This window comes from Scyliorhinus torazame, chromosome 24, assembly GCF_047496885.1.
Source record: "Scyliorhinus torazame isolate Kashiwa2021f chromosome 24, sScyTor2.1, whole genome shotgun sequence".
NCBI lineage: Eukaryota > Metazoa > Chordata > Chondrichthyes > Carcharhiniformes > Scyliorhinidae > Scyliorhinus > Scyliorhinus torazame.
This window is the reverse complement of record NC_092730.1, coordinates 33,239,057-33,310,060: the sequence shown is the minus strand read 5'-3', so window position 1 is coordinate 33,310,060 and position 71,004 is coordinate 33,239,057. Positions and strand designations below refer to the sequence as shown.

Below are 71,004 nucleotides of genomic sequence, written 5' to 3'. Positions count from 1 at the left end.
TGTGGCTCCAGTCACTTTTCACTATCCCATCAGAATGACGTCGCAGAAGAAAACTCATCACCTTCTCGGAACACCCATTCAGGACAAAAATAAAATCTTTGAAAGCTGCTGACCAGAGTCAGGCTGCTCACTCCTAAAGCAGATTGCCAACTGGACATATACATCAGCGGGCAACTGTTCAGTAAACGTTCCAGACTGTTTCTGACAGACAGTTCCCCGCATGGGAATGTCTGAAGTTGTCCAACAGGCAGTTCAAAAGTTCAGTAATTTTGACAGTGATTACATTTTAAAAGTACTTTATTGTCTGTAAAAGTTTGGGCCGTATTGCCGTTGTGCAAAGATCGACAGAAATTCCAGTAGAACTCTGAAAGCACGCAGACAGGTTGGTGCAATGGGAGGACACGTGCATAAGGAGCACATCCGGCCTATCGAGTCTGCACCGGCCCTTGGAAAGAGAACCCCACCAAAGCTAACACCGCCGCTGTATACCCGGAACCCAGCAACCCCATCCAACCTGCAGGTCTTTGCACTGTGGGAGGCAACCCACGCAGACACGAGGAGAATGTGCAGACAATGGCCCAAGCACGGAATCGTACCTGGGACTCTGGACCTGTGACGCGACAGTGCTAACTACCGTGCTATCAATGAGATTGAGTGATCTGATGATAAAATCTCAACTCCACTTTGCTGCCTTACCCCCTAACCCTTGATTCCCTTCCTGACGGAGCACTACAGCTCGGCCCTATCCATGCCCGACCCCCAAAGCTCGAACTAATGTTTGGAAAATAAGAGTCAATTAAACATGGCCCATCCACCAAACCTGCAGATAGTTGGACTGTGGGAGGAATGCGGTGCAGTACCGAGGTCCCACTGCCTGATCGCTTCCCATTCTATTCATCCTTCAGCCTCTGATTTGAACAATAAGGTAATATCCAGGCATTTTACTCATTAATTGTCTGCAGGACACACTCCAGGCACAGCTTTTCTGTGGTCTTCTCACAGACACGTCCACTTTTCACTTTCTGACTCACATCTTGCTGCAGTTTATTCAAACCAGCCCCTCCACCTGCCCACCAGAGTCTCAGGTAGTTTAAGTATTTCTCTGAAATTCGCAAGAAGAAGATCACAGTGTCTGTGAGGGCATATAAGGGTTTAATCCACACTCACATACAGACTGATAATGAGGGACTGACACACAAACACACACACACATCCCGCCACGGCAGATGGTGAAATATGAAATCAATAAAAACATCTGGAATTAAAAGTCTGATGACCATGAACCGATTGTCCGAAAGCCCAACTGGTTAACTTTAGGCAGAGAAATCTTACCTGGTCTGGCTGTACATGTGCCTCCCGACCCACAGCAATGTGGTTTTCCCTTACCTGCCTCCGGATGACTTACCAAGCCGCTCATTTCACGGCAGTTTGTGATGGGCAGTAATTTCTGGCCAAGCCAGCGGCGCCCACATCGCATGAATGAATTTAAAAGATCGGAAATTCAAAACGAGAGATTGATAAATACAAAATTAATCCCAAACTAATTTACAGTCCGGAATCTGGCAGTCAGAACAAATCGCTTGGACATGCACGGTTTCAACGACACAATTAGCAAGTGATCCAACCTTCACACAGCAGCGGGAAATGCAAAAACAGTCTGAATATTACACAGATATATTGAACCAGAGAATGACTGATACAGAGTGAATCATTTACACTCACACGAAGTATAATCCAGTCGTGCTTTCACTAGAGTTTCACATGGGTGCCACTGCTTCGGCAACAGGTATGTATTGTCAATGAGAACAGTCTTTGCTGCCTGGCTACCGTATAGCAGTAACGACAATAATAATGAGCAGAAGAGCGCAGCGGAGCGGACTGATCACATGATCCAAAAGTCAATGGATCGAAACTATCTTCTGCTATGCAACAGATCACCTGGATTTTCCTTGTGGTAAATGTTTATTAGTCTGCCCTCAATCGACAAGCAATCTCCAGAGTCGTTTTTATTCGCAAATTGACACGAGCAGTAAGTGCTTCAAAAGCACACCCGCCGAGGATTTCGCCTTGCTCTCAGCCCATTTCAGAATTACATGGAACATAGAGTGCCGCAGGAGGCCACTCGGCTGATCGAGTCTGCACCCACCCAATCCCCGGAACCCAATAACCCGTCCTAACCTTTTTGGACACGAAGGGCAATTTATCATGGACAATCTATCTTACCTGCATGTCTTTGGACTGTGGGTGTAAACCGGAGCACCTGGACGAAACCAACGCAGACAGGGGGGACGGGGACGTGCAGACTCCGCACAGACAGTGACCCAGCGGGGAATCGAACCTGGGACCCTGGCGCTGTGAAGCCACAGTGCAAGACACTTGTGTTACCGTGCACCCTTTTTTCTCAGCCCATTTCAGGCCATGCTGCGAATTACCTTCCCTTGTTCCCTCATACACCTTGATCATCAGAACAGCAAAGAGAAAAAAATCCAATTACCCTCCATAAAAACAAGACAGAGAAGTGCATACATATTACTACAGTCTGTCTGATCTACAGGACACACTGCAGTAATTCTCCATGCTTATTTGGACAGCAGCGCCCTCCCTTTGTCATGCACTGGAATGCATTGCTTGGGAGTGTGACAGAGGCAGGTTGTAAATGTATCCGGATAAGCACTTGGCACGTCATAACCTTCAAGGCTATTGGCCAAGTGCTGGGAAATTGGATTCGGTCGCCAGGTCATGTGTTTTTCATGCGTCGGTGTAGATTCGATGTGCCAAAGAGCCTCTTCTGCATGTATAATTCTGTGATTCAGTGACATAGAGGAGGAGAAGAGGGTCAGCACAGCGGAAACAGCATCACTTTAAATACACAGTTAATAAGTATTTGACAGATCTGATCGTTCCTCTCAATCACTGATTTAAATTTGGAAATAAATCTCCAAGTTCACCATGAGCTGTTCAGGTGAATTTTCGTATCTTGAGGTTTACATGAGAAACATATTGTATTAAATCATTCTGTGAGTGTTTCTGGTTGATGCACTGATGATGCTCGGAGTTCCCAGCGTTTACTCATTGGTCTTTATAACAGTTAATCCAGTTTTAATGTTGACTTGTTCTCGGGCAGAGGATCGTAACACATGTCAGTGAGCATCCACATTTATGGATGATGCCTCAAAACCCTTCACGGCTCACGGAGTGAAGAATATTATCGACATGGAAAATGACCAAGTTTGGCAGCTGGAGCTCTCCATTGTATTTTCTGCGATCTGGGTGACAGCGGATCATGAAAACTGAAAAAGCGTTGCAGCCGTTGGCCGCGCGGCCGAATGGATAAGGCGTCTGACTTCGATGATGTCAGAAGGTTGCAAATTCAAGTCTTGCCGCGGTTGCTTTGTACCGAAATCCAGTCCACCTTGCTGAAGGTTTTCCTCGTCAGCTCAAAGTTCCGCCTTTCCTTCCAAACATTGCAGGGCTTTTCTCAGAATGTATTTCCTTGTTATTTTGTGCATTCAATTCTCTTTACTCGTTGTACTTTGTTTGGCTCCGAACTAATCCACAATATATGTTTCACCCGGATAAAGTATTGATGCTGCCAACTAGAACAAAATGCTTTGTCTCAATCGATTTAATAAAATCCTGTGGAGGGAATTCCTTTCTCCTCAGGATGAGCTGAATTACCTGTTTATTTGTTCACGGGGGTGAAAGCTTATGTCACCGCTTATCATCGTTGTTGCTTTTTGATTGTTATTTCACATGCAGCTGTTATTTTTTTAATAGTTTTAAATCCTGCTCTCGTGGCAGCGGCCTGTGGAGCAGGTGGCTGTGGCCCCAGCAGAATATTCAATCCCCAACTCATTGGTAAAGGTTTCACATGCACATTTCTCCCTAAAATTTTCGAGATTGCCAAACATGATTGTATTTTTTCATCTGTTCTTTGGTTTGTCAAGTGAAACACGTGTCTGTTGAGTTTTATATTCTTCACCGGACGGCAAATATTTTCTTGCTTTATTTCAATTACTTCTGGGGTCCACTTTCTCCGCCTCCATTTGAAAAACAAACCACCCAAACTTCTGGCTGCCATCAGAACCCGCTAAGTTTAGTAATGTGACAACTTGTATCTTTATTGACTTGTCAGAGACACCACAGTAAATACGCCACTCCTGCACGAACTGCACCCAACTATACCCAATGTGGTGGTCAGACACAAGTGAGTCATGTGGGGAAGTCCTTGTGCCGTACATCCCACTCCTGACACCATGTAGATCAGCTAATTTCACAAAGACTGGCGACCAAGGACTTGTAAGAAACAACAATGCGCGGCAGGAGCACAGTGATTAGCCCTGTTGCTTCACAGCGCCAGGGTCCCGGATTTGATTCGCCGCTGGGTCACTGTCTGTGCGGAGTCTGCACGTTCTCTCCGTGTTTGCGTGGGCTTCCTCCGGGTGCTCAGGTTCGCTCCCACAAGCCCAGAAAGATATGCTTTTAGGTGAATTGGACATTCAGAATTGTCCTTTAGTGAACCCGAACAGGCGCCGGAGTGTGGCGACTAGTGGTTATTCGCACTAACATTATAACAGTATTAATGTAAGCATGCTTGTGACACTAAAGAAGAGGAAGGAGCCTGAGGAAGGAGCAGCGCTCCGAAAGCTAGTGACATCGAAACAAACCTGTTGGACTTTAACCTGGTGTTGTAAGACTTCGTACTAAAGAAGACGGCAGCACAGTAGCAGTGGGCTAGCTCTATTGCCTCACGGCGTTTGAGATGCCAGGTTCGGTCCCGGCTCTGGGATCCCGTCTGCGTGGAATTTGCACAGTCTCCCCGTCTTTGCGTGGGTTTAGTCCCCACAACCTAAAGTGCTGCAGGGTAGGTGGATTGGACACGCTGAATTGCCCCTTAATATATATATATTTTTTTAATTGGGTACTCTAAATTTAAAAAAAGGAAAAGTGGCTGAAAGCGAGTTGTGCGAAAAGGCAACGATGTATTCATAACCCGTTTGAATTGCAGCGAAAAAACATCAACATAATAATCATCTTTATCAGTGTCGTAATCCCGATTACGTGATGATGCTATGAAAATCCCCTAGTCGTCACACTCCGGCGCCTGTTCGGGATAACTGAGAGGAATTCAGAATGTCCAATTCGCCTAACAAGTACATCTTTTGGGAGGAAACCGAAGCAGCCAGAGGAACCCCACGCAGACACGGGGAGAACGTGCAGACCCGGCACAGTCAGGGGCCCAAGCCAGGAATCGAGCCCAGGTCCCTGGCACTGTGCAGGGACAATGCAAATCAATGTGGTACAGTGCCGCCCAACATGGCTTTTAGCGGTTAACATTATTGTAAAACACCAATTAGTCACTATTAAAGCCCCAGACATCTGCTTTCTGACTGAGCGAACCTGCTCATCCCGATCTATCGGAAAATGTAAGACTCCCATTCCAGCCATATTGTTGCAAAACAATCTAGTCTCTGATTTAATCCATTATCCCGGTTCATTGCTTGTGTATTCGTTCTATAAATACAGAGTGGGTGACCAAGCCCGGTAAGAGATGGTCGTAGAGTTACATCTGTCTGAACAATTGACACAGATTCAGCTCCTGGCCATCACAGTGGTGAATTATTTAATTAGATATCGCAGGTCAGGACTAAAAATGAGGGGACAGTCCTCAAATAAAATTCACAAAATATTCTCATCATCTAACTTCATCTATCCCGTTTCAATTTGTTTTCCGTGGAAGGTTTAGTCAACACTAGTAAATAGTAAATAGAAACATTGGTAAAAAGGTGGGTTAATCGGGTCAAAAAAACGACACAATCAAAGTTCAATTTACAAACTGTGTTATGGATACTCCTGGGGCCAGATGAATTAGCAACTAAATTATTTACATAATAAACAATCATAAAAAATATATGATTGGTGGCTCGATGGAGCAAGTGATACAGTGTAGGACTTGTATTTCGTGTTCTGCTGAGACGTTCTGACGTTATTGGTTCGAAATCAGCCAGAGTCGCCTTTTTAAAATAAATTTAGAGTACTCAATTCTTTTTTTCCAATTAAGGGGCAAATTAGCGTCGACAATCCACCTAGCTTACACATTTATTTTGGGTTGTGGGGGCGAAACACATGCAGTCACGGGGAGAATGTGCAAACTTCACACGGGCAGTCACATAGAGCCACGATCGAACCTGGGACCGCGGCGCATGATACCACAGTGCTAACCACTGCGCCAGCGTGCTGCCCAGCGGAGTCGGCTTTTGGGTGGGACCAAAGCACAGTGGTTAGCACTGCTGCATCACAGAGCCAGGGATCCGGATTCAATTCCAGCATTGGGGGACTGTGTGCGGAGTTTGCACGTTCTCCCCATGTCTGAACAAAGAACAAAAAACAAAGAAATGTACAGCACAGGAACAGGCCCTTCGGCCCTCCAAGCCCGTGCCGACCACGCTGCCCGACTAAACTACAATCTTCTACACTTCCTGGGTTCGTATCCCTCTATTCCCATCCTATTCATGTATTTGTCAAGATGCCCCTTAAATGTCACTATCGTCCCTGCTTCCACCACCTCCTCCGGTAGCGAGTTTCAGGCACCCACTACCCTCTGCGTAAAAAACTTGCCTCGTCCATCTACTCTAAACCTTGCCCCTCTCACCTTAAACCTATGCGCCCTAGTAATTGGCCCCTCTACCCTGGGGAAAAGCCTCTGACTATCCACTCTGTCTGTGCCCCTCATAATTTTGTATACCTCTATCAGGTCTCCCCTCAACCTCCTTCGTTCCAGTGAGAACAAACCGAGTTTATTCAACCGCTCCTCGTAGCTAATGCCCTCCATACCAGGCAACATTCTGGTAAATCTCCTCTGCACCCTCTCTAAAGCCTCCACATCCTTCTGGTAGTGTGGCGACCAGAATTGAACACTATACTCCAAGTGTGGCCTAACTAAGGTTCTATACAGCTGCAACATGACTTGCGAATTCTTATACTCAATGCCCCGGCCAATGAAGGCAAGCATGCCGTATGCCTTCTTGACTAGCTTCTCCACCTGTGTTGCCCCTTTCAATGACCTGTGGACCTGTACTCCTAGATCTCTTTGACTTTCAATACTCTTGAGGGTTCTACCATTCACTGTATATTCCCTACCTGCATTAGACCTTCCAAAATGCATTATCTCACATTTGTCCAGATTAAACTCCACCTGCCATCTCTCCGCCCAAGTCTCCAAACAATCTAAATCCTGCTGTATCCTCTGACAGTCCTCATCGCTATCCGCAATTCCACCAAACTTTGTGTCGTCTGCAAACTTACTAATCAGACCAGTTACATTTTCCTCCAAATCATTTATATATACTACAAGGGCGGCCGACACATAGCGACACCGCGACCTGGAGGCTCTCCTCCAGCCACTCACCATCCTGTATTAGAACTATATCTCTGTTACTTCACTATAGCTGGATTAATTTTATTTCTCTGATGTAATGTACCTGTCTCTGTGTATATCTCTGTCTGTGTGTACATGCGTGTTTCTATATATATGTGTGTATCTGAGAATATGTGTGAATGTTTATGTGCCTGTGTCTGTATACCTATGTTTGCGGGTGTGTACAACTGTGTGTGTATAATGCGTGTGACTCTGTGTACTGTGTGTGTACACGTGTATATACCTGTGTGTGTATGTTTGTGTATCTGTGTGTGTGCAACTCTGTGTATAATGTGTGTGGGCCTGTACACTGTGTGTATACGTGTGATTGTATGTCACTATTGTTTCCTCTCTGAGAGTCTTTTAACCATTTCTAAATCTCTCAGAGGTACAATTGTTGAGTCTGATTGCTTTTTGTGATTGCTATTTATGAATGAGTACAGTGTCTTTCAGCATCTTACTCTGAACAACCGTTTGAGAATAATCCTGAATCTGTCATGCTCCAGGACTCGGTGGCATGATGGATCTTAGTCTGAACATGTGTTTGAGGATTATCCTGTACCTGTCAGGCTCTGTGACTCAGTGTGAAGATGCGGTTCAGGATGTGACCTTTCAATCTCTGGGACAGTTTATAAGTTTGCCTTCATTCCACGTAATTTTCCAGCACAGAAAGAAACCATTGCTGTGGGAGGCTTGAAGCAAACAATATGTGATAGTTTTGGACCAGCATTTAATATCAGAACACAATTGTGAAAGATAATGTAACCTTCAACCTGATACTGGATTGCTCTGGAAGTTTAACTCAGGTTGTACACATTGATTTGATCTGTGACACTCAGTCTGATTCTGAGTCAGAATTTTGACATGAATGTAAAATGGACCACAGTCTGGAATTGCTGCAGTATCTTCCATCCGGAACAGAGTGAGTGAGGATTTTGCAATAGTTTGCAAGTTACAGCTCAGTTCATAGTCAGCGAAATTATATTGCATCTTTTATTTTCATAAATTAGGTGAGTTTTAAACGAGAATCAGTGTTTGTATCTTTGTCGCTTTCAGCATATCTCAATCTGAGAAGGCACCTGATATTTGTGTTTGCTTCTAATGTATTTGTGAGGACGCACTCTGAGGATTAGTACAGCCACCCCTGATGTGAGTGATGTGGCTGGTATTTCACTCTATTCTCAGAGTACATTATTACGGTTAATTGTGTAATTTTAAACCGGAATCCATGTGTCAGTTTTCTCTGATGTTGATTATTTCACTAAGCTGCTCCATTGTGGAACTGATACAGTGATGATGAGAATGGGTGAGAATTTACACTGGGATTTATGGGGCCTCCTGTCAGTGGTACTGTGTTAGGGTGACATGGACACAGCGTCTGTCTCTCCTGCTGTTTGATTGATGGGTTGAAAATGTGTCTCTGGAACTGTTTCTGCTGCCTGAGACTGTGGAACTGATGACCTGTCTGTGTCTCTTTGCTCTGTCAGTGACAATGTACGGATTGTGTGTGGGAAAGAGCTGGCGACACTCTTCCCTGTAACTTGTGTGGAGGAAACATCACCCCTGATCCCGTGTGACTTCACCTTTTGTACTAGTCTACCATGAGGGACCTTGTCAAAGGCCTTACTGAAGTCCATATTGACAACATCCACTGCCCTACCTGCATCAATCATCTTATTGACCTCCTCGAAAAACTCTATCAAGTTAGTGAGACACGACCTCCCCTTCACAAAACCATGCTGCCTCTCACTAATACGTCCATTTGCTTCCAATGGGGAGTAGATCCTGTCTCGAAGAATTCTCTCCAGTAATTTCCCTACCACTGAAGTAAGGCTCACCGGCCTGTAGTTCCCTGGATTATCCTTGATACCCTTCTTAAACAGAGGAACAACATTGGCTATTCTCCAGTCCTCCGGGACATCCCCTGAAGACAGTGAGGATCCAAAGATTTCTGTCAAGGCCTCAGCAATTTCCTCTCCAGCCTCCTTCAGTATTCTGGGGTAGATCCCATCAGGCCCTGGGGACTTATCTACCTTAATATTTTTTAAGACACCCAACACCTCGTCTTCTTGGATCTCAATGTGACCCAGGCTATCTACACACCCTTCTCCAGACTCAACATCTACCAATTTCTTCTCTTTGGTGAATACTGATGCAAAGTATTCATTTAGTACCTCGCCCATTTCCTCTGGCTCCACACATAGATTCCCTTGCCTATCCTTCAGTGGGTCAACCCTTTCCCTGGCTACCCTCTTGCTTTTTATGTACGTGTAAAAAGCCTTGGGATTTTCCTTAACCCTATTTGCAATGACTTTTCGTGACCCCTTCTAGCCCTCCTGACACCTTGCTTAAGTTCCTTCCTACTTTCCTTATATTCCACGCAGGTTTTGTCTGTTCCCAGCCTTTTAGCCCTGACAAATGCCTCCTTTTTCTTTTGACGAGGTCTACAATATCTCTCGTTATCCAAGGTTCCAGAAAATTGCCGTATTTATCCTTCTTCCTCACAGGAACATGCCGGTCCTGAATTCCTTTCAACTGCCACTTGAAAGCCTCCCACATGTCAGATGTTTATTTGCCCACAAACATCCGCCCCCAATTTATGTTCTTCAGTTCCCGCCTAATATTGTTATAATTAGCCTTCCCCCAATTTAGCGCATTCATCCTCGGACCACTCTTATCCTTGTCCACCAGTACTTTAAAACTTACTGAATTGTGGGCAGTGTTCCCGAAATGCTCCCCTACTGAAACATCTAGCACCTGGCCGGGCTCATTCCACAATACCAGGTCCAGTACCGCCCCTTCCCTAGTTGGACTGTCTACATATTGTTTTAAGAAGCCCTCCTGGATGCTCCTTACAAACTCCGCCCCGTCTAAGCCCCTGGCACTAAGTGAGTCCCAGTCAACATTGGGGAAGTTGAAGTCTCCCATCACCACAACCCTGTTGTTTTTACTCTTTTCCAAAATCTGTCTACCTATCTGCTCCTCTATCTCCCGCTGGCTGTTGGGAGGCCTGTACTAAACCCCCAACATTGTGACTGCACCCTTCTTATTCCTGATCTCTACCCATATAGCCTCACTGCCCTCTGAGGTGTCCTCCCGCAGTACAGCTGTGATATTCTCCCGAACCAGTAGCGCAACTCCGCCTCCCCTTTTACATCCCCCTCTATCCCGCCTGAAACATCTAAATCCTGGAACATTTATCTGCCAATCCTGCCCTTCCCTCAACCAGGTCTCTGTAATGGCAACAGCATCTTAGTTCCAAGTACTAATCCAAGCTCTAAGTTCATCTGCCTTACCCGTAATACTTCTTGCACTAAAACATATGCACTTCAGGCCACCAGACCCGCTGTGTTCAGCAAATTCTCCCTGTCTGCTCTGCCTCAGAGCCCCACTGTCCCTATTCCCTAGCTTTTTCTCAATGCTCTCAACATCTGACCTATTGCTCCCGTCCCCACCCCCCCTGCCATACTAGTTTAAACCCTCCCGTGTGACACTAGCAAACCTCGCGGCCAGGATATTTATGCCTCTCCAGTTTAGATACAACGCGTCCTTCTTATATAGGTCACACCTGCCCCAGAAGAGCTCCCAGTGGTCCAGATAACGGAAACCCTCCCTCCTACACCAGCTGTTTAGCCACGTGTTTAGCTTCTCTATCTTTCCATTTCTAGCCTCACTGGCACGAGGCACAGAGAGTAATCCCGAGATTACAACCCTAGAAGTCCTGTCTTTTAACTTTCTGCCTAGCTCTCTGAACACCTGCTGCAGGACCTCATGCCCCTTCCTGCCTATGTCGTTAGTACCAATATGTACAACGACCTCTGCCTGTTTGCCCTCCCCCTTCAGGATGCCCTCTACCCTTTCGGAGACATCCTGGACCCTGGCACCAGGGAGGCAACATACCATCCTGGAGTCTCTTTCACGTCCACAGAAGCGCCTATCTGTGCCCCTGACTATAGAGTCCCCTATTACTATTACGCTTCTGCGCTTTGACCCTCCCTTCTGAACATCAGAGCCAGCCGTGGTGCCACTGCTCTGGCTGCTGCTGTTTTCCGATGATAGGCTATCCCCCCGACAGTATCCAAAGGGGTATACCTGTTCGAGAGGGGGACAACCATAAGGGATTCCTGCACTGACTGCCTGCCCTTTCTGGTGGTCACCCATTTCTCTGCCTGCACCTTGGGTGTGACCACATTTACATAACTGCGATCTATGACGCCGAGCTGTTTATGTTTATGTGGAGCTAATGCTTCCTCTTTTGCGGCATTCTAAAACTTGAGTTCTTAAGCTTAGAGTAAGAGATAGCAAATTTAAAAAACATTTGAGGAAAAACTACTTGTCCCATCGCAGTAATAGTTGTAACGGATGTTTCTGCGCGACATTGTGAGTTTCAAACTGAGGAAGACTGGCCAACAGTTTCTCATTCAGAATTGATGCGCAATTATGTAATTGAGGTGTATAAGACGTACACAGTACTCCAAATGTGGCCTTACCAAAGTTTTGTACAGCTGCATCATCACCTCACGGCTCTTAAATTCAATCCCTCTGTTAATGAACGCTAGCACACCATAGGCCTTCTTCACACCTCTATCCACTTGAGTGGCAACTTTCAAAGATGTATGAACATAGACCCCAAGATCTCTCTGCTCCTCCACATTGCCAAGAACTCTACCGTTAACCCTGTATTCCGCATTCATATTTGGCCTTCCAAAATGGTCAACCTCACACTTTTCAGGGTAAACTCCATCTGCCACTTCTCAGCCCAGCTCTGCATCCTATCTATGTCTCTTCAGCCGACAACAGCCCACCTCACTAATCCTATCCTAGGGTTAGGGTTAGGGCTCGGGTTAGGGTTCAATTATGAGCATTATGGAGAGGACGAATAACAATTTGCAGTATTTTCAGACACTGACAGATACTGACAGCAACAGAGACTGACAGAAAGTAACAATCTGACAGGTAAATCACACTCACAGATAAGAACTGAGACTGACAGATACAATCAGACACTTACAGACAGTAACCCACACTGACAGATACAATTGTACATTCACACACAGTGTCTAACACTGAAAGATACAATCACAACTCACATACACTGAAATACACTGATAGCTACAATCACACACAAACAGGCATTAACAGATACTGACAGTTACAATCACAACTCACAGACATTTACACACGCTGATACATCCAATCAGCGTGTGGCTGTTTCGCACAGGGCTGAATCGCTGGCTTTGAAAGCAGACCAAGGCAGGCCAGCAGCACAGTTCAATTCACGTGACAGCCTCCCCGAACAGGCGCCGGAATGTGGCGACTAGGGGCTTTTCACAGTAACTTCATTTGAAGCTTCCTTGTGACAATACGCGATTTTCATTTCATTTCATTTTCATACACTCACAGTCACAGACACTGACTGATACAATCGCACACTTACAGACAGTGACAGGCACTGATACACTCGCCCAGAACCCTCCTCTGCCGCCTCCACTGGGTGAAATTCCTCCTGTTTGTCCACTGGAGGTGTTTCTCGGCTACGTGCCTGTGAAAGCAGCCGCGGAAGCAGCGGGGGAGAGAGATTCCAGTCGCCAGGATGGAATTCTCCAATTGGATACTTCACGTTGCTCAGAACTTACACGCTCGTTTAGAGAATCATAGAATGGTTAAAGATCAGCGTGAGTCCATTCCGCCCACCGTGTCCATGTCAGTCGCCTGGAGCTGGCGTGTCGTCCTGTGATGAAGACAGAAAATGCTGTAAAATCTCAACAGGCCTGGCAGCAGATGTGGGGAGGGAAACAGAGAATGGGAAGGAGGGTCAGACTGGATTCGGAACTGTAACTCTCTTTCTCCCTCCACAGGTGTTGCCCGGCCATCCGAGTTATCCACCATTTTCTATTGCTGTTTCAGGATTTTATGAAGAATCGCCATAGCGGCATTGCCCTTGTGCTCGGCGCTTCTAATTATAAAAACTGGTCCCGTATGTCTATTGTTCTGTTCGCAGTGGAGGACAATGAACCAGAAAGAACCAAATTGACGCAATGATCCCGATAAGAAAAGCAAGGGACAAAGAAGACTTTCTTTTGATTTTATTTTCACAACCAAACCAAATTCAGCGGGAATTAAGAAGTCCATTGAGTTGCTCAAATAAACTTTGCTTGGGACGTAATGGTAAGGTGGTTTCAGCGGTACGTTGAGCACACCTGGTTCGTTGGTCTAGGGGTATGATTCTCGCTTGGGGTCTTCTGCTGCAATAAAATGCTAGAGGCACTTTTTAATATCTGTGCGATCGATATGGTGCCATTGACTGAACGAGGGAGCAGTTTGGAGAAAAAGGAGAGTGGGAGCGAGGGTCATGTTTGGGGCTTAACCGCTCTTTGACACCAGTTCTTTGGCTGCCCACAGTGCAGTCGAGGTGACACAGTTGGCCACTCCCAGAACCCTCCTCTACCGCCTCCACTGGATGAATTTCCTCCTGTTTGTCCACTGGAGGGATTCTTCTGCTAAGTATCTGTGAAGGCTGCACCGTAAACAGCGGGGGAGAGAGATTCCAATCGCCAGGATGCAACTCTCCAATTGGATACTTCACGTTGCTCACACTCGTTTAGAGAATCATTAAATGGTAACAGATCAGGGTGAGTCCATTCCGCCCAACGTGTCCATGACAATCGCCTAGAGCTGGCGTATAGTACCGTGATACAAACAGAAAATGCTGGAAAATCCCAACATGCCTGACAGCAGCTGTGTTGAGCGAAACAGAGAATGGGAAGCAGGGTCATTCTGAATTCGGAATGGTAACTCTCTTCCTCTCTCCACAGATGTTACCATTCCAGACGATTTGTCCAGCAATTTCTATTTGTCTTTCAGGATTTTATGGAGAATCTCCATAGCGGCATTGCCCTTGTGCCCGGCGCTTTTATTTACAAAGACTTGTCCCTTCTGTCTATTGTTCTGTTCCCTGTGGAGGCCAACAAACCAGAAAAAAACAAATTTACCCAATAATCCCGATAAGGAAAGCAAGGGGCAAAAGGGAGTTCCTTTTGATTTTACTTTAACAACCAAACCAAATTCAACAGGAATTAAGAAGTCCGTTGAGTTGATAAAATAAGCTTTGCTTGGGAGGTAATGGTAAGATGGTTTCAGCGGAATACTGATCTCCGGCTTGTTCGTTGATCTAGGGGTATGATTCTCGCTTAAGGTCTTCTGATCAGCAAAATGCGATTAGTCCCGGGTTCAAACCCCCGCCGAGCCCTGCAAGGACTTTATAACATCTGTGCGATCGATATGGTCTCATTGACTGAACTCGGGAGCAGTTTGGAGGAAAAGGAGGGAGGGGCGAAGGTCATGTTTGGAGCTTAACCGCTCCTTGACATCAGTTCTTCGGCTGTCCACAGTGCAGTCGAGGTGACTCAGTTGACCTCTTCCACAATCCTTCTCTGTCGCCTCCACTGGATGAATTTCCTTCTGTTTTGTCCACTGGAGGTGTTCTTCGGCTACATGTCTGTGAAAGTAGCACCGGTAGCAGCTGTGGAGGGAGATTACATACGCCAGGGTGCAACTCTCCAATTGGATACTTCCCGTTGCTAACTCTTGTTTAGAGAATCAAAAAATGGTTACAGATCAGGATGAGTCCATTCCGCCCACCGTGCCCATGACAGCCGCCTAGAGCTGGCGTGATAAAAACAGAAAATGCTGGAAATCCTTAACAGGCCTGGCAGCAGCTATGGAGATGGAAACAGAGAATGGGAGGGAGTGTCGTACTGGATTCGGAACTGTAACTGTCTTTCTCTCTCCACAGATGTTGCCATACCAGTCGAGTTATCCAACATTTTCTATTTCTCTTTCAGGATTTTATGAAGAATCTGCATAGCGGCATTGCCCTTGTGCTCGACTCTTCTATTTGTAAAGACTGCTCACTTATGTCTATTGTTCTGTTCGCAGTGGACGCCACCAAACCAGAAAGAACCAAATTGACCCAGTGATCCCGATATAAAACCAAGGGACAAAAAGCATTTCTTTTGATTTTACATCAGCAAGGAAACAAAATTTAACAGGAATTAAGAAGCACATTGACTTGATAAAATAAGCTTTGCTTCGGAGGAAATGGTAAATTGTTTCAGTGGAATGCACAAAGCGATTTAAATTCTATATTCATCGTCATTTCATTTCAAACTTGATGTGCTTTTACTATTTTTGAACCCTGTATCTGAGTGCCAGAGTCACAGATCTGATTATCCAGTCAGTAACTGATCTTTTCCTGTTGGGTTTTGCTGTGCCAATTTAAGCAGGATTCTCACGTCCTGAGGCCGCCTCTTCCCCGTTGAATGGGAGGCATTGGATCTTCCTGGGGTGAACATTTTGCTGGAGAAATCTTCGTCGTCATTTAATTTCAAGCTAGAAACAAGTAGCAGGTGGAAGGTACTGAGGGAGATAGTAAATGGGTGACCAAAAGACAGAGCAAGAGTAGGAAGGCAGTGCAGGTGTCCTCTGCGGTCATCTCCCTGCAAAACAGATATACCGCATTGGATACTGTTGAGGGGGATAGCTCACCAGGGGAAGGCAGCAGCAGCCAGGTTCATGGCACCGCTGGCTCTGCTGCGCAGCTGGGCAGGAAGAAGAATGGCAGGGCTATAGTGATAGGGGACTCAATTGTAAGGGGAATAGACAGGCGGTTCTGCGGACGCAATCGAGACTCCAGGATGGTATGTTGCCTCCCTGGTGCAAGGGTCAAGGATGTCTCGGAGCGGCTGCAGGACATTCTGGGGGGGAGGGGGAGGGGGGGGGAGGGTGAACAGCCAGCTGTCGAGGTGCACATATGCACCAACGATATAGGTAAAAAACGGGACAAGGTCCTACAAGCTGAATTTAGGGAGCTAGGAGGAAAACTAAAAAGTAGGACCTCAAAGGTAGTAATCTCAGGATTGCTACCAGTGCCACGAGCTAGTCAGAGTAGGAGTGTCAGGATAGAGAGGATGAATACGTGGCTCGAGAGATGGTGCAAGAGGGAGGGATTCAAATCCCTGGGACATTGGAACCGGTTCTGGGGTAGGTGGGACCAGTACAAACCGGACGGTCTGCACCTGGGCAGGACTGGAACTGATGCCCTAGGGGGGGAGGGGGGGGGGGTGTTTGCTAGAGCTGTTGGGGAGAGTTTAAACTAATGTGGCAGGGGGATGGGAACCGATGCAGGGAGTTGGAAGGTTGTAAAACAGGGACAGAAATAAAAGGCAGTAATGGGGAAAGTGTAAGGCAGAGAAGCCATAGTCAAAAATCAAAAAGGGCGACAGTACAAGGTACAGTGACTGAGGGGAGCTCAGTGAATAGGACCACGAATACTAAAAGAAATAAAACGGGAAGTGAAAACATTAATGTTAAGCGACGCGGCAGGTTGTTACAGGAAGATATGGGTTCGATGACAAGGAAAATTAGGAGAAAGGTTAAGAGGAAATATAACTTAGGAGAGGTTACTGATCGACGTGTTAAGATTCAGAACAGAGGTAAAAAAGCCAACATAAGTGTACTTTACCTGAATGCTCGTATTATTCAGAATAAGGTAAATGAGTTGATGGCGCAAATCGTCGTGAATGACTATGATTTAGTGGCCATTACTGAAACATGGTTAAAGGATGGTCACGACTGGGAGTTAAATATCCGAGGGTATCAAACCTTTCGGAAGGACAGAATGGATGGTAAGGGAGGTGGTGTAGCTCTGTTATTTAAGGATGATATCCGGGCAACAGTAAGGGGTGACACCGGTGCTATGGAGGATAAGGTTGAATACATTTGGGTGGAAATCAGGAATAGTAAGGCGAAAAAGTCACTGATAGGAGTAATCTATAGGCCACCAAATAGTAACATTATGGTGGGGCAGGCAATAAACAATGAAATAACAGATGCATGTAGAAATGGTACAGCAGTTATCATGGGGGATTTTAATCTACATGTTGATTGGTTTAACCAGGTCAGTCAAGGCAGCCTTGAGGAGGAGTTTATAGAATGTATCCGCGATAGTTTCCTAGGTGGAACCTACGAGGGAACAAGCGGTCCTAGATCTGGTCCTGTGTAATGAGACAGGATTGATTCAGGATCTCATAGTTAGGGAACCTCTCGGAAGGAGCGATCACAATATGATGGAATTTAAAATACAGATGGAGGGTGAGAAGGTAAAATCAAGCACTAGTGTTTTGCGCTTAAACAAAGGAGATTACAATGGGATGAGAGAAGAACTAGCTAAGGTAGACTGGGAGCAAATATTTTATTGTGAAACAGTTGAGAAACAGTGGAGAACCTTCCAAGTGATTTTTCACAGTGCTCAGCAAAGGTAGATACCAACAAAAAGGAAGGGCGGTAAAAAGAGGGAAAATCGACCGTCGATATCTAAGGAAATAAGGGAGAGTATCAAATTGAAGGATAAAACATACAAAGTAGCAAAGATCAGTGGGAGACTAGAGGACTGGGAAATCTTTAGGGGGCAACTGAAAGCTACTAAAAAAGTTATAAAGAAGAGTAAGATAGATTATGAGAGTAAACTTGCTCAGAATATAAAAACAGATAGTAAAGGTTTCTACAAATACATAAAACAAAAAAGAGTGGCTAAGGTAAATATTTGTCCTTTAGAGGATGAGAAGGGAGATTTAGTAATGGGAGATGAGGAAACGGCTGAGGAACTGAACAGGTTTTTTGGGTCGGTCTTCACAGTGGAAGACACAAATAACATGCCAGTGACTGATGGAAATGAGGCTATGACAGGTGAGGACCTTGAGAGGATTGTTATCACCAAGGAGGTAGTGATGGGCAAGCTCATGGGGCTAAAGGTAGACAAGTCTCCTGGACCTGATGGAATGCATCCCAGAGTGCGAAAAGGGATGGCTAGGGAAATTGCAAATGCACTAGTGATAATTTACCAAAATTATCTGGGGCCGTCCCGGCGGATTGGAAATTAGCAAACGTGACACCACTGTTTAAAAAAGGAGGGAGACAGAAAGCGGGTAATTATAGGCCAGTGAGCTTAACTTCGGTAGTAGGGAAGATGCTGGTATCTATCATCAAGGAAGAAATAGCGAGGCATCTGGATGGAAATTGTCCCACTGGACAGACGCAGCATGGGTTCATAAAGGGCAGGTCGCGCCTAACTAATTTAGTGGAATATTTTGAGGACATTAACAGTGCGGTAGATAACGGGGAGCCAATGGATGTGGTATATCTGGTATATCTGGATTTCCAGAAAGCCTTTGATAAGGTGCCACACAAAAGGTTGTTGCATCAGATAAAGATGCATGGCATTAAGGGGAAAGTGGTAGCATGGATAGAGGATTGGTTAATTAATAGAAAGCAAAGAGTGGGGATTAATGGGTGTTTCTCTGGTTGGCAATCAATAGCTAGTGGTGTCCCTCAGTGATCAGTGTTGGGCCCACAACTGTTCACAATTTACATCGATGATTTGGAGTTGGGGACCAAGGGCAATGTGTCCAAGTTTGCATACGACACTAAGATAAGTGGTAAAGCAAAAAGTGCAGAGGATATTGGAAGTCTGCAGAGGGATTTGGATAGGCTAAGTGAATGGGCTAGGGTCTGGCAGATGGAATACAATGTTGACAAATGTGAGGTTATCCATTTTGGTAGGAATAACAGCAAAAGAGGTTATTATTTAAATGATAAAATATTAAAACATGCTGCTGTGCAGAGAGACCTGGGTGTTCTAGTGCATGAGTCTCAAAAAGTTGGTTTTCAGGTGCAACAGGTGATTAAGAAGGCAAATGGAATTTTGTCCTTCATTGCTAGAGGGATGGAGTTTAAGACTGGGGAGGTTCTGCTGCAATTGTATAAGGTGTTAGTGAGGCCACACCTAGAGTATTGTGTTCAGTTTTGGTCTCCTTACTTGAGAAAGGACGTACTGGCACTGGAGGGTGTGCAGAGGAGATTCACTAGGTTAATCCCAGAGCTGAAGGGTTTGGATTACGAGGAGAGGTTGAGTAGACTGGGACTGTACTCATTGGAATTTAGAAGGATGAGGGGGGGATCTTATAGAAACATATGAGATTATGAAGGGAATAGAAAGGATAGATGCGGGCAGGTTGTTTCCACTGGCGGGTGAAAACAGAACCTGGGGGCATAGCCTCAAAATAAGGGGAAGTAGATTTAGGACTGAGTTTAGAAGGAACTTCTTCACCCAAAGCGTTGTGAATCTATGGAATTCCTTGCCCAGTGAAGCAGTAGAGGCTCCTTCATTAAATGTTTTTAAGATAAGGATAGATAGTTTTTTGAAGAATAAAGGGATTAAGGGTTATGGTGTTCGGGCCGGAAAGTGGAGCTGAGTCCACAAAAGATCAGCCATGATCTCATTGAATGGTGGAGCAGGCTCGAGGGGCCAGATGGCCTACTCCTGCTCCTAGTTCTTATATTATCCAGTTATGAACTGGGGTTCTCCCTGTGAGGTCTTGCTGTGCGAATGTAAGCAGGAATCTCATTCCCGGAGGCCACCGCTTCCCCATTGAATCTTCCTGGGGTTGCACATTTTGCTGGAGAAACGTAACCACGTGGAGGAAAAGTTAATGTCAGAAGTAGGATTCGAACCCACGTCTCCAGAGGAGACTGCAACCTTAACGCAGCGCCTTCGACCGCTCGGCCATCCTGACGCGCTGTAACCAAAGATATGCTCCATCGGCGAATCGATTTAAATTCAATTTTCATCTTCATTTCATTTCAAACTCGATGTGGTTTTACTATTTTTGAACGCCAGCCAGACTCTTGTATCTGAGTGCGATCGTTCTCCAACACGCTGTGTGTTAAGGAGCTCTCATTTCTGCATTGATCAGTTTGCTCTATTCAACAAAGTCCGTACTGCCGCCTACCTGTTCCTCACACGAAGGTATTAAGAATCTAAGATCTGAGCGGCGTGATGGATCCAATTAGACAGTTGCATCTTGGCGACTGGAATCTCTCTACACAGCTGCTTCTGGTGCTGCTTTCACAGGCTAGTAGCCTAATAAACCCTCCAGTGTCCACACACGAGGATGTTCATGTTGTAAAGGCTGCAGACGAACATTCTGGGAGAAGCCAACTTGTTTACATCCGCCAATACAACATGCCAGACTATTTACAACAAGGGAAGTGGAAATTTACGCGGAGTCCTGGGATCATTATTAATTCCTGATCCAGAGTTACTGAGCAGATCATGCCGTCATGAACTTGGCTTCTGCCTGTGGGAACTTGCTGTGCGAATTTAAGCACGAATCTCACGTCCCGAGGCCACCGCTTCCCCTTTGAATGGGAGGTGTTGGATCTTCCTGGGCCTGAACATTTTGCTGGAGAAATGTAAGCACGTGGAGAAAAGTTAATGTCAGAGGTGGCATTCGAACCCTCGCCTCCAGCAAGACAGTTTGGCCATCCTGACGAGCTGGGGGAAATGTTATGCTCCGTGCACAAATAGACATAGACATAGAACATACAGTGCTGTAGGAGGCCATTCGGCCCATCGAGTCTGCACCGACCCACTTCAGCCCTCAATTCCACCCTATCATCCTCATCCCGCAACCGGATAATCCTTCCTACCTTTGTGGACACGAAGGGCAATTTTGCATGGCCAATTCACCGAGCCTGCACGTCTATGGGATGGAGGAGGAAACCGGAGCACCCGGGGTGAAATTCACGCAGACACAGGGAGAACATGCAGACTCCGCACAGACAGTGACCGAAGCCAGAAATCGAAACTGGAACCCTGGTGCTGTGAAGCAACTGTGCTAACCACGATGCTACCTTGCTGTCCAAAATTTCGAAATAAATTTCTTCTGCGATGGCCGAGAATCGAACACGGGTCAACTGCTTGGAAGGCAACTATGCTCACCACTGTACCACCATCGCTCACAGACCCGCTTTAAATTATATCTTCATTCGCATTTTATTTCTAATCAGTTGCGCTTTTCCTATTTTTGAACACCAGCCATAATCCTGAATCTGAGTACCGTCCTTCTCCAAGCCGCTGGGGGTTAAGGAGCTTCGCATTGATGCATTGATCATGTTGCTGCAATCAACAAAGACCGAACTCCCGCCGACCTGTTCCTCACACGAAGGTATTGAGAGTCTAAGATCTGAGCGGCGTGAAGGATCCAATTATACAGTTGCATCCTTGCGACTGGAAACTCTCTCCACAGCTGATTCTGGTGCTGCTTTCACAAAAAAGTAGCCAGAGAACCCTTCAGTGTCAAAACAGGAGGTCGCTCATGCTGTAAAGGCGGCAGAAGAACTTTCTGGAAGAAGCCAACTGATTCACGTCCGACAATCCAACCAGCCAGACTATTTACAACAAGGGAAGTGGAAATTTACCCGGAGTCCTGAGGTCAGTATTAATTCCTCAACCAGAGTCACTGAGCAGATCATCCCGTCATGAACTGGGCTTCTGACTGTGGGGTCTTGCTGTGCGAATTTAAGTGCCAATCTCACGTCCCGAGGGCACCGCTTCCCTCTTGAATGGGAGGTATTAGATCTTCCTGGGGTTGAACATTTGTTGGAGAAATGTAACCTCGTGGAAAAAAAGGCAATGTCAGAAGTAGGATTCTAACCCACGCCTCCAGAGAAGACTGCGACCTTAACGCAGAGCCTTCGACCGCTCGGCCAGCCCGACGAGCTGGCGACAACGTTATGCTACGTGCACAAATAGACATAGACAGAGAACATACAGAGCAGAAGGAGTCTATTCGGCCCATCGAGTCTGCACCGACCCACTTAAGACGTCAATTCCATCCTATCACACTCACCCCGCAACCCAATAATCCTTCCTACTTTTTTGGACACTAAGGGCAATTACGCATGACCAATTCCCCTAGCCAGCGCGTCTTTATGCTGTGGGAGGAAACCGGAGCACCCGGGGTGAAATTCACGCAGACATGGGGAGAACGTGCAGACTCCGCACAGACAGTAACCCAAGCCGGGAATCGAACCTGGAACCCTGGAGCTGTGAAACAACTGTGCTAACCACGGCGCTACCTTGCTGCCCAAAATTTCGAAATAAGTTTTTTCTGCGATGGCCGGGCATCGAACCTAGATGAAATGCTTGGAAGGCAGCTATGCTCACCACTATACCACCATCGCTCACTGAAGAATTTTAATTCTATCTTCATTGTCATTTCATTTCTAATCAGTTGTGCTTTTCCTATTTTTGAACACCAGCCAGAGTCCTGTATCTAAGTGCCGTCCTTCTCCAAGCCGCTGGGGATTAAGGAGCTTCGCATTGTTGCATTGATCAGTTTGCTGCAATCAACAAAGACCGAACTCCCGCCGACCTGTTCCTCACACGAAGGTATTGAGAGTCTAAGATCTGAGCGGCGTGAAGGATCCAATTATACAGTTGCATCCTTGCGACTGGAATCTCTCTCCACAGCTGGTTCTGCTGCTGCTTTCACAAACAAGTAGCCAGAAAACCCTTCAGTGTCCAAACAGGAGGACGTTCATCCAGTAAAGGCGGCAGTAGAGTTTTCTGGGAGATGTCGACTGAGACACCTCGACAATCCAACCAGCCAGACTATTTACAACAAGAGACGAGACATTTACCCGGAATCCTGGGATCATTATTAATTCCTCAAATAGAGTCACTGAGCAGATTATCCAGTTGCGAACTGGGCTTCTGCCTGTGGGGTCTTGCTGTGCGAATATCAGCAGGAATCTCATTCCCGGAGTCCACCGCTTCCGCATTGAATGGGAAGTATTGGATCTTCCTGGGGTTGAACAATTTTTGGAGAAATGTAACCTCGTGGAAAAAAAGGCAATGTCAGAAGTAGGATTCTAACCCACGCCTCCAGAGGAGAGAGCGTCCTTAACGCAGCGCCTTCGATCGCTCGGCCCTCCTGACGAGCTGCAGAAAATGTTATGCTCCGTGCACAAATAGACAGAGAACATACAGTGCAGAAGGAGTCTATTCGGCCCATCGTGTCTGCACCGATCCACTTAAGACCTCAATTCCATCCTGTCACCCTCACCCTGCAACCCAATAATCCTTCCTACCTTTTTGGCCACTAAGGGCAATTACGCATGACCAATTCCCCGAGCCAGCTCGTCTTTATGCTGTGGGAGGAAACCGGAGCACCCGGGCTGAAATTCACGCAGACATGGGGAGAAAGTGCAGACTCCGTACAGACAGTGACCCAAGCCGGGAATCGAACCTGGAACGCCGGAGCTGTGAAACAACTGTGCTAACCACGGTACTACCTTGCTGTCCAAAATTTCGAAATAAGCCTTTTCTGCGATGGCTGGGAATCGAACCCAGGTCATCTGCTTGGAAGACAGCTATGCTCACCACTAGACCACCATCGCTCACCTAAGAACTTTAAATTCTATCTTCATTGTCATTTCATTTCTAATCAGTTGTGCTTTTCCTATTTTTGAACACCAGCCAGAGTCCTGTATCTGAGTGCCGTCCTTCTCCAAGCCGCTGGGGGTTAAGGAGGTTCGCGTTGCTGCATTGATCAGTTTGCTGCAATTAACAAAGACCGAACTCCCGCCGACCTGTTCCTCACACGAAGGTATTGAGAGTCTAAGATCTGAGCGGCGTGAAGGATCCAATTATACAGTTGCATCCTTGCGACTGGAATCTCTCTCCACAGCTGCTTCTGGTGCTGCTTTCACAAACAAGTAGCCAGAAAACCCTTCAGTGTCCAAACAGGAGGACGTTCATCCAGTAAAGGCGGCAGAAAAGTATTCTGCGAGAGGTCAACTGAGACACCTCAATAATCCAACCAGCCAGACTATTTACAACAAGAGAAGAGAAATTTACCCGGAATCCTGGGATCATTATTAATAGCTCAAACAGAGTCACTGAGCAGATTATCCAGTCATGAACTGGGCATCTGCCTGTGGGGTCTCGCTGTGCGAATATCCGCAGGAATCTCATTCCAGGAGGCCACCGCTTACCCATTGAATGGGAGGTATTGGATCGTCCTGGTGTTGCAAATTTTGCTGGAGAAAGGTAACTACGTGGAGGAAAAGGGAATGTCAGAAGTGGGATTCGAACCCACGCCTCCAGAGGAGACTGCGACCTTAACGCAGCGCCTTCGACCGCTCGGCCATCCTGACGCACTGTGGCCAAAGATATGCTCCATGCCCAAATCGATTTAAATTTAATTTTCATCTACATTTCATTTCAAACTAGATGTGGTTTTACTATTTTTGAACGCCAGCCAGACTCTTGCATCTGAGTGCGATCGTTCTCCAACGCGCTGTGTGTTAAGGAGCTCTCATTTCTGCATTGATCAGTTTGCTCCAATCAACAAAGTCCGTACTCCCGTCTAACTGTTCCTTACAGGAAGGTATTAAGAGTCTAAGATCTGGGTGGCGGGAAGGATCCAATGAGACAGTTGCATCCTGGCGACTGGAATCTCTCTGCACAGCTGCATCTGGTGCTGCTTTCACAGACAAGTAGCCGAATAACGCCTCCAGTGCCAAACACGAGGATGTTCATGCTGTAAAGGCGGCAGAAGAACTTTCTGGAAGGAGCCAGCTGATTCACGTCCGACAATCCAACCAGCCAGACTATTTACAACAATGGAAGTGGAAATTTACCCGGAGTCCTGGGATCAGTATTAATTCCTCAACCAGAGTCACTGAGCAGATCATCCAGTCATGAACTGGGCTTCTGACTGTGGGGTCTTGCTGTGCGAATTTAAGTACGAATCTCGCGTCCCGACGCCACCGCTTCCCCATTGAATGGGAGGTATGAGATCTTCCTGGGGTTGAACAATTTTTGAGTAATGTAACCTCGTGGAAAAAAAGGCAATGTCAGAAGTAGGATTCTAACCCACGCCTCCAGAGGAGACTGCGTCCTTAACGCCGCGCCTTCGACCGCTCGGCCACCCTGACGAGCTGCAGAAACGGTTATGCTCGGTGCACAAATAGACAAAGAACATACAGTGCAGAAGGAGTCCATTCGGCCCATCGAGTCTCCACCGATCCACTTAAGACCTCAATTCCATCCTATCACCCTTACCCCGGAACCCAAAAATCCGTCCTACCTTTTTGGACACTAAGGGCAATTACGCATGACCAATTCCCCTAGCCAGCTCGTCTTTATGCCGTGGGAGGAAACCGGAGCTCCCGGGGTGAAATTCACGCAGACATGGGGAGAACGTGCAGACTCCGCACAGACAGTGACCCAAGCCGGGAATCGAACCTGGAACCCTGGAGCTGTGAAACAACTGTGCTACCTTGCTGCCCAAAATTTCGAAATATGGCTTTTCTGCGATGGCTGGGAATCGAACCCAGGTCAACTGCTTGGAAGGCAGCTATGCTCACCACGATACCACCATCGCTCACTGACGAGCTTTAAATTCTATCTTCATTGTCATTTCAATTCTAATCAGTTGTCCTTTTCCTGTTTTTGAACAACAGCCAGAGTCCTGTATCTGAGTGCCGTCCTTCTCCAAGCCGCTGGGCGTTAAGGAGCTTCGCATTGTTGCATTGATCAGTTTGCTGCAATCAACAAAGACCGAACTCCCGCCGACCTGTTCCTCACACGAAGGTATTGAGAGTCTAAGATCTGAGCGGCGTGAAGGATCCAATTATCCAGTTGCATCCTTGCGACTGGAATCTCTCTCCACAGGTGCTTCTGGTGCTGCTTTCACAAACAAGTAGCCAGAAAACCCTTCAGTGTCCAAACAGGAGGACGTTCATCCAGTAAAGGCGGCAGAAGAGTTTTCTGGCAGATGTCGACTGAGACACCTCGACAATCCAACCAGCCAGACTATTTACAACAAGAGACGAGACATTTACCCGGAATCCTGGGATCATTATTAATTCCTCAAATAGAGTCATGAGCAGATTATCCAGTGATGAACTGGACTTCTGCCTGTGGGGTCTTGCTGTGCGAATATCAGCAGGAATCTCATTCCAGGAGGCCACCGCTTACCCATTGAATGGGAGGTATTGGATCGTCCTGGTGTTGCAAATTTTGCTGGAGAAACGTAACCACGTGGAGGAAAAGGGAATGTCAGAAGTGGGATTCGAACCCACGCCTCCAGAGGAGACTGCGACCTTAACGCAGCGCCTTCGACCGCTCGGCCATCCTGACGCACTGTGGCCAAAGATATGCTCCATGCGCAAATCGATTTAAATTTAATTTTCATCTTCATTTCATTTCAAACTAGATGTGGTTTTACTATTTTTGAACGCCAGCCAGACTCTTGCATCTGAGTGCGATCGTTCTCCAACGCGCTGTGTGTTAAGGAGCTCTCATTTCTGCATTGATCAGTTTGCTCCAATCAACAAAGTCCGTACTTCCGTCTAACTGTTCCTTACACGAAGGTATTACGAGTCTAAGATCTGGGTGGCGGGAAGGATCCAATGAGACAGTTGCATCCTGGCGACTGGAATCTCTCTGCACAGCTGCATCTGGTGCTGCTTTCACAGACAAGTAGCCGAATAACGCCTCCAGTGCCAAACACGAGGATGTTCATGCCGTAAAGGCGGCAGAAGAACTTTCTGGAAGAAGCCAGCTGATTCACGTCCGACAATCCAAACAGCCAGACTATTTACAACACTGGAAGTGGAAATTTACCCGGAGTCCTGGCATCAGTATTAATTCCTCAACCAGAGTCACTGAGCAGATCATCCAGTCATGAACTGGGCTTCTGACTGTGGGGTCTTGGTGTGCGAATTTAAGTACGAATCTCGCGTCCCGAGGCCACCGCTTCCCCATTGAATGGGAGGTATGAGATCTTCCTGGGGTTGAACAATTTTTGGAGAAATGTAACCTCGTGGAAAAAAAGGCAATGTCAGAAGTAGGATTCTAACCCACGCCTCCAGAGGAGACTGCGTCCTTAACGCCGCGCCTTCGACCGCTCGGCCACCCTGACGAGCTGCAGAAACTGTTATGCTCGGTGCACAAATAGACATAGAACATACAGTGCAGAAGGAGTCCATTCAGCCCATCGAGTCTGCACCGATCCACTTAAGACCTCAATTCCATCCTATCACCCTCACCCCGCAACCCAATAATCCTTCCTACCTTTTTGGACACTAAGGGCAATTACGCATGACCAATTCCCCGAGCCAGCTCGTCTTTATGCCGTGGGAGGAAACCGGAGCACCCGGGGTGAAATTCACGCAGACATGGGGAGAACGTGCAGACTCCGCACAGACAGTGACCCAAGCCGGGAATCGAAACTGGAACCCTGGAGCTGTGAAACAACTGTGCTACCTTGCTGCCCAAAATTTCGAAATAAGCTTTTTCTGCGATGGCTGGGAATCGAACCCAAGTCAACCGCTTGGAAGGCAGCTATGCTCACCATTATACCACCATCGCTCACTGAAGAACTTTAAATTCTATCTTCATTGTCATTTCATTTCTAATCAGTTGTGCTTTTCCTATTTTTGAACACCAGCCAGAGTCCTGCATCTGAGTGCCGTCCTTCTCCAAGCCGCTGGGAGTTAAGGAACTTCGCGTCGTTGCATTGATCAGTTTGCTGCAATCAACAAAGACCGAACTCCCGCCGACCTGTTCCTCACATGAAGATATTGAGAGTCTAAGATCTGAGCGGCGTGAAGGATCCAATTATACAGTTGCATCCTTGCGACTGGAATCTCTCTCCACAGCTGCTTCTGGTGCTGCTTTCACAAACAAGTAGCCAGAAAACCCTTCAGGGTCCAAGCAGGAGGACATTCATCCAGTAAAGGCGGCAGATGAGTTTTCTGGGAGATGTCGACTGAGACACCTCGACAATCCAACCAGCCAGACTATTTACAACAAGAGACGAGACATTTACCCGGAATCCTGGGATCTTTATTAATTCCTCAAATAGAGTCATGAGCAAATTATCCAGTGATGAACTGGGCTTCTGCCTGTGGGGTCTTGCTGTGCGAATATCAGCAGGAATCTCATTCCAGGAGGCCACCGCTTACCCATTGAATGGGAGGTATTGGATCGTCCTGGTGTTGCAAATTTTGCTGGAGAAAGGTAACCACGTGGAGGAAACGGGAATGTCAGAAGTGGGATTCGAACCCACGCCTCCAGAGGAGACTGCGACCTTAACGCAGCGCCTTCGACCGCTCGGCCATCCTGACGCACTGTGGCCAAAGATATGCTCCATGCGCAAATCGATTTAAATTTAATTTTCATCTTCATTTCATTTCAAACTAGATGTGGTTTTACTATTTTTGAACGCCAGCCAGACTCTCGCATCTGTGTGCGATCGTTCTCCAACACGCTGTGTGTTAAGGAGCTCTCATTTCTGCATTGATCAGTTTGCTCCAATCAACAAAGTCCGTACTGCCGTCTAACTGTTCCTTACACGAAGGCATTAAGAGTCTACGATCTGAGTGGCGGGAAGGATCCAATGAGACAGTTGCATCCTGGCGACTGGAATCTCTCTGCACAGCTGCATCTGGTGCTGCTTTCACAGACAAGTAGCCGAATAACGCCTCCAGTGTCCAAACACGAGGATGTTCATGCTGTAAAGGCGGCAGAAGAACTTTCTGGAAGAAGCCAGCTGATTCACGTCCGACAATCCAACCAGCCAGACTATTTACAACAATGGAAGTGGAAATTTACCCGCAGTCCTGGGATCAGTATTAATTCCTCAAACAGAGTCACTGAGCAGATCATCCAGTCATGAACTGGGCTTCTGACTGTGGGGTCTTGCTGTGCGAATTCAAGTACGAATCTCGCGTCCCGAGGCCACCGCTTCCCCATTGAATGGGAGGTATGAGATCTTACTGGGGTTGAACAATTTTTGGAGGAACGTAACCTGGTGGAAAAAAAGGCAATGTCAGAAGTCGGATTCTAACCCACGCCTCCAGAGGAGACTGCGTCCTGAACGCCGCGCCTTCGACCGCTCGGCCACCCTGACGAGCTGCAGAAACTGTTATGCTCGGTGCACAAATAGACATATTTAGCCCATCGAGTCTGCACCGATCCACTTAAGACCTCAATTCCATCCTATCACCCTTACCCCGCAACCCAATAATCCTTCCTACCTTTTTGGACACTAAGGGCAATTACGCATGACCAATTCCCCGAGCCAGCTCGTCTTTATGCCGTGGGAGGAAACCGGAGCACCCGGGGTGAAATTCACGCAGACATGGGGAGAACGTGCAGACTCCGCACAGACAGTGACCCAAGCCGGGAATCGAACCTGGAACCCTGGAGCTGTGAAACAACTGTGCTACCTTGCTGCCCAAAATTTCGAAATATGGCTTTTCTGCGATGACTGGGAATCGAACCCAGGTCAACTGCTTGGAAGGCAGCTATGCTCACCATTATACCACCATCGCTCACTGAAGAACTTTAAATTCTATCTTCATTGTCATTTCATTTCTAATCAGTTGTGCTTTTCCTATTTTTGAACACCAGCCAGAGTCCTGTGTCTGAGTGCCGTCCTTCTCCAAGCCGCTGGGGGTTAAGGAGCTTCGCGTCGTTGCATTGATCAGTTTGCTGCAATCAACAAAGACCGAACTCCCGCCGACCTGTTCCTCACATGAAGAGATTGAGAGTCTAAGATCTGAGCGGCGTGAAGGATCCAATTATACAGTTGCATCCTTGCGACTGGAATCTCTCTCCACAGCTGCTTCTGGTGCTGCTTTCACAAACAAGTAGCCAGAAAACCCTTCAGGGTCCAAGCAGGAGGACATTCATCCAGTAAAGGCGGCAGATGAGTTTTCTGGGAGATGTCGATTGAGACACCTCGACAATCCAACCAGCCAGACTATTTACAACAAGAGACGAGACATTTACCCGGAATCCTGGGATCATTATTAATTCCTCAAATAGAGTCATGAGCAAATTATCCAGTGATGAACTGGGCATCTGCCTGTGGGGTCTCGCTGTGCGAATATACGCAGGAATCTCATTCCCGGAGGACAACGCTTCCCCATTGAATGGGAGGTATTGGATCTTCCTGGCGTTGCAAAGTTTGCTGGAGAAATGTAACCACGTGGAGGAAAAGTTAATGTCAGAAGTGGGATTCGAACCCACATCTCCAAAGGAGACTGCGATATTAACGGAGCGCCTTCGACCGCTCGGCCATCCTGACGCACTGTGGCCAAAGATATGCTCCATGCGCAAATCGATTTAAATTTAATTTTCATCTTCATTTCATTTCAAACTAGATGTGGTTTTACTATTTTTGAACGCCAGCCAGACTCTTGCATCTGAGTGCGATCGTTCTCCAACACGCTGTGTGTTAAGGAGCTCTCATTTCTGCATTGATCAGTTTGCTCCAATCAACAAAGTCCGGACTGCCGCCTACCTGTTCCTCACACGAAGGTATTAAGAGTCTAAGATCTGAGCGGCGTAAAGGATTCAATTTGACAGTTGCATTCTGGCGACTGGAATCTCTCTCCACAGCTGCATCTGGTGCTGCTTTCACAGACAAGTAGCCGAATAACGCCTCCAGTGTCCAAACACGAGGAAGTTCATGCTGTAAAGACGGCAGAAGAACTTTCTGGGAGAAGCCAACGGATTCACCTGCGCCAATCCAAGCAGCCAGACTATTTACAACAAGGGAAGTGAAAATTTACCAGGAGTCCTGTGATCATTATTAATTCCTCAACCAGAGTCACTGAGCATATCATCCCGTCATGAACTTGGCTTCTGCCTGCGGGGTCTTGCTGTGCGTATTTAAGCAAGAATCTCACGTCCTGAGGCCACCGCTTCCCCATTGAATCGGAGGTATTGGATTATCCTCGGGTTCAACACTTCGCTGGAGAAATGGATCCTCGCGGATGAAAGTTGAATGTCTGAAGTGAGATTCGAACACTCGTCTCCAGAGGAGACTGTGACCGAAACGCAGCACCTTCATCCGCTCGGCCATCGGTACGCGCTGTGACAAACGGTGTGTTCCGTGCACGAATCGATTTAAATTCTATCGTCATTGTCATTTCATTTCAAACAAGAACAAAGAACAAAGGAAAGTACAGCACAGGAACAGGCCCTTCGGCCCTCCAAGCCCGTGCCGACCATGCTGCCCGTCTAAACTAAAATCTTCTACACTTCCTGGTTCCGTATCCCTCTATTCCCATCCTATTCCTGTATTTGTCAAAATGCCCCTTCCATGTTACTATCGTCCATGGTCCCACCGCCTCCTCCGGCAGCGAGTTCCAGGCACCCACTACCCTCTGTGTAAAAAACGTGCCTCGTACATCTCCTTTAAACATTGCCCCGCGCACCTTAAACCGATGCCGCCCAGTAATTAACACCCCTACCCTGGGCAAATGCCTCTGACTATCCACTGTGTCTATGCCCCTCATAATTTTGTAGACCACTATCAGCTCGCCCGTCAACCTCCGCCGTTCCAGTGAGAACAAACCGAGTTTATTCAACCGCTCCTCATAACTAATGCCCTCCATACCGGGCATCATCCTGGTAAATCTCTTCTGCACCCTTCATAAAGCCTCCACACCCTTCTGGTAGTGTGGCGACCAGAATTGAACACTCTACTCAAAGTGTGGCCAAACTAAGGTTCTATACAGCTGCAACATGACGTGCCAATGCTTGTACTTAGTGCCCCGGCCAATGAAGGCAAGCATGCCGTATGTCTTTCTGACTACCTTCTCCACCTGTGTTGTCCCTTTCAATGACCTGTGGACCTGTTCACCTTGATCTCTCTGACTTTCAATACTCTCGAGTGTTCTACCATTCACTGTATATTCCCTACCTCCATTAGACCTTCCAAAATGCATTACCTCACGTTTGTCCGGATTAAACGCCATCTGCCATCTCTCCACCCACGTCTCCAAACGATCTAAATCCTGCGGTATCCGCTGACTGTCCTCATCTCTATCCGCAATTCCACCAACCTGTGTGTCGTCTGCAAACTTACTTATCAGACCAGTTACATTTTCCTCCAAATCATTTATGTTTTCTACGAACATCAAAGGTCCCAGCACTGATCCCTGCGGAACACCACTAGTCACAGCCCTCCAATTAGGAAGGCACCCTTCCATTGCTGCACTCTGCCTTCTATGACCTAACCAGTTCTCGGTCTAACTTGCCAGCTCACCCCTGATCCCGTGTGACTTCAACTTTTGTGCCGGTCTACCATGAGGGACCTTGTCAAAGGCCTTACTGAAGTCCATATAGATAACATCCACTGCCCTACCTGCATCAATCATCTTTGTGACCTCTTCGAAAAACTGAGTTTACCTTGACAATCCAACCAACCAAACTACTCACAACAAGAGAAGAGGAATTTTACCCGGAGTCCTGGGATCAATGTTAATTCCTCAACCAGAGTCACTGAGCAGATCATCCAGCCATGAATTGGGTTTCTATCTGTACGGTCTTCTTGTGCGAATCGAAGCAGGAATCTCATGTCCTGAGGCCACCGCTTCCCCATTGTATCTGAGTTATTGGACCTTCCTGAGGTTGAACATTTTGCTACAGAAATTTAACCTCGTGGACGAAAAGTTAATGTCAGCAGTGGGATTCGAACACACGCCTCCAGAGGAAACTGCCACCTGAATGCAGTGTCTACGATCGCTCGGCCATCCTGAGACGCTCTGGCAGAAGCCCTCCTCCGTGCACAAATCGATTTGAGATCTTTCTTAATCATCATTTCATTCTAAACTCGATGTGATTTTCCTATTTTTGAACCACAGCCAGAGTCTTGCATCCGACTGGCATCGTTCTCCAAGCCGCTGGGGGTTATGGAGCTTCTCAACGCTGCATTGACCTGTTTGCTCCAATCAACAAAGACCAAACTGCCGCCGACCTGTTCCTCATTATTGAGAGTCGAAGATCTGAGCGGCGTGAAGGATGCAATTAGACTGTTGCATTCTTGCGACTGGAATCTTTCTCCACAGCTGCTTCTCTTGCTGCTTTCACAGACAAGTAGCCAAAGAACCCCTGCAGTGTACAAACAGGAGGACGTTCATCCAGTAAAGGCAGCAGAAGAGGATTATGTGAGAGGTTAAATGAGTCACCTCGACAATCCAACCAGCCAGACTATTTACAACAAGTGAAGAGGAATTTTGACCGGAGTCCTGGGATCCATATTAATTCCTCAACCAGAGTCACTGAGCAGATTATCCGGTCACTAGCTGGAATTTTGCCAGTGGGGTATTGCTGTGCCAATTTAAGCAGGAATCTCACGTCCTGAGGCCAACGGTTCCCCATTGAATGGGAGGTATTGGATGTTTGGTGGTTGAACATTTTGCTGGAGAAATGTAACCTCGTGGAAGAAAAGTTAATGTCAGAAGTGGGAGTCGAACACAGGCCTCAGAGAAGACTGCGATCTTAATGCTGCGACTGGGACCTTAAAGCAGCGCCTTCGAACGTTCGGCCACCCTGCCGCGCTGTGGCAACAGATATGCTCCGTGCACAAATCGATTTAAATTCTATCTTCATCGTAATTTCCTTTCAAACAAGATGTGCTTTTCCTATTTTTGAACCCCAGCCAGAGACCTGCATCTGAGTGCGATCTTTCTCCAAGCCGCTGGGGGGTTAAGGAGCTTTTCATTGCTGCATTCATCAGTTTGCTCCAATCAACAAAGACCGAGCTGCCGCCTACCTGTTCCTCACGCGAAGGTATTGAGAGTCTAAGATCTGAGCGGCGTGAAAGCTCCAATTAGACAGTTGCATCCTGGCGACTGGAATCTCTCTCCACAGCTGCTTCTGGTGCCGCTTTCACAGACAAGTCGCCAAAGAACCCCTTCTGTGTCCACACAGGAGGAAGTTCATCTCATGTCCTGAGGCCACCACTTCCCAATTGAACCGGAGGTATTGGATCTTCCTGGGTTTGAACATTTTGTTTGAGGAACATAACCTCGTGGAAGAAATGTTAATGTCAGAAGGGAATTCGAATGCACGCTTCCAGAGGAGACTGCAAACTTAACGCAGCGCCTTCGACCGCTCGGCCATCCTAACGCTTTGTGACAAAACATATGCTCCGTGCACAAATCGATTTAAATTCTATATTCATCGTAATTTCTTTTCACACTTCATGTGCTTTTCCTATTTTTGAGCCCCAGCCAGAGTCCTCTATCTGAGTGCCGTCCTTCTCCAAGCCGCTGGTGTTTAACGAGCTTCTCATTGCTGCATTGATCAGTTTGCTCCAATCAACAAAGACCGAGCTGCCGCCTACCTGTTCCTCACGCGAAGGTGTTGAGAGTCTAAGATCTGAGCGGCGTGAAAGCTCCAATTAGACAGTTGCATCCTGGCGACTGGAATCTCTCTCCACGGCTGCTTCTGGTGCTGCTTTCACAGACAAGTAGGCAAAGAACCCCTTCAGCGTCCAAACAGGAGGACATTCATCCAGCAAAGGCGGCACAAGAGGATTCTGGGAGAGGTCAACTGAGTCACCTCGACAATCCAGCCAGACAGGCTATTTACAACAAGAGAAGAGGAATTTGACCCGGCGTCCTGGGATCAATATTAATTCCTCAACCACAGAGCAGATCATCCAGTCATTAACTGTGCCATTGCCTGTGGGGTTTTGCTCTGCCAATTTAAGGATGATTCACATGTTCTGAGGCCACCGCTTCCCCATTGAATCGGAGGTATTGCATCTTCCTGAACTTCAACGTTTTGCTGCAGAAACGTAACCTCGTGGAGGAAAAGTTAATGTCAGAAGTGGGACTCGAAGCCACGCCTCCAGAGGAGACTGTGACCTTAACGCAGCGCCTTCGGCAGCTCGGCCATCCTGACGAGGTGTGGCCAAATATATGCTCCATGCACAAATCGATTTAAATTCTACCTGCATTTGCATTTCTTTTCAAACTTGATATGCTTTTCCTATTTCTGTAACCCAGCCAGAGCCCCGTATCTGGGTGCCATCCTTCTCCAAGTCGCTGGGGTTTGAGGAGCTTCTCATTGCTGCACTGATCAGTTTGCTCCAATCAACAAAGACGGAACTGCCGCCGACCTGTTCCTCACACGAAGGTATTGAGAATCTAAGATCTGAGCGGCGTGAAGGATCCAATATAACAGCTGCATCGTGGCGACTGGAATCTCTCTCCACAGCTGTTTCTGGTGCTGCTTACACAGGCAAGTAGCCGAATAACCCCTCCAGTGTCCAAACAGGAGGAAGTTGATCCAGTAAAGGCGGTAGAAGAGGATTCTGGGAGAGGTCAACTGAGTCATTTCGACAATCCAACAAGACAAGCTATTTACACCAAGAGAAGAGGAATTTTACCCGGAGTCCTGGGATCAATATTAATTTGTCAACTAAACTCACTGAGCATATCATCCAGTCATAAGGCCATAAGACATAGGAGCGGAAGCAAGGCCATTCGGCCCATCGAGCCACTCCACCATTCAATCATGGCTGATTTCAACTCCATTTACCCGCTCTCAATACAAACCCTTCATTCCTCGAGAAATCAAGAATTTATCAACTTCTGTCTTAAAGACACTCAACGTCCCGGCCTCCACCGCCCTCTGTGGCAATGAATTCCACAGACCCACTACTCTTTGGCTGAAGAAATTTCTCCTCATCTCTGTTCTAAAGTGATTCCCTTTTATTCTAAGGCTGTGCCCCCGGGTCCTAGTCTCCCCTGCTCATGGAAACAACTTCCCTACGTCCACCCTATCTAAGCCATTCATTATCTTGTAAGTTTCTATTAGATATCCCCTCAACCTCCTAAACTCCAATTAATATAATCCCAGGATCCTCAGACGTTCATCGTATGTTAGGCCTACCATTCCTGGGATCATCCGTGTGAATCTCCGCTGGACCCGCTCCAGTGCCAGTATGTCCTTCCTGAGGTGTGGGGCCCAACATTTCTCACAGTATTCTAAATGGGGCCTAACTAACGATTTATAAAGCTTCAGAAGTACATCCCTGCTTTTATATTCCAAGCCTCTTGAGATAAATGACAACATTGCATTTGCTTTCTTAATTACGGACTCAACCTGCAAGTTTACCTTGAGAGAATCCTAGACTAGGACTCCCAAGTCCCTTTGCTCTTCAGCATTATGAATTTTGTCCCCGTTTAGAAAATAGTCCATGACTCTATTCTTTTTTCCAAAGTGCAAGACCTCGCACTTGCCCACGTTGAATTTCATCAGCCATTTCTTGGACCACTTTCCTAAACTGTCTAAAACGTTCTGCAGCCTCCCCACCTCTTCCATACTACCTGCCCCTCCACCTATCTTTGTATCATCGGCAAACTTAGCCAGAATTTCCCCAGTCCCGTCATCTAGATCGTTAATATATAAAGAGAACAGCTGCGGCCCCAACACTGAACCCTGCGGGACACCACTCGTCACCGGTTGCCATTCCGAAAAAGAACATTTTATCCCAACTCTCTGCCTTCTGCCTGACAGCCAATCGTCAATCCATGTTAGTACCTTGCCTCGAATACCATGGGCCCTTATTTTACTCAGCAGTCTCCCGTGAGGCACCTTATCAAAGGCCTTTTGGAAGTCAAGATAGATAACATCCATTGGCTCTCCTTGGTCTAACCTATGTGTTATCTCTTCAAAGAACTCTAACAGGTTTGTCAGGCACGACCTCCCCTTACTAAATCCATGCTGACTTGTCCTGATCCGACCCCGTACTGACAAGAATTTAGAAATCTCATCCTTAACAATGGATTCTAGAATCTTGCCAACAACCGAGGATAGACTAATTGGCCTATAATTTTCCATCTTTTTCCTTGTTCCCTTCTTGAACAGGGGGGTTACAACAGCGATTTTCCAATCCTCTGGGACTTTCCCTGACTCCAGTGACTTTTGAAAGATCATAACTAACGCTTCCACTATTTCTTCAGATATCTCCTTTAGAACTCTAGGATGTATCCCATCTGGGCCCGGAGATTTATCAATTTTTAGACCTCTTTGTTTCTCTAGCACTTTCTCCTTTGTGATGGATACCATATTCAACTCTGCCCCCTGACTCTCCTGAATTGTTGGGATATTACTCATGTCTTCTACTTAGGCCACACTTGGAGTATAGTGTTCAATTCTGGTCGCCACACTACCAGAAGGATGTGGAGGCTTTAGAGAGGGTGCAGAAGAGATTTACCAGAATGTTGCCTGGTATGGAGGGCATAAGCTATGAGGAGCGATTGAATAAACTCGGTTTGTTCTCACTGGAACGAAGGAGGTTGAGGGGCGACCTGATAGAGGTATACAAAATTATGAGGGGCATAGACAGAGTGGATAGTCAGAGGCTTTTCCCCAGGGTAGAGGGGTCAATTACTAGGGGGCATAGGTTTAAGGTGAGAGGGGCAAGGTTTAGAGTAGATGTACGAGGCAAGTTTTTTACGCAGAGGGTAGTGGGTGCCTGGAACTCGCTACCGGAGGAGGTAGTGGAAGCAGGGACGATAGGGACATTTAAGGGGCATCTTGACAAATATATGAATAGGATGGGAATAGAAGGATACGGACCCAGGAAGTGTAGAAGATTGTAGTTTAGTCGGGCAGTATGGTCGGCACGGGCTTGGAGGGCCGAAGGGCCTGTTCCTGTGCTGTACATTTCTTTGTTCTTTGTTCTTTGTACTGTGAAGACTGACGCAAAGTACTTATTTAGTTCCTTAGCTGTTTCCTTCTCTCCCATCACTAGATTACCAGGGACATTTTGGAGCGGCCCAATGTCTACTTTTGCCTCCCGTTTGTTTTTAATGTATTTAAAGAAACTTTTATTATCAATCCTAATGTTACTTTCTGGCCTACCTTCATAATTGATCCTCTCTTTCCTTATTTCTCTCTTTGTTATCCTGTTTGTTTTTGTAGCCTTCCCAATCTTCTGACTTCCCACTACTCTTTGCCAGATTATAGGCTTTCTCTGTTGCTTTGGTGCATTCCCTAACTTCCTTTGTCAGCCATGGCTGCCTAATCTCCCCTCTGATAACCTTTCTTTTCTTTGGGACGAACATCTGTACTGTGCCCTCAATTACTCCCAGAAACTCCTGCCATTGCTGTTCTACTGCCTTTCCCACTAGGCTCTGCTCCCAGTCGATTTTCGTCAGTTCCTCCCTCATGCCCCTGTAGTTACCCTTATTTAACTGTCACACCTTTACATCTGATTCTATCTTCTTTCTTTCAAATTGGAGATTGAATTCTACCATGTTATGATCACTGCCTCCTAAGTGTTCCCTTACTTTAAGATCTTTAATCAATTCTGGCTCATTACATATAACTAAGTCCAGAATGGTCTGTCCCCTCGTGGGCTCCATCACAAGCTGTTCCAAAAAGACCCCTCCTGGAAACATTCAATTAATTCCCTTTCCTTGGGTCCACTGGCAGCATTATCTACCCTGTCCACCTGCATATTAAAGTCCCCCATGATCACTGTGACCTTGCCTTTCTGACACGCACTTTCTATTTCGTGGTGCATTTTGTGACCCTGGTCCTGACCACTGTTAGGAGGCCAGTACATAACACCCATTATGGGTTTTTTTTGCCTTTGTGGTTCCTCAACTCTACCCACGCAGACTCCACATCATCTGACCCTATGTCGTTTAGTGCTATCGATTTAATTTCATTCCTAATTAACAAGTCAGCCCCGCCCCCTCTGCCCACCTCTCTGTCTCTTCGATAGGTTGTGAATCCCTGGAGGTTTAAATGCCAGTCCTGAACCCCCTGCAACCACGTCTCTGTGATGCCTACCACATCATACCTGCCAGTCACAATCTGGGCCACAAGCTCATCTACCTTGTTCCGTACACTGCGCACATTTAAATATAGCACCTTTAATTCTCTATTGACCGTCCCTTTTTGTTTTCTTAGTGTGGTGGACCTTGGTTTACTGAGGCTTTCCATACACTGTGTCATATTTTGTGGGACGGGAACTATCGTAACCTCTCCTGAGTTCTGTCTTTTCGTGCGTTATTGTATTCCTAAGCAGCTACGCTTCCCACTGATTACTTCACCTCATGGTTCCCTGACTCCCCTCGCACCCCCCCCCCCCATTCTCTAGTTTAAAGTCCGACTGACCACCCTATTTACTTTTTTCGCCAGAACATTGGTCCCAGCTCGGTTCAGGTGGAGACCATCCCAACGGTATAGGTCCCCCTGTCCTAAAACTGATGCCAGTGTCCCATGAAAAGGAACCCCTCTTTCCCACACCACTCTTTCAGTCACGTATTATCTTCCCTTATTCTTGCCTCCCTCTGCCAATTTGCACGTGGCTCGGGCAGTAATCCGGAGATTATGACCCTTGAGAACCTGTTTTTTAATTTGAATCCTAGCTCTTTATAATCTCTAAACAGGTCCTCTTTTCTAGACTTTCCTATGTTGTTGGTATCGACATGGACCACAACAACTGGGTCCGCCCCCTCCCTCACCCGTATCCTTTCAAGCCGGTCAGAGATGTCCCGCACCCTAGCACCGGGCAGGCAACTTATAATGTGGGACCCTTTATCCTGCTCACAAAGGATACTATCTATCCCCCTGATAATAGAATCCCCTACAACTACAACTTGCCTATTTACTCCCTCCCCTTGAATGGCCTGCTGAACCATGGTGCCCTGGTCAGCTGACTCATCCTTCCTGCAGCCCTGTTCGCCATTCACACAGGGAGCAAGTGCCTCATACCTGTTGGACAGGGTCAAGTGCTGAGGCTCCTGAGTTCCTGACTGCTGCTTCCCGTTACCTGCCTGACTTGCAGTCGCACCCTGCTGTCCCTGGCCACCGGCAGGATTTAAACTACTCCTGTCATGAACTGGGCTTCTGCCTTTCGGGTCATGCTGTACGAATTCAAGCAGGAATCCCATGTCCTCAGCTCACCGCTTGCCCATTGAATGTGAGGTATTGGATCTTCCTGGGGTTGAACATTGCGTGGAGGAAAAGTTAATGTCTGAAGTGGGATTCGAACCCACGCCTCCAGAAAAGACTGAGACCTTAACGCAGCGCCTGCGACCGCTCGGCCACCCTGCCACGTTGCGACAAAATGTATGCTCCGTGCACAAATCTATTTAAATTCTATCTTCATTGTCTTTACATTCCAAGCTTGATGTGATTTTACTATTTTTGAACCCCAGCAGAGTCTTTTGTCTGAGTGCCATCCTTCTCCAAGCCGGTGGTGTTTAAGAAGATTCTCATTGCTGCATTGAACAGTTTTCTCTAACCAAGAAAGTCCGAACTGCCGCCTTACTGTTCCTCACACAAAGGTATAGAGAGTCTATGATCCGAGCGGCGTGAAGGATCCAACTAGACAGTTGTATACTGGCGACTGGAATCTCTCTCCACAGCTGCTTCTGGTGCTGCTTACACAGACAAGTAGCCGAATAACCCCTCCAGTGTCCAAACAGCAGGAAGTTGATCCAGTCAAGGCGGCAGATGAGGCTTCTGGGAGAGGTCAACTGAGTCACTTCGACCACCCAACAAGACAAGCTATTTACAACAAGAGAAGAGGAATTTTACCCGGAGTCCTGGGATCAATATTAATTTGTCAACCAGACTCGCTGTGCATATCATCCAGTCATGAACTGGACTTCTGCCTGTGGGGTCATGCTGTGCCAATTTAAGCAGGAATCCCATGTCCTGAGCTCACCGCTTGCCCATTGAATGTGAGGTATTGGATGTTCCTGGGGTTGAACATTTCGTGGAGGAAAAGTTAATGTCAGAAGGGGGATTCGAGCCCACGCCTCCAGAGGAGCCTGCGACCTTAACGCTGCGCCTGCGATGCTCGGCCAGGCAAAACACATGCTCCATGCACAAATCGATTTAAATTCTACCCTCACCGACATTTCATTTCAAACTTGATGCTCTTTTCCTATTTTTAAACACGAGACAGAATCCTGTATCGGAGAGCCATGCTTCTCCAAGCCCCTGTTCGTTAATGACCTCCTCATTGATCAGTTTTCTCCAATCAACAAAATCCGAACTGCCGCCTACCTGTTCCTCACACGAAGTATTGAGAGTGTAAGATATGAGTGGAGTGAAGGATCCAATTGGAGAGTTGCATTCTGGCGACTCGAATCACTCTCCACAGCTGCTGCTGTCACAGACAAGTAGCCGAAGAACCCTTAAGTGTCCAAACAGCAGGAAGTTCATCCAGTAAAGGCGGCAGAATAGGATTCTAGGAGAGGTCAACTGAGACACCTCGACATTCGAACCAGCCAGACTATTTACAACAAGAGAAGAGAAATGTTACCCGGCGTCCTGCGATCAATATTATTTCCTCAACCAGGCTCACTGAGCAGATCATCCAGACATGGACTGGGCTTCTGTCTGTTGGGCCTTGCTTTGAGAATGTGAGCAGGAATCTCATGTCCTTACGCCACCGCTTCCCAATTGAATCGGAGGTATTGGATTTTCCTGGTGTTGAACGCTTAGCTGGAAACACGTAACCTCGTGGAGGAAAAGTTAATGTCAGAAGTGGGATTCGAACCCACGCCTCCAGAGGAGACTACAACCTTAACGCAGCGCATTCGACCACTCGGCCATCCCGACGCGCTGTGATCAAAGATATGCTCCATGGGCAAATCGATTTTAATTCAATTTTCATCTTCATTTCATTTCAAACTAGATGTGGTTTTAATATTTTTGAACGCCAGCCAGACTCTTGTATCTGAATGCCATCCTTCTCCAAGACGCTGTGTGTTAAGGAGCTCTCATTTCTGCATTGATCAGTTTGCTCCAATCTACAAAGTCCGTACCACCACTTGCCCATTGAATGTGAGGTATTGGATCTTCCTGGGGTTGAACATTTCGTGGAGGAAAAGTTAATGTCAAAAGTGCGATTCGAACCCACGCCTCCAGAGAAGACTGCGACCTTAACACAGCGCCACAGCCACTCGGCCATCCTGATGCGCTGGCGTCAAAACTACGTTCCGTGTACAAATCGACTTAATTTCTATCTTCATCGTCATTTCATTTCAAACAAGATATGCTTTAGCTACTTTTGAACCCCACCCAATGTCCTGTATCTGAGTGCCATCCTTGTCCAAACTGCTGGGGGTTAAGGAGCTTCTCATTGCCGCATTCATCAGTTTGCTCCAATCAACAAGGACCAAAGTCCCGCTCAACCTGTTCCTCGCACGACGGTATTGAATGTCTAAGATCTGAGAGACGTGAAGTATCCAATTGGAGAGTTGCATTCTGGCGACTGCAATATCTCTCCACAGCTGCTCCCTGTGCTGGTTTCAGAGACATGGAGCCGAACAACCCCTCCAGTGTCCAAACAGGTTAACGGTCATCCAGTAGAGGCGCCAGAAGAGTGTTCTGGGAGAAGTCAACTTAGTCACATCGACTGCAGTGTGGGTAGCTGAAGAACAGGTGTCCAAGACCGGATCAGACTGAAAGCAAAACTTTGATACCAATAAAGAAAATCGCAGATGTGCTGCTGACAAATAGCAACTTGTTTCCGTTTGGTGTGAGTGAGAACACGAATAGCAGAGGATGGTTTCAATCCATCGACTTCTGGGTTATGGGCCCAGCACGCTTCCGCTGCGCCACTCTGCTCGTGGTTGACTCTCTTCGGGGTCGGACTTGAGGCAAGATTTGAAGAAATCAGTAACAGCGTGATTAATGTTCCCAGAGAGTGAAACTTCCGTCACGAACTTCATTCTATGAAAGTGATTCCAGTCACTCCCCACTTTCCCATCAGAATAACGTCACAGAATCAATCACATCACGTTAACAGAACAACCATTCAGCACGAAAATAAATTATCTGAACTATGCTGACCAGTATTAGTGCGTTCAAAAGTGTGTTCCTGTTGAAAGAAAAAATACGGAAGTGAATAGTTGTGTGGCTACCGCAAGGCAGTAATGTTGTAGCTCCTGATTTAAGGAGCAGAGTGCGCAGTGGAAGCGTGCTGGGCCATTAGCCAGAGGTAGAGGAATCGAGGCTATTCTCTGCTATTTACATTCTCCCTCACACCAAAAGTTAACATAACGCAGATTCATGTTTGCTTTGCAGCAAATACCTATCAGAAACTTTTTGCAGTCTCATCCTGACATTAGTCCCAGGAATGAAGGAGGCAGCATGGCACATTACAACATTGTAAAGCTCACACATAGGGAACCACAGAGAAAATTCTTTAAAGTCTCAGACGGTCTGACAGCATCTGAAGGGAGAGAAAAGAGCTAACGTTTCGAGTCCAGGTGACCCTTTGTCAAAGCTGGACGGAAACGTTATCGAGCAGTACCCCACAGAGGGGCAATATAGATATAGAACGATATCCAGTAATAACTCACAGGGGGCCAACAAGGAAATAAAGCTTTATCGAGCAATGAATCACAATAGAAACAGATTTCCCATTTTCCCTCTCGGACGGATGTGAACAATCCAACCAGCCAGACTACTTACAAGAAATGAAGACGAATTTGTCCCGGAGTCCTGGGATCAATATTCATTCCTCAACCAGTTTACTGAAGCAGGTTATAGAGTCATTAACTGCGCTTTTGCCTGTGGAGTCTTGCTGTGCGTATTTAAGCGGAATCTGATGCCCTGAGACCAATGTTTTTCCACTGAAAGGGAGCTATTGGATCTTCCTGGAAAAATTTAACCTCGTGGAGGAAAAGTCAAAATCAGGGGTGTGAGTGGAACCCACGCCTCCAGAAGGGACTGCGACCTGAATGTAGCTCCTTAGCCGCTCGGCCATCCTGATGCTCTCGCGTCAAATTTAAGATCCGTGCACAAATCGACTTAAATTCTATCTTCATCGTCATTTCCTTTCAAACAAGATATGCTTTTCCTAATTTTGAACCCCAGGCAGTCCTGTATCTGAGTGCCATCTTGTCCAAACTGCTGGGGGTTAAGGATCTTCTCATTGCTGCATTCATCAGTTTGCTCCAATCAACAAGGACCAAATTCCCGCTCAACCTGTTCCTCGCACGACGGTATTAAATGTCTAAGATCTGAGAGACGTGAAGTATCCAATTGGAGAGTTGCATTCTGGCGACTGCAATATCTCTCCTAAGCTGCTCCCTGTGCTGGTTTCAGAGACATGGAGCCGAACAACCCCTCCAGTGTCCAAACAGGTGAACGGTCACCCAGTAGAGGCGCCAGAAGAGTGTTCTGGGAGAAGTCAACTTAGTCACATCGACTGCAGTGTGGGTAGCTGAAGAACAGGTGTCCAAGACCGGATCAGACTGAAAGCAAAACTTTGATACCAATAAAGAAAATCGCAGATGTGCTGCTGACCAATAGCAACTTGTTTCCGTTTGGTGTGAGTGAGAATACAAATAGCAGAGGGTGGTTTCGATCCATCGACCTCTGGGTTATGGGCCCAGCATGCTTCCGCTGCGCCACTCTGTTCGTGGTTGACGCTCTTCGGCGTCGGTCTTGAGGCAAAGCTTGAAGAAATCAGTAACAACGTGAACAACGTTCCCAAAGAGGTGAAACTTTCTTCCCGAACTTCATTCTATGAATGTGATTCCAGTCACTCCCACTTTCCCATCAGAACAACGTCACAGAAGAAATCACATCACCTACACAGAACAACCACTGAGCACGAAGGTAAATTAACTGAAATATGCTGACCAGAATCAGTGTGCTAAAAAGTGTGTTCTTGTTGAAAGAATAAATGAGGAAGTGAATAGTTGTGTGGCTACCGCAGGGCAGTAATGTTGTGTCTCCTGGTTTAAGGAGCAGAGTGCGGCAGCGGAAGCGTGCTGGGTTATTAGCCTGAGGTCGAGGATTCGAGGCTGTTCTTTGCTATTTACATTCTCCCTCACACCAAAAGTAAACATAACACACGTTCCTGTTTGCTTTGAAGCAAATACCTATCAGAATGTTTCTTGCAGTCTCATCCCGACATTAGTCCCATGAATGAAGAAGACATAAGAACATACGAACTAGGAACAGGAGTAGGCCATCTGGCCCCTCGAGCCGGCTCCGCCATTTCATGAGATCATGGCTGATCTTTGTGGACTCAGCTCCACTCTCCGGCCCGTTCACCATATCCCCGAATCCCTTTATTCTTTAGAAAGGTATTAATCTTTTTCTGAAAAACGTTTAAAGAAGGAGCCTCAACTGCTTCACTGGGCAAGGAATTCCAGAGATTCACAACCCTTTGGGTGAAGAAGTTCCTCCTACACTCCGTCCTAAATCTACCTCCCCTTATTTTGAGGCTATGCCCCCTGATTCTGCTTTCCCCGACCAGTGGAAACAACCTGCCCGCATCTATCCTATCTATTCCCTTCATAATTTTATATGTCTCAATAAGATCCCCTCCGCATCCTTCTAAACTCCAATGAGTACAGTCCCAGTGTGCTCAACCTCGCGTCATAATCTAATCGCCTCAACTCTGGGATCAACCTAGTGAATCTCCTCTGCAGTCCCTCCAGTGCCAATATGTCCTTTCTCAGGTAAGGAGACCAAAACTGAACACAATACTCCAGATGCGGCCTCACCAACACCCTATACAATTGCAGCATAAACTCACTAGTCTTGAACTCCATCCCTCTAGCAATGAAAGACAAAACTCGATTAGCCTTCTTAATCACCTGTTGCACCTGCACACCAACTTTTTGCGACTCGTGCACCAGCACACCCAGGTCCCTCTGCACAGCAGCATGTTTTAACATCTTACCGTTTAAATAATAATCCATTCTGCTGTTATTCCTCCCAAAATGGATAGCCTCAGACTTGGCAACATTGAACTCCATCTGCCAGACCCTATCCCATTCACCTAACGTATCCAAATCCTTCTACAGACTTCCGGTATCCTCTGCACTTTTTGTTTTACCACTCATCTTAGTGTCGTCTGCAGATTTTGACACATTGCACTTGGTCCCCAACTCCAAATAGTCTATGTAAATTGTGAATAACTGCGGGCCCAACGCTGATCCTTGAGGGACCCCACTAGTTACAGGTTGCCAACCAGAGAAACACCCCTTTGATCCCCACTCTCTGCTTTCTGTTAGTTAACCAATCCTCTACCCATGCTACCACTTTACCCTCAATGCCATGCATCTTTAGTTTATGCAGCAACCTTTTGTGCGGCACCTTGTCAAAAGCTTTCTGGAAATCCAGATATACCACATCCATTGGCTCCCCGTTATCTACTGCACTGGTAACGTCCTCAAAAAATTCTACCAAATTAGTCAGACACGAACTATCCTTTGCGAACCCATGCTGCGTCTGCCCAATGGGACAATTTCCCTCCAGGTGCCCCGCTATTTCATCCTTAATGATAGATTCCACCATTTTCCCTACAACCGAAGTTAAGCTTACCGGCCTATAATTACCCGCTTCCTGCCGACCTCCTTTTTTAACCAGTGGTGTCACGTTTGCTACTTTCCAATCCTCTGGGACCACCCCAGAGTCTAGTGAATTTTGGTAAATTAGCACTAGTGCGTTTACAATTTCCCTAGCCATCTCTTTTAACACTCTGGGATGCAGCCCATCAGGGCCAGGAGACTTGTCCACCTTTAGCCCCATTAGCTTGCCCAATACTGCCTCTTTAGTGATTACAATCATCTCAAAGGTCCTCACCAATCATATCTTTATTTCCATCAGTCACTGGCATGTTATTTGTGTCCTCCACTGTGAAGATTGACCCAAAAAACCTGTTCAGCTCCTCAGCCATTTCCCCGTCTCCTATTATTAAATCTCCCTTCTCGTCTTCCAAAGGACCAATATTTACCTTAGCCACTCTTTTTTGTCTTATATATTTGTAGAAGCTGTTACTATCTGCTTTTATGTTCTCAGCCAGTTTACTTTCATAGTCTACCTTACTCTTCTTTATGCCTTTTTTTAGTAGTTTTCTGTTGTCCCCTAAAGACTTCCCAGTCCTCTAGTCTCCCACTAATTTTTGACACTTTGTATGTTTTTCCTTCAATTTGATACTCTCCCTCACCTCCTTAGATATCCACGGTCGATTTTTCCCCTTTCTACCGTCTTTCTTTTTTGTCAGTATGAACCTTTTCGAAACACTGTGAAAGATCGCTCGGAAGGTTCTCCACTGTTCCTCAACTGCTTCACCATGAAGTCTTTGCTCCCAGTCTACCTTAGCTAGTTCTTCTCTCATCCCATTGTAATCGCCTTTGTTTAAGCACAAAACACTAGTGTTTGATTTTACCTTGTCATCCTCCAACTGTATTTTAAATTCCACCATATTCTGGTCGCTCCTTCCAAGAGGATCCCGAACTATGAGATCATTAATCAATCCTGCCTCATTACACAGGACCAGATCTAGGACCGCTTGTTCCCTTGTAGGTTCTATTACATACTGTTCCAGGAAATTATCCCGGGCACATTCTATAAACTCCTCCTCAAGGCTGCCTTTACCAACCTGGTTAAACCAATCGATATGCAGATTAAAATCTCCCATGATAACCGCTGTACCATTTCTACATGCATCTGTTATTTCTTTGCTTATTGCCTTCCCTACCATCCTGTTACTATTTGGTGGCCTATAGACTACTCCTATCAGTGCCCTTTTCGCCTTACTATTCCTGATTTCCACCCAAATTGATTCAACCTTGTCCTCCATAGCACCAATATCATCTCTTACTATTGCCCGGACGCCATCCTTAAACAACAACGCTACACCACCGCCCTTACCGTCCATTCTATCCTTTCGTATAGTCTGAATCCCTTGAATATTTAACTCCCAGTCGTCACCATCTTTTAACCATGTTTCAGGAATGGCCACTAAATCATAGTCATTCACGATGATTGGCGCCATCAACTCATTTACCTTATTTCGTATACTCCGAGCATTCAGGTAAAGTACACTTATGCTGTTTCTTACGTCTTTGTTATGAATCCTAACACCTTGATCAGTAACTTTTCGCAATTTATTTTTCCTCTTACCATTTCTCCCATTTTTCCTTGTCTTTGAACCCATATCTCTACATAATAACCTGTCACGTAACCTGCTGCCTTAATCTCCATTAACCATCATACTGTCCATAGCTTTACATTTCCCTTCCCCCCAACCTGCTAGTTGAAAGTCCTTGTGACCAACCTATTTATCCTATTCGCTAGAACACTGGTCCCAGAATGGTTCAGGTGAAGTCCGTCCCAACGGTACAGGTCCCTCCTGCCCTATTACTGATGCCAATGCCCCATGAAATGGAATCCCTCTTTACCGCACCACTCCTTTAGTGCGGGAAACTTCTCTAATTTTCTCAACCCTATGCCAATTGGCACGTGGCTCGGGTAGTAATCCAGAGATTATAACCCTGGAAGACCTGTTCTTTAATTTAGTCCCTAGTGTTTGATAATCCCCAAACAGGTGCTCTTTCCTAGTCTTACCTATGTTGTTAGTCCCCACGTGGACCACAACAACTGGATCCTCCCCCTCCCTCTCCAAAATCATTTCAAGCCGATCAGAGATGTCCCTCACCCTGGCATCGGGCAGGCAACATACCATGTGGGACTCTCGATCTGGCTTACAAAGGATGACATCAATCCCGCTAATTATAGAATCCCCTACAACTACCACTTGTCTTTTTGCTCGCCACTCTTGAATGGCTTCCTGTACCACGGTGCAGTGGTCAGTCAACGCATCCTCCCTACAGCCCTCTTCCTCATCCACACAGGGAGTAAGTACCTCCTGCCTGTTGGACAAGGTCAAGGGCAGAGGCTCCTCAACTCCTAAACTCAGGATCCTCCTACATGCCTCCCTTGCAGTCACACCACTCTGTCCCTGACCACTGTCCGAATTAACAGTACTTATTCTACCGGGTGTGACTGCCTCCTGAAACAAAGCGTCCAGCATGAAACATTGCAACATTGTAAAGCTCACACAGAGGGAACCACGGAGAAAATGTTTTAAAGTCTCAGCAGGTCTGAAAGCATCTGCAGGGAGAGAAAAGAGCTAACGTTTCGAGTCCACGTGACAATTTGTCAAAGCTGCACAGGAAACGTTATCCAGTAGTACCCCATAGAGGGGCAATATTGATATATAACGATATCCAGTAATACCTCACAGTGGGGCAATAAGAAAATAAAGCTTATCGAGCAATAAATCACAATAGAAACCGAGTTCCCAACTTCCCCTCTCGGACGCATGTGAACAATCCAACCAGCCACACTATTTATAAGTTGAGAAGACGAATTTTACCCGGGGTCCTGAGATCAATATGAATTCCTCAACCAGAGTCACTGAAGCAGGTTATCGAGTCATTAACTGGGCTTTTGCCTGTGGGGTCTTGCTGTGCATATTTAAGCAGGAATCTCATGACCTCAGGCCAACGCTTTTCCAATGAAATTCCTGAGGTTGAAAATCTTGCTGGAGAAATTAAATCTCGTGGAGGAAAAGTCAATATCAGGAGTGGGATTCTAACCCACGTCTCCAAAAGAGAATGCGAGCTGAACGCAGCATCTTAGACCGCCTGGCCATCCTGATGCGTCGTCGTCAAAACTAAGCTCCGTGCACAAATCGACTTAAATTCAATCTTCATCGTCGTTTCATTTCAAACAAGACATACGTTTCCTCCTTTTGAACCCCAGCCAGAGTCCTGTATCTGAGTGACATCCTTCCCCAAGCCGCTGGGGGTTAAGCAGCTTCTCATTGCTGCATTGATCAGTTGCTCCGATCAACAAAGACCGAATTCTTTCTATCCGTTCCTCACACGAAGGCACTGAGAGTCTATGATCGGAGCGACGTGAAGTATCCAACTGGAGAGTTGCATCCTGACGACTGGAATTTCTCTCCACAGCTGCTTCCGGTGCTGCTTGCACAGACAAGTCGCCGAGAGAAATCCTCCAGTGTCCAAACAGGTGAACGTTCATCCAGTAGAGGGAGAAGAGTGTTCTGGGAGAAGTCAACTTAGTCACCTCGCTGCACTGTGGGTCGCTGAAGAACAGGTATCAAGGAGCGGATCAGACTGAAAGCAAAACTTTGATACGAATAAAGAAAAAGGCAGATGTGTTGCTGACAAATAGCGACTTGTTTGCTTTTGGTGTGAATTAGAAAATAAATTGCAGAGAATGGTTTCGATCCATTGACCTCTGGGTTATGGGCCCAGCACGCTGCCGCTGCGCCACTCTGCTCGTGGTTGATTCTTTGCGGGGTCGGACTTGAGGTAAAGTTTGAAGAAATCAGTAACAACGTGATCAATGTTCCCAGAGAGGTGAATCTGTCGCGCCGAACGTCATTCTATGAAGGTGATTGCAGCCATTCCCCACTTTCCCATCAGAACAACGTCACAGAAGAAATCACGTCACCTTCACAGAACAACCATTCAGCACGAAACTGAATTATCTGAACTGTGCTGACCAGAATCAGTGTGCTCAAACGTGTATTCTTGTTGAAAGAAAAAATGAGGAAGTGAACAGTTGTGTGGCTGCCGCAGGGCAGTAATGACGTACCTCCTGGTTGAAGGAGCAGAGTGCGGTTGGGAAACCGTGCTGGGCCATTACCCTGAGGACGAGGAATCGAGGCTGTTCTCTTCTATTTACATTCTCCCACGCACCAAAAGTAAACATAACACACGTTCCTGTTTGCTTTGCAGCAAATACCTATCAGAAATTTCTTGCAGTCTCATCCCGACATTAGTCCCAAGAATGAAGGAGACAGCATGACACAGTGCAACATTGTAAAGCTCACACATAGGGAACCACGGAGAAAATGCTTTAAAGTCTCAGCAGGCCAGGCAGCATCTGGAGGGAGAGAAATGAGCTAACGTTTCTAGTCCACGTGACAATTTGTCAAAGCTGCACGGGAAACGTTATCCAGTAGTACTCCACAGAGGGGCAATATTGATATATAACGATATCCAGTAATACCTCACAGTGAGGCAATAAGGAAATAAGGTTTATCGAGCAATAAATCACAATAGAAACCGAGTTCCCAACTTCCCCTCTCGGACGCATGTGAACAATCGAACCAGCCACACTATTTATAAGTTGAGAAGACGAATTTTACACGGGGTCCTGGGATCAATATGAATTCCTCAACCAGAGTCAGTGAAGCAGATTATCGAGTCATTAACTGGGCTTTTGCCTGTGGGGTCTTGCTGTGCGTATTTAAGCAGGAATCCCATGACCTCAGGCCAACGCTTGTCCAATGATCTTCCTGAGGTTGAAAATCTGTCTGGAGAAATTAAATCTGGTGGAGGAAAAGTGAATATCAGGAGAGAGATTCTAACCCACGTCTCCAAAAGAGACAGCGAGCTGAACGCAGCATCTTAGACCGCCTGGCCATCCTGATGCGTCGTCGTCAAAATTAAGCTCCGTGCACAAATCGACTTCAATTCAATCTTCATCGTCGTTTCATTTCAAACAAGACATGCGTTTCCTCCTTTTGAACCCCAGCCAGAGTCCTGTATCCGAGTGCTCCAAATATGGCCTTACCAAAGTTTTGTACAGCTGCATCATCACCACACGGCTCTTAAATGCAACCCCTCTGTTAATGAACGCTAGCACACCATTGGCCTTCTCCACAGCTCTATCCACTTGAGTGGCAACTTTCAAACATCTATGAACATAGCCCACAAGATCTCTCTGCTCCTCCACATTGCCAAGAACCCTACCGTTAACCCATTAATCCGCATTCATATTTGTCCTTCCAAAATGGACAACCTCACACTTTTCAGGATTAAACTCCATCTGCCACTTCTCAGCCCAGCTCTGCATCCTATCTATGTCTCTTTGCAACCGACAATAGCCCTCCTCACTATCCATAGCTCCACCAATCTTCGTATCGTCTGCAAATTTACTGACCCACCCTTCAATTCCCTCATCCAAGTCATTATTGAAAATCACAAACAGCAGAGGACCCAGAACTGATCCCTGCGGTACGCCACTGGTAACTGGGATCCAGGCTGAATATTTGCTATCCATCACCACTCTCTGACTTCTATCGGTTAGCCAGTTCGTTATCTAACAGGCCAAATGTCCCACTATCCCATGCCTCCTTACTTTCTGCATAAGCCTACCATGGGGATCATTATCAAATGCCTTAGTAAAATCCATGTACACTACATCCACTTCTTTACCTTCATCCACATGCTTCATCACCTCCTCAAAGAATTCAATAAGACTTGTTAGGCAAGACCTACCTCTCACAAATCCATGCTGACTATCCCTAATCAAGCAGTGTCTTTCTAGATACTCAGAAATCCTATCGCTCAGTGCCCTTTCCATTACTTTTGCCTACCACCGAAGTAAGACTAACTGGACTGTAATTTCCAGGGTTATCCCTATTCCCTTTTTTGAACAGGAGAACGACATTCGCCACTCCCCAATCCCCTGGTACCACCCCTGCTGACAGTAAGGACGAAAAGATCATTGCCGACGGCTCTGCAATTTCATCTCTTGCTTCCCATAGAATTCTTGTATATATTCCGTCAGGCCCGGAGGACTTGTCTATCCTCAACTTTTACAAAATGCCCAACACATCTTCCTTCCTAACAAGTATTTCCTCGAGCTTACTGTTTCACACTATCCTCTCCAACAATGTGGCCCCTCTCATTTGTAAATACTGAAGAAAAGAACTCGTTCAAGACCTCTCCTATCTCTTCAGACACAATACACAATCTCCCGCTACTGTCCTTGATGGGACCTACCCTCGCTCTAGTCATTCTCATATTTCTCACATATGTGTAAAAGGCCTTGGGATTTACCTGGATCCTACCCGCCAAAGATTTTCCTTGCCTCTCTTAGCTCTCCGAATCCCTTTCTTCAGTTCCCTCCTGGTTATCTTGTATCCCTCCAGCGCCCTGACTGAAATTTGTTTCCTCAGCCTTACAGATGTCTCCTTCTTCCTCTTAACAAGACATTCAACCTCTCTTGTCAACCATGGTTCCCTCACTCGACCATCTCTTCCCTGCCTGGCAGGGACATACATATCAAGGACACGTAGTACCTATTCCTTGAACAAGTTTCACATTTCACTTGTGTCCTTCCCTGCCAGCCTATGTTCCCAACTTATGCACTTCAATGCTTGCCTGACAACATCGTATTTACCCTTCCCCCAATTGTAAACCTTGCCCTGTTGCACGCACCTATCCCTCTCCATTACTAAAGTGACTAAAATTACTAGCACCGAGCAGAGTGGCGCAGCGGAAGCGTGCTGGGCCCATAACCCAGAGGTCGATGGATCGAAACCATCCTCTGCTATTCGTACTCTCAATCACACCAAACGGAAAAAAGTTGCTATTTGTCAGCAGCACATCTGCCTTTTAGTGAGCGATGGTGGTATAGTGGTGAGCATAGCTGCCTTCCAAGCAGTTGACCCGGGTTCGATTCCCGGCCATCGCAATAAAAAGCTGGTTGTATATTTTGCCTTTGACAAGGTCCCTCATGGTAGACTAGTACAAAAGGTGAAGTCACACGGGATCAGGGGTGAACTGGCAAGGTGGATACAGAACTGGCTAGGCCATAGAAGGCAGAGGGTAGCAATGGAGGGATGCTTTTCTAATTGGAGGGCTGTGACCAGTGGTGTTCCACAGGGATCAGTGCTGGGACCTTTGCTCTTTGTAGTATATATAAATGATTTGGAGGAAAATGTAACTGGTCTGATTAGTAAGTTTGCAGACGACACAAAGGTTGGTGGAATTGCGGATAGCGATGAGGACTGTCTGAGGATACAGCAGGATTTAGATTGTCTGGAGACTTGGGCGGAGAGATGGCAGATGGAGTTTAACCTGGACAAATGTGAGGTAATGCATTTTGGAAGGGCTAATGCAGGTAGGGAATATACAGTGAATGGTAGAACCCTCAAGAGTATTGAAAGTCAAAGAGATCTAGGAGTACAGGTCCACAGATCACTGAAAGGGGCTACACAGGTGGAGAAGGTAGTCAAGAAGGCATACGGCATGCTTGCCTTCATTGGCCGGGGCATTGAGTATAAGAATTGGCAAGTCATGTTGCAGCTGTATAGAACCTTAGTTAGGCCACACTTGGAGTATAGTGTTCAATTCTGGTCGCCACACTACCAGAAGGATGTGGAGGCTTTAGAGAGGGTGCAGAAGAGATTTACCAGAATGTTGCCTGGTATGGAGGGCATAAGCTATGAGGAGCGATTGAATAAACTCGGTTTGTTCTCACTGGAACGAAGGAGGTTGAGGGGCGACCTGATAGAGGTATACAAAATTATGAGGGGCATAGACAGAGTGGATAGTCAGAGGCTTTTCCCCAGGGTAGAGGGGTCAATTACTAGGGGGCATAGGTTTAAGGTGAGAGGGGCAAAGTTTAGAGTAGATGTACGAGGCAAGTTTTTTACGCAGAGGGTAGTGGGTGCCTGGAACTCACTACCGGAGGAGGTAGTGGAGGCAGGGACGATAGGGACATTTAAGGGGCATCTTGACAAATATATGAATAGGATGGGAATAGAAGGATACGGACCCAGGAAGTGTAGAAGATTGTAGTTTAGTCGGGCAGTATGGTCGGCACGGGCTTGGAGGGCCGAAGGGCCTGTTCCTGTGCTGTACATTTCTTTGTTCTTTGTTTGTTTGTTTTGTTCTTTGTTCTTTGAAAGTCACAGAATTGTGGTCACTATCTCCAAAATGCTCCCCCACTAACAAATCTATCGCTTGCCTTGGTTCATTACCAAGTACCAAATCCAATATGGCCTCCCCACTGGTCGGACAATCTACATACTGTGTTGGAAAAGCTTCCTGGACACACTGCACAAACTGTGGAGAAGATACTGCGTGATAGGATCTATTCACATTTGGAAGAAAATAGACTTATCAGTGATAGGCAGCATGGTTTTGTGCAGGGAAGGTCATAACTTAGAAACCTAATAGAATTCTTTGAGGAAGTGACAACGTTAATTGATGAGGGAAGGGCTGTAGATGTCATATACATGGACTTCAGTAAGGCGTTTGATAAAGTTTCCCATGGCAGGTTGCTGGAAAAAGTGAAGTCGTATGGGGTTCAGGCTGTACTAGCTAGATGGATAAAGAACTGGCTGGGCAACAGGAGACAGAGAGTAGTGGTGGAAGGGAGTGTCTCAAAACGGAGAAAGGTGACTAGTGGTGTTCCACAGGGATCCGTGCTCGGAGCACTGTTGTTTGTGATATACATAAATGATCTGGACGAAGGAATAGGTGGTTTGATTAGCAAGTTTGCAGATGATATTAAGATTGGTGGAGTTGCAGATACCGTGGAGGACTGTCAGAGAATACCGGGAAATATAAATAGATTGGAGAGTTGGGCAGAGAAATGGCAGGTGGAGTTCAATCCAGGCAAATGCGAGGTGATGCATTTTGGAAGATCTAATTCAAGAGCGGACTTTACGGTCAATGGAAGAGTCCTGGGGAAAATTGATGTACAGAGAGATCTGGGAGTTCAGGTCCATTGTACCCTGAAGGTGGCAACGCAGGTCGATAGAGTGGTCAAAAAAGCATACAGCATGCTTGCCTTCATCGGACGGGGTATTGAGTACAAGAGTCGGCAGGTCATGTAACAGTTGTCTAGAACTTTGGTCAGGCCACAGTTGGAATACTGCGTGCAGTTCTGGTCGCCACATTACCAGAAGGATGTGGATGATTTAGAGATGGTGCAGAGGAGGTTCACCAGGATGTTGCCTGGTATGGAGGGTGCTAGCTATGAAGGAAGGTTGAGTAGATTAGGATTGTTTTCATTGGAAAGACGGAGGTTGAAGGGGGACCTGATTGAGGTCTACATAATTATGAGAGGTATATACAGGGTGGATAGCAACAAGCTTTTTCCAAGAGTGGGGGTGTCAATTACAAGGGGTCACGATTTCAAGGTGAGAGGTGGAAAGTTTAAGGGAGGTGTGCGTGGAAAGTATTTTACGCAGAGGGTGGTGGGTGCCTGGAATGCTTTGCCAGCGGAGCTGGTAGAGGCGGGCACGATAGCGTCATTTAAGATGCATCTAGACAGATATATGAACGGGCGGGGAACAGAGGGAAGTAGATCCTTGGAAAATAGGCGACAGGTTTTGGTGAAGGATCTGGATCGGCGCAGGCTGGGAGGGCCGAAGGGCCTGTTCCTGTGCTGTAATTTTCTTTGCTCTTTGTTCTTTGTAAAGAGTTTCCACTCAATGTTTGGGAAGTTGAAGTCACCCATGACTACTACCCTGTGATTTCTGCACCTTTCCAAAATCTGTTTCCCAATCTGTTCCTCCACATCTCTGCTAATATTTGGGCCCACAGAAAACTCCCAACAAGGTGACCGCTCCTTTCGTATTTCTGACTTCAACCCATACTACCTCAGTAGGCAGATCCTCCTCGAACTGTCTGTCTGCAGCTGTTATACTATCTCTAATTAGCAATGCCACCCCCCCCCCCCCCACCACCTCTTTTACCACCCTTCCTAATCGTATTGAAATATCTATAACCAGGGACCTCCAACAACCATTTCTGCCCCTCTTCTATCCAAGTTTCTGTGATGGCCACCACATCGTAGTCCCACGTACCGATCCATGCCTTAAGTTCACCCACCTTATTCCTGATGCTTCTTGCGTTGAGGTATACACACTTCAACCCATCTCCGTGCCTGCAAGTACTCTCCTTTGTCAGTGTTACCTTCCCCACTGCCTCATTACACGCTTTGGCGTTCTGAATATCGGCTACCTTAGTTGCTGGACTACAAATCCGGTTCCCATTCCCCTGCCAAATTAGTTTATACCCTCCCGAAGATTACTAGAAAACCTCCCTCCCAGGATATTGGTGCCCCTCTGGTTCAGATGCAACCCATCCTGCTTGTACAGGTCCCACCTCCCCCAGAATGCACTCCAATTATCCAAATACCTGAAGCCCTCCCTCCTACACCATCCCTGCAGCCACGTGTTTAACTGCACTCTCTCCCTATTCCTAGCCTCGCTATCACGTGGCACCGGCAACAAACCAGAGATGACAACTCTGTCTGTTCTGGCTTTTAATTTCCAGCCTAACTCCGTTTATTACCTCCACACCCTTTTTCCGACCTACCTCGTTGATCGCAATGTGCACCACGACTTCTGGCTGCTCACTCTCCCCCTTAAGGATCCTGAAGACACGATACGAGACATCCCTGGCACAGGCACCCGGAAAGCAACATACCTTCTGGGAGTCTCGCTCGCGACCACTGAATCTCCTATCTATTCCCTTAACCATTGAATCTCCTATTACGATTACTTTTCTCTTCTCCCCCCTCCCTTCTGAGCCCCAGACCCAGACTCAGTGCCAGAGAGCTGGCCGCTAAGGCCTTCCCCCGGTAGGTCACCCCCCCCCCCCCCCCCCAACAGCATCCAAAACGGTATACTTGTTTTGAAGAGGAACGGCCACGAGGGATCCCTGCACTGTCTGCCTGTTTGTTTTCTTTCCCCTGACTGTAATCCAGCTACTCTTGTCCTGCACCTTGGGTGTGCTTACCTCCCTGTAACTATTCTCTATAACCCCCTCTGCCTCGCGGATGATCCGAAGTTCATCCAGCTCCAGCTCCAGTTCCCTAACACGGTCTCTGAGGAGCTGAAGTTGGGTGCACTTCCCTCAGGTACAGTCAGCGTGGACACCGTATCCCTCACCACCCACATCCTACAGGATGAGCATGTAACTGCCCTAGCCTCCAACCCTTCTTATCTTACAGAATATAGCTGCCCTGTGGATCAACTGGACTTCCGGCCTCTGACTCTGCTCCCAGTCAGCTGCACACTATATAAACTCCTGGTTCCGTTCTCGCTCTTTGCTGAAATGAAATTAAAGGAGCACCTTACTAACTCCTCACCTAACTCCCTCAGTCACCAAACACTCACTGTAGCAGTCAAATGCACCAAATTCATCACTCAGAGGAAACAAAGTGTGCACTGTAGCTGGATCACTTTTATACCGTGAATCTAGCCTCTGGAGACTGGCCTAATCCAATTAGCTAATTAATAAGCTCCAGCTGCAAGTACCTACAAGTAGAACCTTTGTTTAAAGCTTGATGAAAATTCACCTTCTCAACCAAACAGGAACTTTTAAGTTAATTAACTAAATAAAAGAAAGACTAGACTTTAGATCAAAATTAACCCTTATACACCCTCAGTCACGAAACTCTCACTATAGCACGCAAATGCACCAAATTCAGAACTCAGTGAAGAACGCCTCCAGTGGACAAACAGGAGGAACCTCATTCAGTGGAGGCAGCAGTGGAGGATTCTGGAAGAGGTCAACTGAGTCACCTCGACTGTACTGTGGGCAACCGAAGAACAGGTGTCAAGGAGCGGTTAAGCGCCAAACACGTCCCTCCCTACTTTTCCTCAAAACTGCTCCCGCGTTCAGTCAATGGTACCATATCGATCGCACAGATGTTAAAAAGTGCTTTGCAGGGTTCGTCCGGGATTGGAACCCGGGACCTCTGGTATTTTATCGCAGCAGAATTTCCTACGTGAGAATCGCCAAAGCGAGAATCATACCCTTAGACAAACGAGCCACCTTCTGATCAACGTCCCGCTGAAACAATCTTACCATTACTTCCCAACCGAAGCTTATTTTATTAACTCAATGGGCTTCTTAATTCCTGTTGAATTTGGTTTGGTTGTTAAAGTAAAATCCAAATAAACTATTTTTTGTCCCTTGCTTATCTTATCGGGATCATTAGGTCAATTTGGTTCTTTCTGGTTTGTTGGCCTCCACTGCGAACAGAACAATAGACATCCGGGACCAATCTTTATAAATAGAAGCGTCGAGCACATTCTTCATAATGCAGATTCTTCATAAAATCCTGAAAGAGAATTGGAAAATGTTGGATTACTCGGCTGGTCTGGCAACATCTGTGGAGAGAGAAAGAGAGTTACAGTTCCGAGTCAAGTATGACCCTGCTTCTCATACTCTGTTTCCCTCTCTACAGATGCTGCCAGGCCTACTGGGATTTTCCAGCATTTTCTATTTTTATCACGGGACTACCGCCAGCTCTCGGCGACCAACGTGGACACCGTGGGCAAAATGGATTTCGCCTGATCTGTAACTATTCAATGATTCTCTAAACGAGAGTGTAAGATCTGATCAAAGTGAAGTATCCAATTGGAGAGTTGCATCCTGGAGATTGGAATCTGTCTCCACAGCTGCTTCCGGTGCTGCTTTCACAGACAAGTAGCCGAAGAACCCCTCCAGTGGACAAACATGAGGAAATTCATCCAGTGGAAGCGGCAGAGGAGGATTCTGGAAGAGGTCAACTGGGTCACCTCGACTGTACTGTTGGCAGCCGAAGAACTGGCGTAAAGAAGTGGTTAAGCTCTAAACATGACCCTCGCTCCCTCCCTCCCTTTCCTCCAAACTACTCCCGATTTCAGTCAATGGCACCATATCGATCGTACAGATTTAAAAAAGTTATTTGCACAGTCCGCAATCTGAACCCGGGATCTCTCTCATTTTATGGCAGCAGAAGATCCTAACCGAGAATCATACCACTAGACCAACGAGCCAGCCGGTGGTCAGCGTGCCGCTGACACCATTTTACCATTACCTCCCAAGCAAAATTTATTTTATCAACTCAATGGGCTTTTTAATTCCTGTTCAATTTGGTTTGGTTGTTAAAGTAAAATCGAAAGAAACTCTTTTTTGTCCCTTGCTTTTCTTATCGGGGTCATTGGGTCAATTTGGTTCTTTCTGGTTTGTTGGCCTCCGCTGCGAACAGAACAATAGACATCCGGGACCAATCTTTATAAATAGAAGCGTCGAGCACAAGGGCAATGCCGTTATGGAGATTCTTCATAAAATCCTGAAAGAGAAATATAACATGTTGGATAACTCGGCTGGTCTGGCAACATCTGTGGAGAGAGAAAGTTACAGTTCCGAGTCCAGTATGACATTGCCTCCCATTCTCGGTTTCCCTCTCAGTCAATGTCTGGTACTGTATGTGAGGGTGGGATTCAGTCTCTATCAGACATTGGTACTGAATGTCAGTGTGGAAATCTTTCTGTATTTATCAATCACAATTCTTGTTTGGGAAACGTGAGATGAATACGTAACATCCGCATGGCTGTAAGAGATAGAGAAAGTCACACAGAAAGAGACTATCAGGATACACACAGTGACACACAGAAAAGGTTCAGTGCAAACCAGCAAGATACTGAGATGGAGAAATTGGGTATTTAGGAAAATGTGTTTTCTGCTGCACACAGAGAGGCCCTGTTTGTAAATGTATATCCTGCTGTGTAACCGTGCTCTCTGATGTGTAACTGAGCTCTCAGCCGTGTAACTGAGCTCTCTGCTGTGTGACTGTTCTCTCTGTCGTGGAACAATGACTCTGCCGGTGACAGATCTGCACTGCACTGCACTAATTGGAGGGCTGTGACCAGTGGTGTTCCACAGGGATCAGTGCTGGGACCTTTGCTCTTTGTAGTATATATAAATGATTTGGAGGAAAATGTAACTGGTCTGTTGAGTAAGTTTGCAGACGACACAAAGGTGGGTGGAATTGCGGATAGCGATGAGGACTGTCAGAGGATACAGCAGGATTTAGATTGTTTGGAAACTTGGGCGGAGAGATTGCAGATGGAGTTTAATCCGGACAAATGTGAGGTAATGCATTTTGGAAGGTCTAATGCAGGTAGGGAATATACAGTGAATGGTAGAACCCTCAAGAGTATTGAAAGTCAAAGAGATCTAGGAGTACAGGTCTACAGGTCATTGAAAAGGGCAACACAGGTGGAGAAGGTAGTCAAGAAGGCATACGGCATGCTTGCCTTCATTGGCCGGGGCATTGAGTATAAGAATTGGCAAGTCATGTTGCAGCTGTATAGAACCTTAGTTAGGCCACACTTGGAGTATAGTGTTCAATTCTGGTCGCCACACTACCAGAAGGATGTGGAGGCTTTAGAGAGGGTGCAGAAGATATTTACCAGAATGTTGCCTGGTATGGAGGGCATTAGCTATGAGGAGCGATTGAATAAACTCGGTTTGTTCTCACTGGAACGAAGGTGGTTGAGGGGAGACCTGATAGAGGTCTATAAAATTATGAGGGGCACAGACAGAGTGGATAGTCAGAGGCTTTTCCCCAGGGTAGAGGGGTCAATTACTAGGTTTAAGGTGAGAGGGGCAACGTTTAGAGTAGATGCACGAGGCAAGTTTTTTACGCAGAGAGTAGTGGGTGCCTGGAACTCGCTACCGGAGGAGGTGGTGGAAGCAGGGACGATAGTGACATTTAAGGGGCATCTTGACAAATACATGAATAGGATGGGAATAGAGGGATACGGACCCAGGAAGTGTAGAAGATTGTAGTTTAGTCGGGCAGCAAGGTCGGCACAGGCTTGGAGGGCCGGTTCCTGTGCTGTACATTTCTTTGTTCTTTGGTTGTGTCAAATCATTCCCTGTTGTGTAAATGTGTTCCCGGTTGTGGAAATCGATCCGTCTGAAGCAGAACCTTTCTGCGCCATTACGGAGACGAAATTCCAATTCCAGATTTATTCAATCTTGTCACCAAGGGTTAGTTCACACCCCTGGATTCCCAGTCAAGCGACATAGTATTATGAAGACAGTTAATTCAGCATGAATATTTGAAGATACTAATATGGAAGCGCCCAACGTGGGGCTCGAACCCACGATCCTGAAATTAAAAGTACCATGCTCTACCGACTGAGCTAGCCGGGATGGTGCTGCCCTATTGATTAAACCTCTTCTTGCAGAGTAGCGGCGGTGCTCATTCGGAGGGTCAGTGTTGACTCGTTGGGTCGAATGGCCTCCTTCTGCGCTGGAGATTTTACGATTGGATGATACAAGGAGGTTGATGCGGTGGAGTCCTTCTGCCATACTGCCCACTCCTGACACCATGTAAAAATGCTGGTCTCTCAATGACTGGCGACCAAGGTCTTGTAATAACAAATAATTAAATTAATAATTGAGCAGCCCCTCCTGGATTGTGCTCTGGCCGCGATCCGGGGAGAACTGCTCGAATCCAGACACGTGATCATGTTAGTTGCGTCATCAGGTCATCACGTGACTATTCGGCCTGCACAGGTCTCCTTCTGTGCCGTAATTTCTAGATTCCATCATTTTAATTTTCTCCCAGACTGGGAAGCGTGGTCCTGTTCCATTTGAATTTCTAATATATTTCCAATGTAACTGATGTTGTTACACAAACTATTTAATCAGTGGAATTGTGCGTTTAGGGAGTTGAGATTTTCGAGTCTCTCAAGGCTTCTCTCCAAATCCAATGGCCATTTTCCACGAAGTTTCAACCCCACCTCACATAAACACTATTAGAACATAGAAAAATACAGCACAGAACAGGCCCTTCGGCCCACGATGTTGTGCCGAACCTTTTTCCTAGATTAATCATAGATTATCATTGAATTTACAGTGCAGAAGGAGGCCATTCGGCCCACCGTGTCTGCACCGGCCGACTATTGGTCGCTCGAATGGAATAACTTCCTGGAGTGATTCCAGGCTGGTTTTAGAATGTATTCCATCGACCAAATAACTAATGAATGACACAATGAACGCAGCTGCGACGGCCGAGTGGTTAAGGCGTTGGACTTGAAATCCAATGGGGTTCGAATCCTGCTCGCAGCGACTGTGATTCGAAATGTTTGCTCTACTCCCCGCACAAGCCGCTGACTCGAAAATTAATACGTTTTCCGATTGTTTGTAAATAAGCGGTTTCAACGTTAATCAAGTTCAGTCAGATATTTAACATTTTCGGGGGGGGGGGGGGGGACACTGAACGAAATATTCAGATGAATAAGGAACTCACACCCAAAACAGCAATCAGGAAATAATAAGGGAAGGGAAAGTCTGGGAACCAAGAGGTGAAGTAATCAGTGGGAAGCCTAGCTGCTTAGGAATACAAAAAAGCATGAAAAGACAAAACTCAGGAGAGGTTACGATAGTCCCCATCCCACAAAATATGACACAGTGTATGGAAAGGCTCAGTAAACCAAGGTCCACCACACTAAGAAAACAAAAAGGGACGGTCAATAGAGAATTAAAGGTGCTATATTTAAATGCGCGCAGTGTACGGAACAAGGTAGATGAGCTTGTGGCCCAGATTGTGACTGGCAGGTATGATGTGGTAGGCATCACAGAGACATGGTTGCAGGGGGTTCAGGACTGGCATTTAAACATCCAGGGATTCACAACCTATCGAAAAGACAGAGAGGTGGGCAGAGGGGGCGGGGTTGCCTTCTTAATTAGGAATGAAATTAAATCAATAGCACTAAATGACATAGGGTCAGATAATGTGGAGTCTGTGTGGGTAGAGTTGAGGAACCACAAAGGCAAAAAAACCATAATGGGATTATGTACAGGCCTCCTAACAGTGGTCAGGACCGGGGGCACAAAATGCACCACGAAATAGAAAGTGCATGTCAGAAAGGCAAGGTCACAGTGATCATGGGGGACTTCAATATGCAGGTGGACTGGGTAAATAATGCTGCCAGTGGACCCAAGGAAAGGGAATTCATTGAATGTTTACAGGAGGGCTTTTTGGAACAGCTTGTGATGGAGCCCACGAGGGAACAGGCCATTCTGGACTTAGTGTTATGTAATGAGCCAGACTTGATTAAAGATCTTAAAGTAAGGGAGCACTTAGGAGGCAGTGATCATAATATGGTAGAATTCAATCTCCAATTTGAAAGAAAGAAGGTAGAATCAGATGTAAAGGTGTTACAGTTAAAAAAAGGTAACTACAGGGGCATGAGGGAGGAACTGACGAAAATCGACTGGGAGCAGAGCCTAGTGGGAAAGACAGTAGAACAGCAATGGCAGGAGTTTCTGGGAGCAATTGAGGACACAGTGCAGAGGTTCATTCCAAAGAAAAGAAAGGTTATCAGAGAGGGGATTAGGCAGCCATGGCTGATAAAGGAAGTTAGGGAATGCATCAAAGCAAAAGAGAAAGCCTATAAATGTGGCAAAGAGTAGTGGGAAGTCAGAAGATTGGGAAGGCTAAAAAAACAAACAGAGGATAACAAAGAGAGAAATAAGGAAAGAGAGGATCAAATATGAAGGTAGGCTAGCCAGTAACATTAGGAATGATAGTGAAAGTTTCTTTAAATATATTAAAAACAAACGGGAGGCAAAACTTGACATTGGGCCGCTCCAAAATGACGCTTGTAATTTTGTGATGGGAGACAAGGAAATAGCTGAACAACTAAATAAGTACTTTACGTCAGTCTTCACAGTAGAAGACATGAGTAATATCCCACCAATCCCGGAGAGTCAGGGGGCAGAGTTGAATATGGTAGCCATCACAAAGGAGAAAGTGCTAGAGAAACTAAGAGGTCTAAAAATTGATAAATCTCCGGGCCCAGATGGACTACATCCTAGAGTTCTAAAGGAGACAGCTGAAGAAATAGTGGAGGCGTTAATTATGATCTTTCAAAAGTCACTGGAGTCCGGGAAAGTCCCAGAGGATTGGAAAATCGCTGTTGTAACCCCCCTGTTCAAGAAGGGAACAAGGAAAAAGATGGAAACTTATAGGCCAATTAGCCTAACCTCGGTTGTTGGCAAGATTCTAGAATCCATTGTTAAGGATGAGATTTCTAAATTCTTGGAAGTGCAGGGTCAGATTAGGACAAGTCAGCATGGATTTAGTAAGGGGAGGTCGTGCCTGACAAACCTGTTAGAGTTCTTTGAAGAGATAATAAATAGGTTAGACCAAGGAGAGCCAATGGATGTTATCTATCTTGACTTCCAAAAGGCCTTTGATAAGGTGCCTCACGGGAGACTGCTGAGTAAAATAAGGGCCCATGGTATTCGAGGCAAGGTACTAACATGGATTGACGATTGGCTGTCAGGCAGAAGGCAGAGAGTTGGGATAAAAGGTTATTTTTTGGAATGGCAACCGGTGACGAGTGGTGTCCCACAGGGTTCAGTGTTGGGGCCACAGCTGTTCTCTTTATATATTAACGATCTAGATGACGGGACTGGGGGCATTCTGGCTAAGTTTGCCGGTGATACAAAGATAGGTGGAGGGGCAGGTAGTATGGAGGAGGTGGGGAGGCTGCAGAAAGATTTAGACAGTTTAGGAGAGTGGTCCAAGAAATGGCTGATGAAATTCAACGTGGGCAAGTGCGAGGTCTTGCACTTTGGAAAAAACAATAGAGGCATGGACTATTTTCTAATACTGGCATTGGAGCGGGTCCAGCGGATATTCAAACGGATGATCCCAGGAATGGTAGGCCTAACATACGATGAACGTCTGAGGACCCTGGGATTACATTCATTGGAGTTTAGGAGGTTGAGGGGAGATCTAATAGAAACTTACAAGATAATGAATGCCTTAGATAGGGTGGATGTAGGGAAGTAGTTTCCATTAGCAGGGGAGACTAGGACCCGGTGGCACAGCCTTAGAATAAAAGGGAGTCACTTTAGAACAGAGATGAGGAGAAATTTCTTCAGCCAGAGAGTGGTGGGTCTGTGGAATTCATTGCCACAGAGGGCGGTGGAGGCCGGGACGTTGAGTGTCTTTAAGACAGAAGTTGATAAATTCTTGATTTCTCGAGGAATTAAGGGCTATGGAGAGAGAGCGGGTAAATGGAGTTGAAATCAGCCATGATTGAATGGTGGAGTGGACTCGATGGGCCGAATGGCCTTACTTCCGCTCCTATGTCTTATGGTCTTAATATTTCCTGCAACGTTTGGAAGGAGAAGCAGCAACGGCAGCGAATGGAAACGTGGTTTGGTTTCATTCGGCTGAATGTATTTCTGGGTAAAAAGATCGTGGCAGAAATCGAACATATTTTTAAAATATTTTCTTGTTCTCTTTCCTTTGCCTCTCTATCTGTTTCTTTGTTTCTTTCTCTCTCCCTCGCTCATTGTTTTTGTGCTTCTCCGAGGACTGACTGGATACACAGTGAAACTCAGCCCCATCTCATCCCAACTCTTTTGGACCAACACGTCCTGGTGATGGGCGGTCCTGAATCAGTGGAAGAATCGACAACCTATTCCAGAGTCAGATTCATTCCATATTTGTAATATACCAATCATTCTTCGGATTGTTACATATCTTCTGCAACAATCTGTCTTTGTATTCAGTTAAATCGCTTTGCGAGAGTCTCTGGGACTGTATGAGAGTCTGTCATTCATTCAATATCTTTCATTCTCTGAAAATCTGTGTTAAGGTTGAACTAAATCTGTAATGATCAATCTCTGATATTGTTATTGAGTGAATAAAATCATTATGTTGTTTGCTAGTTTCCGTTAAAACGTCTGCATATCAGAATCAGGACAAAACTTTCAGTGGCAGTGGGCATGCGCGTGTGTTGGGGGAGGTGCATTTCGACATTTGGGTGGTGAATGACTCTTTCTCTGTCAGCCCCTGCTGTGCACAGTAACAAGTCTGACAACACCAGGTTAAAGTCCAACAGGTGTGTTTCAAACACTAGCTTTCGGAGCACTGCTCGTTCCTCAGGTGAATGAAGAGGTATGTTTCGGATACATATATAGAGGCAATGTCAAAAATGCAAGACAATGCTTTGAATGCCAGCATTTGCAGGTAATTAAGTCTTTACAGGTCCAGAGATTAAATGAAAATGAAAAAGAAAATCGCTTATTGTCACAAGTAGGTTTCAAATTAAGCTATCGTGAAAAGCCACATTCCGTCGCCTGTTCGGGGAGGCTATTCCGGGAATTGAACCACGCTTCTGACCTGACTCGGTCGGCTTTTAAAGCCAGCGATTTAGCCCTGTGCTAAACCAGATAGGGGTAACCCCAGGTTAAAGAGGTGTGAATTGGCTCACACTAGGGCAGTTGGTAGGATTTCGCAAGCCCAGGCGAGATGGTGGGGGATAAATGTAATGCGACATGAATCCAAGGTCCCGGTTGAGGCCGTACTCATGTATGCGGAACTTGGCTAGAAGTTTCTGTTCGGCGATTTTCCTTGTCGCGCGTCCTGAAGGCCGCCTTGCAGAACGCTTACCCGGAGATCAGAGGCTCAATGCCCTTGACTGCTGAATTGTTCTCCTACGTGTTCTCTGGTGTGACATGTGAATATTCGATTCATTCTCTATCTGCAGACTCTGTTGCTTTGTGTGGCACAGGTCTCCCCAGACCAACGAGCCAGCCGCTGATTTGATCTCACTTAAAGCAACTTTTAATTGCGTCCAAAGCCCATCAGTTTCCCCACACAATTATAAATTAGAAATATGAAAGGACAATGTGACATTTATCTCTCTGTTCTGGAGCTGATCAGAAGCAGTGATGTCAGTTTGCACCACTCGCCAAGTCGGTCTGTGGATGCGCTTCGCCAATCACGTGGGTAATGTAATTCTGCCAGTCAGTGGGTTCATTTGGCATTTTAGGAGAAATTCGAAGCCATCATGACTTCATCAGTGGCCTCATGGTTAAGGTGTGAGTGATGTTTATCATGATGTGATCAAATGAGTGTCTATTTCAGTCTTTCCGCAGGGAGTTTTCATGCTGAGGAGAAACATGTTGGACATGGTCTGGGAATGTTTCACTCCGGTCCATTCCCAACATATCCTGATCTGATGGGATGGGCTTTTCCTTCCAATCGTTGCAGAACACTTTTTAAATATTGATTAATATTCGTTAATTATCATTTATTAAGTATTGTTTCATATGTTTAGTGTAGTTTATTTAAAAATACTAATTACCAGACGCGATAAATTTTTACTTTCATTCCCGAAACAGCCAAATTGGGTGAAAACCATCAATGAGATGCAAAGGGAGCCCCGGTCATTTGTGTTGCCAGTGGTTTGTTTGTGGAGCTGAGTAAATATCCCGGAGCAGAGCGGCTGCGAGCGGGGTTCGAACCTCCGCGGGGATACAATAATGTGCGTTTGCCGTTTGTGTCCACACATTTGGCGAGGAATGGAGCTGCTGCTGCCCGGGGAGCTGGACAAGCAAGAAGCACAGATATTGACCAACTGCACCCGCTCCAAATAGATTACCCAAACTACTGGACAAAACAAAAACAAGCACAACTGATCTTTTCAGAAACTATGTCAGTCTCTACGAAAACAATATGCCAACACCGCTTCAAGATTCGATTTGCTGTAAGAATTCACTATGAACTGTCTCAATGTCAGCCGTAATTCCTTACCAGCTCTCAGATAGAAGCTGGCTGTTTAGAAGTTTCCTTCACTTTTCTAGGTCCGGCTCAGTAAAAATCAATCACACCCCCATGATCTGCTTTTCTCCTGTTCTCAGACACATCCACTTTGTACAAGTGCGCACGAAATGATTTGCAGAGTAAGAGTCAGACTCGTTAGCTCTCGATCCCTTTATCCCAGAGCCACCTCACAACCAGGAATGGAACTTCTTACAGAGCAAGAATGGAATAGTTTGTCGATTCTTCTACTGATTCACGGCCGTCCATCACCAGGACGTATTCGTCCAAAAGAGTTGGGATGAGATGGGGCTGAGTTTCACTGTGGATCCAATCAGTCCCCGGAGAAGCACAAAAACAGTGAGTGAGGGAGAGAGAAAGAAACATATAGAGAGACAACAGAAAGAGAACAAGAAAACATTTTTTTTAAATGTTCCATTTCTGCCACGATCTTTTTACACAGAAATACATTCAGCTGAATGAAACCGAACCACGTTTCCATTCGCTGCCGTTGCTGCTTCTCCTTCCGAACGTTGCAGGAAACTTTATTATTTATTGATTGTTGCTTTGAGTGTGAACTCCTCATTTATCTTTATGTTTCGTTTAGTTTCCAAAAAGAACGTTTTTCGAAAAAACTGAATTCGATAAATGTTAATACCGTTAACAGACATCCAACCGAAATTCCGATTCATTGTCGAGCCGGCAGCTTCCCCGGGGAGTTGAACAAACATTTCGAATCACAGTCGAATCTGCGGGGGGGGAAACGCTATTGGATTTGAAGTCCAACGACTTGACAACTCGGCCATCAAAGCTGCATCATTCAACAGTAATTTGGTCGATAGAATACATTCGAAAGCCGGCCTTGGATCACTCCAGGAAGTCATTGCATTCAAGCGATCAAAGCGTCCGGGGTTTATGTGAGGAGGGGTTGAATCTTGTGGAAAATAACCATTCGATTTGGAAAGAAGCCTTCAGATATTCGAAAATCTGAGTTCCCTAAACGCACAATTCCACTGATTAAATAGTTTGTGTAACAACATCAGTTACATTGGAAAAATATAAGAAATTCATGTTCCTTTTCAAATGCAGCAGCACTAAACTTCCCAGTCTGGATGAAAATTAAAATGATGAATCTAGAAATTAGAGCACCGAGGGAGACCAGTGGAGACCGAATGGTCACGTGATGACGCAACTAAAATGATCACGTGTCTGGATTCCTGCAATTCTCCCCGGATCGCGGTCAGAGCACAAGCCAGGAGGAGCAGCTCAATTATTAAATCAATTATTTTTTTATTACAACTCCTTGGTTTCCAGTGATTCAAAGACAACCATTTCTATATGGTGTCAGGAGTGGACATTATAGCAGAAGCATTTGAACGCATCAACCTCCTTGCTTCATAGAATCGTAGATTCTCCAGCGCAGAAAGCCATTCGGCCCAACAAGTCATTCCTTACCCTCCGAATGAGCACCGCAGCCACTCTCCGCAAGAAGATGTTTCATGGGCAATGCAGCACCAGCTCGGCTAGCTCAGTCGGTAGAGCATGGAACTCTTAATACCAGAGTCGTGGGTTCAAGTCCCATGTTGGGCGCTTCCTTACTATTATCGGAAAAGATTGATGCTGAATGAACTGTCTTCACAACAAGAAGGCAAGGTTATGTCGCTGGACTGGGAATCCAGAGGTCTGGACTAACCCTTGGTGACAAGATTTAACAAATCTGGAATTGAAATTTCGTCTCAGTAATGGCGCAGAAAGGTTCTGCTTCAGGCGGATCAATTTCCACAACTGGAAACACATTTACACAACAGGGAACGATTTGACACAACCACAGTGAAGATCTGTCACCAGCAGAGTGACGGTTCCGACAGAGAGAGCACAGTTACACAGCAGAGAGCACAGTTACACAGCAGAAAACACATTTTCCGAAAAAAACAGTTTCTTCATATCGGCACCTTTTCTGTGTGTCATTGTGTGTGTGTCCTGATAGTCTCTTCCTGCATTTCTCTGTGTCTTTCTCTGTCTGTCACAGCCGTGATGATGTTACGGATTCATCTCACTTTTCCGAAACAGTAATTGTGATTGACAGATGCAGAAATATTTTCACACTCACATTCAGTACCAATGTCTGATAGAGACTGAATTCCACTCTCACAAAAGGTACCAGACATTGACTCATAATGAAGGCATCCTGCTCTCACAACCTGTTCCAGAGACTGAGGTGCAGACTGTTCCCTCCACTCGCGAACACTACCTGTGATTTACAGATACAGAACAAATCTCAGTCAGGTGAGTAGCAGAGTTTGAAGGGTACGACATGTATTCCACAATCGCCTTCTCTGCGCCAGATAATCAGACGCAGTCGACATACGGTGTCTGTGTTGTTTTAACAAGAGTTTTACACAAGAACCGGAACACATTTACACAATATCAGGGTATAAGACGGAGGAGCAGAAATAGACCATTCAGCCCATCGAATATGCTCCGTATTTCAATGAGATCATGCTTGATCTGATATATGACGTGTTATGACCTCATACGGTGGCACGTTGTCACAGTGGCTACCTCACAGCGCCCGCGATCCGGGTTCAATTCCAGCCTTTGGTCACTGACTGTATGGAGTTTGCACTTTTTTTCTGTGTCTATGGGTTTCCTCCGGGTGCTGCGATTTCCTCGCACGTCCAAATGTGTGTGGGCTAGGTGGAATGCCCATGCTAAATTGCCCCTTTGTGTTTATAAAGTTGGGTAGTGCGTTACAGGGATGTGGTTGGGGCATAGGGACTCTTTCAGAGGGTCGGTGCAGAGTCGATGGGCCGAATGGCCACCTTTTACATTTTAATGATTTCATGATGATCCTCATGCCCACTTTCCCGGCTTTTCATCT

General features: G+C 46.3%; 17 non-coding genes across 17 annotated transcripts; 4 read left to right on the top strand and 13 right to left on the bottom strand.

Annotated features, from left to right (window-relative positions):
* Positions 1-19,966: 19,966 nt before the first annotated feature.
* trnal-aag (transfer RNA leucine (anticodon AAG)) lies at positions 19,967-20,049 on the bottom strand. Its single transcript has one exon. It is a non-coding gene; the product is annotated as a tRNA-Leu (tRNA).
* Positions 20,050-21,202: 1,153 nt separating this feature from the next.
* trnag-ucc (transfer RNA glycine (anticodon UCC)) lies at positions 21,203-21,274 on the bottom strand. Its single transcript has one exon. It is a non-coding gene; the product is annotated as a tRNA-Gly (tRNA).
* A 2,373-nt stretch (positions 21,275-23,647) lies between these two features.
* trnag-ucc (transfer RNA glycine (anticodon UCC)) lies at positions 23,648-23,719 on the bottom strand. The gene has a single exon. It is a non-coding gene; the product is annotated as a tRNA-Gly (tRNA).
* Positions 23,720-24,395: 676 nt separating this feature from the next.
* On the bottom strand, positions 24,396-24,478 carry trnal-aag (transfer RNA leucine (anticodon AAG)). Its single transcript has one exon. It is a non-coding gene; the product is annotated as a tRNA-Leu (tRNA).
* Positions 24,479-25,178: 700 nt separating this feature from the next.
* trnal-aag (transfer RNA leucine (anticodon AAG)) lies at positions 25,179-25,261 on the bottom strand. The gene has a single exon. It is a non-coding gene; the product is annotated as a tRNA-Leu (tRNA).
* Positions 25,262-25,638: 377 nt separating this feature from the next.
* Positions 25,639-25,710, bottom strand: trnag-ucc (transfer RNA glycine (anticodon UCC)). Its single transcript has one exon. It is a non-coding gene; the product is annotated as a tRNA-Gly (tRNA).
* A 675-nt stretch (positions 25,711-26,385) lies between these two features.
* On the bottom strand, positions 26,386-26,468 carry trnal-aag (transfer RNA leucine (anticodon AAG)). The gene has a single exon. It is a non-coding gene; the product is annotated as a tRNA-Leu (tRNA).
* A 701-nt stretch (positions 26,469-27,169) lies between these two features.
* trnal-aag (transfer RNA leucine (anticodon AAG)) lies at positions 27,170-27,252 on the bottom strand. Its single transcript has one exon. It is a non-coding gene; the product is annotated as a tRNA-Leu (tRNA).
* A 377-nt stretch (positions 27,253-27,629) lies between these two features.
* trnag-ucc (transfer RNA glycine (anticodon UCC)) lies at positions 27,630-27,701 on the bottom strand. The gene has a single exon. It is a non-coding gene; the product is annotated as a tRNA-Gly (tRNA).
* Positions 27,702-28,376: 675 nt separating this feature from the next.
* On the bottom strand, positions 28,377-28,459 carry trnal-aag (transfer RNA leucine (anticodon AAG)). Its single transcript has one exon. It is a non-coding gene; the product is annotated as a tRNA-Leu (tRNA).
* A 1,137-nt stretch (positions 28,460-29,596) lies between these two features.
* Positions 29,597-29,668, bottom strand: trnag-ucc (transfer RNA glycine (anticodon UCC)). Its single transcript has one exon. It is a non-coding gene; the product is annotated as a tRNA-Gly (tRNA).
* Positions 29,669-30,343: 675 nt separating this feature from the next.
* On the bottom strand, positions 30,344-30,426 carry trnai-aau (transfer RNA isoleucine (anticodon AAU)). Its single transcript has one exon. It is a non-coding gene; the product is annotated as a tRNA-Ile (tRNA).
* An 11,223-nt stretch (positions 30,427-41,649) lies between these two features.
* On the bottom strand, positions 41,650-41,732 carry trnal-aag (transfer RNA leucine (anticodon AAG)). The gene has a single exon. It is a non-coding gene; the product is annotated as a tRNA-Leu (tRNA).
* An 11,499-nt stretch (positions 41,733-53,231) lies between these two features.
* Positions 53,232-53,303, top strand: trnam-cau (transfer RNA methionine (anticodon CAU)). Its single transcript has one exon. It is a non-coding gene; the product is annotated as a tRNA-Met (tRNA).
* Positions 53,304-53,372: 69 nt separating this feature from the next.
* trnag-ucc (transfer RNA glycine (anticodon UCC)) lies at positions 53,373-53,444 on the top strand. The gene has a single exon. It is a non-coding gene; the product is annotated as a tRNA-Gly (tRNA).
* Positions 53,445-62,558: 9,114 nt separating this feature from the next.
* On the top strand, positions 62,559-62,626 carry trnas-uga (transfer RNA serine (anticodon UGA)). Its single transcript has one exon. It is a non-coding gene; the product is annotated as a tRNA-Ser (tRNA).
* A 7,014-nt stretch (positions 62,627-69,640) lies between these two features.
* On the top strand, positions 69,641-69,713 carry trnak-cuu (transfer RNA lysine (anticodon CUU)). The gene has a single exon. It is a non-coding gene; the product is annotated as a tRNA-Lys (tRNA).
* Positions 69,714-71,004: the final 1,291 nt, after the last annotated feature.